Raw genomic sequence first — 72,089 nt, forward strand, 5'->3', positions numbered from 1 at the left:
ATTGCATTGTATTATTTCCTTCTTGGTGCTCAAAACACGCTTCTCTGAAGCAGGCCACGTACGTGCGAATGTACCATTATACATCTCTAATACTACCAAACAACATCGAGATCTAGCCCATTCATCTAGAAGGCTGCACTGGTAATGGCCATATGTCTAAAATCTCAACTAATTTTACGTTGTAACCGTCCATACGAATGTGAGTCAGAACCAACGGTCCCTCTAGACTCCTCACAGAGACTTCTTGAATCCACGAGGAAAGAAAGCAGAAAATAAAAATAAATTCTAAGAAATTCGAAATTGATTAATTGATGAATAAAAACGAGTTCACAACCCTTTAAATAGGGGTTCCAAGCAATGGGAAAGAAATTAGAATCAAACTACAACTCAAACTCCTAGAATCCACGACTTACTATAAATAGTAAACTTACTATTTATAGGCGGTCGTGATGTCTACTAGTCTGCATTTTTACCAAAAATAGTAAGTGTCTTATTTGGCTTCACCAAACCGTTATGCTAATTATTCTAAGCTCTTTTCACGTTGGCGCATATATATATATATATATAAAGACTTCGTACGCCACCTGCCTCTTTTTTATTGGATATGTACTACATTACCATACAGCAGATTGCATTGTATTATTTCCTTCTTGGTGCTCAAAACACGCTTCTCTGAAGCAGGCCACGTACGTGCGAATGTACCATTATACATCTCTAATACTACCAAACAACATCGAGATCTAGCCCATTCATCTAGAAGGCTGCACTGGTAATGGCCATATGTCTAAAATCTCAACTAATTTTACGTTGTAACCGTCCATACGAATGTGAGTCAGAACCAACGGTCCAGATTTCAACCATAAGCGCGGACGACACTGGGTTAGAGGGAGACCGATGGTGTAGTGCAGGTAGAAGGGGACGAGAGTAGGGTATTACCCTGCCCATACATAGAAACTGATGGTCACCTTGGTGTAACCACGCCATCCATCCATTTTTACATATCATTTTACGGTAAAGGCCCAAAAAGAGGCAGATCCAAGGCTCAAGTGCACTACGACAAAAGAAGCAGGGGTGATAATGACAATGGTGTAACCTTCGCAGTGCCTATCATGATGTTTAATTGTCATAACGTCACCTAGAGGGAAAAAACCAAATATCAACTTGATCCAAAACTTCCATGGCCTACAAAATGTTTTCAACAGTAAATGTTTAATCCCCAATGTATGGTCCACTTGACCCTTGGAACTAACTCATTTTGGGGCTTGTATATATATATATATATATATATTAACACACACACCCCCACACATTCATGCCATGGCGGAATTTCACCACCCATGGATACTCAAACCCTTGACCGGTGTTGAAAATTTGCGCATGGTATTAGGAAGGATTAGGTGGGATGAGATTCAAAAAATGTAATTATTATATATGATAGGATTGTCCCTTGTTACCATGAGATAAGAATTGTCCCTTGTTACCATGGGATAAGCCTAATTCCATATTATGTTTGTAATAGAGTGAGATTCACTCTTTGGTTTGCAGTAAATTAAATAAATATACTCACCATCATTTGAAATTATTGAGAATAATATATATGTATTATATCCAAACTGTTTATCTATTTTGTAACCTCATTTTATGGCATGGGCTTAAAAATGAGATAGATCCAAAACTTATGTGGCCCTAAAGAAGTTTTCAACGGTGGGTGTTCAATCCCTACTGTTTTTTGTGGTGGGGTCCACTTGAGCTTTGGATCTACCTGATTTTTGCCCATGCTCTAAAACGATTTTGAAAAATGGGTAGACAATGTGGATATAGTCCACACATCATGGTGGGACCTACACAACTTACCAACATTGAGTGGAATTGGCACGGGACCAAATGTAATTTCATCTAATATGATTCCAAGTTTTTTCATTCTTCCCAAACATTGAGTGGAATTGGCAAGGGACCAAATGCAATTCCATCCCACCTAATCCCATCTAATACCATGCGCCAAACGCCCCTAAGAGTCTACCGCCGGGGCAAGAGCAAGAGTAAGGAACTAACTCATTTTGGGGTTTGTACCTTAAAATCATATGAAAAATTGGATGGACCATGTTGATAAAACTCATACATCAAGGTGGCCCCTCGGATCATTAAAGTTTAAGTTGATCTCAATTTCCAATGGACCATACCATTGGAAAAAGTGGTGAATAACCATTAGAAATTTTTTATAGTCCAAAATAGTTTACTACAAACAATTCTAGATGCTAAATAAATATTAGAGATGGATGATAAAATAAACATTAATGGTGGGAGATTCAATCACCACTGTTTCCTAGGTGTAGTACACTTGAGATTTGGATCTCTTTACCTTTTGTAGACCTCGCATTAAAATGGGATGGATGATATGGATATACAACAAATCATCATGGTAAGTTCGACAATAGGTATATATCCTGAGTAAATCTTATCCATATGGTGGAGATGGGGTGGGTGATGGGGTCCCTATAATGGCTTGGCAGACCTTGTGGGTTTAAACACTGATGTCATGGGTTCAAGTACCTAGGTGGCGTGGGTGAGGGCATGTGCGTGAAGACCTCTCATAGGTTGGAGCTGACCTTGTGACGACCCGAACATTAGGAATATCCCTGGTGGCATGACTCCATGGGGTCAACAATGATGCATGTGTTTTATTCACGCCTAACAGTGATGTTTAAAGTGGACACACCACACCAAAGAATAGAGATTCAATGCCTGCCATTGGAAACTTCCAGGGGTTCACATAGGTTTTGGATCAAGCTCACATGCGTTTTCTCTTCATCTATGTTTGTGTGACCTTATGAGCTGATTGAATGATAAATAAACATCACAGTGGGCCTTCAGAAAGTTTTAGTGGTGGGCATTACTATCCCCACTCTCCACTCTTTTTGGTGTAGTGAACTACTTAAGCTTTGAATTTGCCTCATTTTTTAAGTCATTACCTAAAATGAGTTAGAAAATAAGATGGACAACGTTGATAAAATATTATTGTGAGCCCCCACAAGGTCATGCCATTAAGGTACCGCAAGTGGCCAGGTCACCAGGCAATGCAGGTCAAGAGTGGAGAGTGACTTAATTGCCCACCAAGCATTGCAGTCAATTAGGATGGGATTTGGTAAAGGAGCATGAGTCGCGACCTAGAACCAACGACATAGGTAGGATCTTGATTGTAGGGTCTATTTTGATTTATGTAATGAATATCTCCGTTGTCCATTTGTTTTGCCAGCTTATTTTAAGGCATCATAAAAATACGAAGAAGGTGCAAATTTAGATGGACCACACTACAAGGAACGGTGAGTATTAATCATTAAAAACTTCTTAGTAGCCACATAAGTTTTAGATTAAGTAGATGTTTATTTTTTACTTTCATATAGGCCTATGTATCTATACCAAGAAGTGGATGGCCACTATCAATAAACATTATGATAGACCCTACAAAAATTGTAATAGTGGGCATTCAATGACTATTGTTTCCATTATGTGGTCCACTTAAATTTTTTATATGCTTCTTTTCGGACCAGGTCCTCAAATTAGTTGAAAAAAGAAATATACAAATGTGTCCCTGTAAGAAGGATCTCGCCCACATCTCGTATTGGGATTGCAACCAAATTGCACTCTTAGTCAAGTCATGCGGCTACTTTTATATGTGGTGTATATCCACACAATCTATCTATTTTTTCGGTCAGTTTGGACTCTGGAATAAAAAGATACAAATATCAAGTGAACCACACCATTGAAAATAGTCATTGATTAAATGCCCAATATTAAAAATTCCATAATGCTTATTTACTACTTTGAATGGTCAATCACCACTGCTTGATGTGGTGTGGTTTACCCTAGATCTTGGAATGCCTTCATTTTTTTGCCGACATATAAAAATGAGAAATTTATGACTGTGGACCCCACCTTTTGTCCATTGGATATTCTTGAAGCAATACAAACTTAACATACGCACTTAGACCTACTCGTATGGACGACAAATTCCAGGATGAAAATACCCCTCCTTTTCACATAAACGGACTGGGTATTCCGCCTGCCACCTGCCAATGGCAGATTGTCGGTAGTCTATGGGCCCCACCATGATGTATACTTTTCATCCATGCCGTCCATATATTTTTCCGGATCATTTTATGGTATGGGACAAAAAATGATGTATATCCAAATCTTAAGTGTACCACATTATAGGAAACAGTGTTGAATGAGCGTCAACCATTAGAAATCCTCCCTGTCTAAGTTGGGGCCCACTGTGATGTTTGTGAGAAATCCTCCCCGTATAAGTTCATTCATAGGGTCACAAAGACCTGGATGAAGAGGAAAAACAAATTTCATAATGATCCAAAACTTCTATAATCCCTAAAAGGGTTTCAATGGTAGACGTTCAATTCCCCACTGCCTTTTACAGTGTGGTCCACTTGATAGCTAGATCTATCTTATTTTTCACCTCAAGCCTCAATACGAGTTCGTCAAATAGATGGACGGTTTGGATATAACACATACCTCATAATGGGACCCACAAAAATCGATGGGGATTACAACAGAAAAAAAAATCGAAAATGAAGCCGATCCAATTGGGCGAGCTCCACCTTGGATAGACTTCTATGGATATGGATTATAACCATAGCCATGACTGTAATGCTATGCACTTTTTCTCTTTTTTATTTTTATTTTATTTTTTACATGGAGAACATTTTCTCCCTTACATTTTTCTATAATACATAATTATGTAAATATGTATATATAAGTATATAAAAATATTTTTCTATCTTTTAATTCATTTCTTTATCTATTTATTTAACAAGCATATCTCTTAAACTAGAGTGATTTACTTTACTTACCATATATGATTTTGGGGTAGGAGAAGCTAATTTAGCCAACTAACTTAGTTATTTTCTAAGATTCCATCGAGTCGATGGTCAAAAATCTATTTTATTCAGTTCGTGGTCAATTTCAATCACTTCGCGGTTGGGTTGGTTCGGGTTGAAAGTCAGATGGGTTGGTTTGGGTTGGTGTTCAACCGTAACCCAATCCAAGGTTCCTATACCTAAACCTTGACCCAACCCAACCCAATCTTGAGTTGGGAATTCTCAACCTAAGCCCAACTCAAGAGGGCTCAACGGGTTGATTGGGTTGGTCGGGTGTATACGTGCTAATATTTTCGTTATTACATTAGTTTATTATATTTCAATATAGGACTTATTTTTTGTATCTATGATTTTATTAATTATATATATGATTATTCATCATAAAAAACTTTATTTTTTTCTTTTAAAAGCCAAGCTAAAATATAGGACTACTCCTTTAAAAAGTCATATAGCATAGCACGCAATCTATTTGGGAGAGAGAAATTCGGCATATCTTATTAGTGTGACTCCTTGGAAATGACGTGGACAAATGAGAGCCGACATCACTAATGTACCTTTTACACAGACAATCCACACTCAATTATAATTTATAAGTAACTAATATATTGATTGGGTTCGGGTTGGGTTGGGCAACCCGAGACCTCAACCCAAGCCTAACCCAAGTTTTATCGGGTTGGTGTTTGTATAGCCCTTCACGTAGGTAGCCCTTCACACATGTAGGTAACCCTTCACGTGTCATTAAGGGCCCTTTTTATTATGTAGAGCATTCGAATTGCGGTGCAAACTGCATTATGAGCGGGCAAACTAGAAAAACAGCGGAGCAAACTGAAATATGAGCGGGGCAAACTAGAAAAATAGCGGGGCAAACTGAAATATGAGCGGGGCAAACTAGAAAAACTGTGGGGCAAACTAGAAAAACAGCAGGGCAAACTAAAATATGAGCGGGACAAACTATAAAAACAGCGGGGCAAACTTAAGTATGAGTAGGGCAAACTTAAGTATGAGCGATGTAAACTAGAAAAACAGCGGGACAAATTGAAATATGATCGGGGCAAACTAGAAAAACAGCGGGGCAAACTGCATTATGAGCAGGGCAAACTATAAAAACAACGGGGCAAATTGAAATATGAGCGGGGCAAACTAGAAAAACAGCGGGGCAAAATGAAATATGAGCGGAGCAAACTGAAATATGAGCAGGGCAAACTAGAAAAACAGCAGGGCAAACTGAATTATGAGCGGGGCAAACTAGAAAAACAGTGGGGCAAACTGAATTATGAGCGAGGCAAACTGAAATATGAGCAGGGCAAACTAGAAAAACAGCGGGGCGAACTGAATTATGAGCGGGGCAAACTAGAAAAATAGCGGGACAAACTGAATTATGAGCGGGACAAACTAAAAAAACAGTGAGGCAAACTGAAATATGAGCAGGGCAAACTAGAAAAACAGCGGGACAAACTAGAAAAATAGTGGGGCAAACTAAAATATGAGTGGGGTAAACTAGAAAAACAGCGGGACAAATTGAAATATGAGCGGGGCAAACTAGAAAAACAGCGGGGCAAACTTAAATATGAGCGGGGCAAACTAGAAAAATAGTGGGACAAACTGAAATATGAGCGGGGCAAACTAGAAAAACAGCGGGGCAAATTGAATTATGAGCGGGGTAAACTAGAAAAACAGCAGAGCAAACTGAAATATGAGCGGGGCAAACTAGAAAAATAGTGGGGCAAACTTAAGTATGAGTCTCAAGGAATTTTTCCTTTTTTACAATTTAGGTAACGTTCTACTTCATTGTTATGGAATTATCTGATCAATGGTCATCGTGTGGTGATCCAGACCTATTGATCTGATCCAGTCTACCATGGATATGAATTTCCTTGAAAATCTCCCTGATTGGATGATAATAGTCATCCAAATATTTGTCCCAGTTTTTTAGACACGTGGTGAATTGCTGTGTTTTTTTCTCAGCCGTCTATTTGTGGGCTGCGTATTGATGACCTATTGCATTCTGATTGGGTAGGTTTTTGGAAAATCCAGATTGATAATGTAAGCCCCATAGTATCAACAACAAAGATTGGTCGACCATGGGCTCAAATGTATGGACCATGGTACAATGCATGGATGAGATAATTCCTCCCATCTTCTTGATACTAAAAAAAATAAAAAATATATAAAAAATAAAAAATAAGAAGAAGAAAAAACACTACGTGATCAATCAACAATTACAGCAAGATTCTGATCTTTAAAAAAAAAACTAAAAATAAAATCTATTTATGTTTTCAGGTCATAAGATTCAAATGTGGAGGATTCTCAATTGGGTTTGTGATCAACCACAACATACTTGATGGGAAATCAACGGTTGAGATGTTCCACAACCTGGCCTCCATCTGTGGGGGTGAAAGCCTCAAGACCCATGTTCTCAACAATGACAGGACATGTATCAAAGCAAGGACATGATCACCAGAAATGATCACCACCCTAAAAAACAAGGCCATGATCAAGTGCTCAACTTTTGAGGCCATGGTGGCCCACCTGTGGAAATCAAGGACAAGGGCTATCTTTGAAGACCCGTGTGGGGTTTCATCAATACTCTTTGCTGTGGATATTAGGAGCAAGCTAACTCCACCCTTGCCACGTGGGTTTGTTGGGAATGCTGTTGTAACAGCTTGTGCAAGTGCAAAGGTGGTGGATTTGAATAAGGAGTCTTTGGGGTTTTGTGTTGAGAAGGTGAAGGAAGCAATAGAGATGGTGACAGATGAGTATGTGAAATTAGTAATGGATTGGTTGGAGGTTTATAGAGGGGTCCCTTCCACTTTAGATGATAATTTTTATGTGTCAGCTTGGTGGAAGCTGCCCTTTTATGTGCTGAATTTTGGGTATGGGAGGCCCACCTATGGTAGCCTAGTTGTGAGTGAAATGGATGAGTTTGTGTTGTTGCTCTCTAATGGTATTATTGGCCTTCCACATCTTTGCATAGAATGCATAGGTTTTAATTTTCACAAGTGGGAGACATTTTTGGGTGATGCAGAACAATTCATTGGTCAGTTGACTTCCACTAAGGATGTATCAAGGCACAAAGCGACATATATTCACTATAAAAGAATAAAATTACAAGAGATAGAGATTACCCAATTCGAACAAGTCTTGAATCACCTAAGCTATAAGCTTAAAACCCTACGAACAAATTAGAAAGCTCTTGATACCCCCTATTCCCGATTACACCCATATATATGCATGGCATCTAGGTGAATCACAATCGAAATAGGAAATAAATCCCGCACTTATGCAATTTTGTGTAACTTTGTATGATCGTTCGATGAAACATTCGATGGCATCAAACATCTTCGATGTTATCGAACTAACCAAAATGTTCTAGTGACTAAACATGCATTTTTTGAATTTTCTCGAAGGGACTTTGATGTCATCGGCGGTTCGTCGATGGCATCGAACCTCTTTTGATAGCTTTGAACAGGACACCAAAAGTGTCCATCGTTAGATTTTCGTATTTTAGTCAGTGTTGCACTAAAAAAGAAGAGAAAATGGGTTTTATTGTTGCACACTGTCAGCATGGCGATTCATATGCAGGTGTAGCAATTATATATGACACAGGTAAATAGCAAAATTATGTTTGCAAAAATGACGATTCATATGCTTGACCCGCTCATTTTCATATTTGCTCCGCTGATTTTCTAGTTTGTCCCACTCATATTTCAGTTTGCCCCGCTCATTTTCTAGTTTGCCCCGCTCATTTTCATGATTGCTTCGCTCATTTTCATGTTTCCCCCGCTAATTTTTTAGTTTCTCCCGCTCATTTTCATGTTTCCCCCGCTCATTTTTTAGTTTCCCCCGCTCATTTTCATGTTTCTCCCGCTCATTTTCTACTTACAGGGTCCCACCGGGCACGCCAGAAAATAGTTTGCCATTGTTTTTTGGAATAGGTGCACGGGCGCGATAGAATTGAAATTGTACCTTCAATTTAAACTGAACAACAATGACTTCAAGCGCCAAAAAAGGTAGACACATAGTGTATGATCGAAATCTAAAGTTTGCCCCGCTGTTTTTCTAGTTTGCCCCGCTCATATTTCAGTTTGCCCCGCTGATTTCTTAATTTCCCCCGCTGATTTTCATGCTTGCCTCGCTGATTTTCATGCTTGCCCCGCTAATTTTCATGGGTGATTTCATCATGTATAAACCACATAGTTTCCTTATTTGGATGAAACTTTCATTTTGGAGTTTTTTGGGTCTGAATCTTTCTTTCTGCTCCCAATTGAAATAGGGTTTGAAAACACAAAAAATGACGTGTTCACAGCTTTTACTCGTAATCTTCATATGGTTAACTCTACTTGATAATCTCATAATCACTTTTATGACAAATTATAATTAACCGTATGATTGTGAGTTCATAATGGTTTCCTACCTATTCAAATAAACATGAAAATCAAAGTCAACAGTAAAACTTGGAGATAAATGATATGATCGTTGACAAGATAATATGAATAGTACTCTCGGGTCTTAAGTTTATTCAATTGTAACGCATGGTTTGGTGATCTAGGCCAGTTATCTAATGGGCCGCACCATGAATCTAATTTTTTCCAAAATTTTCCTCGTAAGTAAATCATTCTAGTTTAGGATTCTTACTCTTGCTTGGCTGGTAGACTCTTAGGAGTTTCAACACCCGGTCAAGCATTCGAGTATCCATACGTGGTGAAATTCCACTAGTGTGAGTGCATGTGTAAAAAAAAAGAAAAAAAAAAAATCTAGTTTAGAAAATATGCTTGTTAAATAAATAGACAAAGAAATGAATTAAAAGATAGAAAAATATTTTTATATACTTATATGTACATATTTACATAATTATGTATTAGAAAAAAATGTAAGGGGAAAAAGTTCTTCATGTAAAAATTTTTTTTAAAAAAAAACGAAAAAAAAGAGGTAAAGGTGCGTAGCGTTACAGTTATCGCTACGGTTATAATCCGTAGCAATAAGCCCGGCTCTGCCCCAATCAACTCCTTGGGTAGACATGTACGGCATACGAGAATCTTAATTTATCGTCATACGAAATATTGACGATAAATTGACGAGAAAACCGAGGAAGATGCCTTGCGAAGGCCATACATTGAAAACAAATCCCATCAACTCCTTGTGGAAAAGACCACCCAAAAGAGTCAATGCCTTTGCCTCTCGGTACATGCGCTGGATTAGGTGTACAGTACACTCGCGTCTTCAGTTTATGCAAGTGGGCCACTGAATCACTGATCTAGACCGTTGAATGATTACCATCATAATACATGATCATGCCCAAAAGTATATCAGATAATTTGATCTAATCCATTCAATTTTGAGACCTTTCCCATTTGCATAAGCGTGCATATTTAAGAGGTTTAGACTATTCTGTCATGGACATTTCCATGGAAACGTCTATATAAGATGAAGTCAAACCAGATCAATGGTCTGGATTACTGAACCATGGGCCTCACTTGTACAAAAATGAAAAGGCGAGCATAGTGTGTAAGTCCTCGGGTCGATGGTTTATAGTCCTGAGAGTGAAAGTGAGAGTAAAAGGAATAAAAACTGTAAAAGTCTTTTACGAGTGAGAGAGAGGGAGAGACGGAGAGATCTGAGTACTCTCTGTTTTTCTCTCTTATCAAACTCTCCACAGTCTTCAAAAAAAAAAAAAAATTAAAAAGGGAGAAAAAGGTGTGATTGGGTCTTTTCAGTGGGTCTTCAAACATCATTAGTGGAGTTAAATCTCCTTGTTTCTGGGCTTTTTTGAGTAAAAAAAGAGTTCGAGATTTTTTTTTTTTTAAAATTTATTTTATTTTATTTTATTTTATTTTATTTTAAATATTTATATTTTGGGTATTTTAGTCAGCAAAAAAAATTCCAATCCTTTCAATCTTTATTGGGTATTTTAGTTCAAAAGAAGAGGGCAGAAAGGAGAAAAGATCCACTCTTTCCAATCTTTTTCTTTTTGGCTTTTTTTTTTTTTTTGAAGAATCCAAGAAGCAAAAAGGAGAAAACATCCCATCTTTTCAAGCTTTTCTGGGGTTTTTCAGTAACACAAGAGTCAAAAGACCCAAAATTTCCAATCTTTTTGGTAATTTTCAAGAACCCAAGAAGCAAAAGAGAGTGGAAGGAGAAATATTGGATTTGGGAAAAGATCCAATCATTTTGATTTTTTGGGGGTTTTTTGACAATACCCAGATGGGGAATTGGGTTTTGGAGTGGGATTGGAAAGCTTGATTTTTTTTCCACTTCTTCTTCTTCCATTTCCCCCCCTCTTGTGGGGTGTGTGATGAGAATGGGGGAGAATGCAGCAGCTTTCCACACTGTTTCGAATGCAATCCAAGCACTGGGGAGGGGTTTCGACGTGAACTTCGACACGAGGTTGCTCTACTGCAAGGGAGTCGCAGGGTCAAGAATCGTTGAGGTTGATGAAGAGCACACAAAGGATCTGTTGGTGTGTGATGAGATGATCGTGCCGGATGTTTCGAGGGATATCAGGTGTGGTCAGGAGAGCAGTGGGCGTGAGCGTGCTGGAGTTTGCAGTTTCTATGAGGTATTACTCTTTCTCTCTCTTGTAATTGGTTATCTTTCATTTTATGTTTTTTTTTTTTTAAAGTTGATGATGATGATGATGATGTTGCTGGGTTTGATTTGTGGGATTTTTCTATTAACATAAAATTTTGGTTTTTTTTTTTTTTTTTTCTGTTCTGAGTGGAGATACCTCGTTTCAACACTTGAGGTCTTGGTATCGATCCCTAGTGGGGGTGGCTAACATAGAGTGTGTACTGACATGGGTGTGTACTAACAAGCTAACCCAATTTTTTTTTTTTAAAAATGGTTTTTCATGTGATTTGGGTATGAATTAAGAGGTAATATCAATTGATGCTCTGGCTTGTGTACATGTGGGGCCTACCCCTTCAATTATCAAGACAGTGTTCATCTGATGGATCTTGTTATCTATCGGCTGTTACCTTCCCGGGGGTTGTAACTGTCCGATTGGTGGTCAGGAAATCGATGATTTAGCCACTAGTCCACACTCAAAGTTAAAAAAAGAATCCACTGGTCAGATGGGTCATGTTTTCAGGTGGGGTGGATTTATGGGGCATGGTCCTTTTATTGTGGATCCGCACAGATGAAAGACATTTGCCACAGATGGTGTTGGTGATGGATTTCATTTGTCGGGATTCGGGAAAGAATATGGGAGATCTATATTGTGGTGCTGGTGATTGTATATGATTGCCATTACAGTAGAAGTTTTGAAACATTTACTGTTTTTTCCACAATGAAAATTTGGGTATGAATCGAACGTAGTCAGGGATCCAGCCAACCTTCTTTTGTTACTTGGGGGGGCACATCACTTAACATGGGCGGAATGCCAGGCAACAAAGACGTGCAGGAGTTCCTCTATGCATATTGTCAAAGATGCTCTGTGTCTTCTCTTAAACTAATCGATGAATGGAATATGCAGAATCCGAGGAATCAAGATTCTGTTCCCATACTATTCGTAGATCTGGACTTCCGTTTACTGTAGGTTGAATACTTAGTGTTGGAGTTCATTAATTGCACTTATGTCGAGTTATTTGATACTCCGGCTGCATATGATGCTTGAACTCAAATAAAGCTGACTAATTGTGGAAATCACTATCTTTACATGAACTCAAATTAAACTGACTAAAATTGTGGAAATCATTTGCGTTAGGTAAAAAATATGAAGATCAGATTGATTGAACAATCACAACCTCTGATTCAGGGACGTTTGTTCAAATAAGGCCATTGGATATCTTCCATTTGTAACTGTCCAGTAAATGCCCATCAATTCAATAGTCGGATAATCAAATAATTGTAATTTTTGGATCATGATACAACTAGACTAGGAACCATAATTTGGACAGTTTAATTTGAATTACTTGTATTCTATGTCTGTAACTTCTAAGTAATTACCAACTGCTTGCATATCATCCATCACGCTCTGCTAGAGTATCAAAGTCTTTCTCTACTTCAAACTCGTATGATTTCTCATGACTTCCCATTGTCATTTAAGTGAAAAAAAAATCAGTGTCGTCCTTCATTAGCAGGCTAGTTGCGATTGTAGCTGTGCTTTCTTGGTTACACCTTTTTGATTGAGTGAGGAGGTGGTGGTATGCAGTCATGCGTTTCAGCACAGGAGATCTCCAGTTGGATAGGCTACTTGATCTAATGGGCATTGGCCTGTGGAGCCTCTAAAATCGAGATAAGTATTTTGGATCTTTGTTGTGCAAAGCTTGGGGTGAAGAGTTAGTGGGTCATCTGTCTCAAAATGTTAGCTATTAGAAATGGCTATGGAGCTGGTGGGCTAGAGCTGTCAATGGGTACCTGGACCTGCAGGTACCCAATGAACCTGACCCATTTTTAACAGGTCCAGGACCCATTTATGGACCTGTTAAGAAATCAGGTCAGTTTTGGGTCACACCTTTTGGACCCGGTTAAAAACTGGGTTTGGTTGGGTTTAGGTCAGTTCCATTGCTCTCCAGCTGTCAATGGGTACCTGGACCTGCGGGTACCCAATGAACCCAACCCAGTTTTAACAGGTCCAGGTCCCATTTATGGACCCGTTAAGAAATCAGATTGGGTTTATCACATCTTTTGGACCCAGTCAAAATCCGGGTTTGGCTGGGTTTAGGTCAGGTCCATGCAATGGACCTGGTTAAAGTTGGGTGAGGTTGGGTCCAATTAGTTTTAATAGTAAATTTATTTCTGTTTAATGGATATTGATTATTCTAGCAAGAGAAATGAGGTTTCCTAAGCCACACACACACATGTAAGAGAACCTGTTTACGCACAATGCACAGGTCAAAGTAATGCAGTGACATTTTCACATCGAGCTCGAGTGGGGTTGCTTGTGGGATGCAGGGGCACACTCGGGGTGGGTGGCCCGTGTGAGGTGGTACTCATGTAATGTGGGGCCCACGAGGGGGGTTCGGCCGAGGTCCTAACCCATGGGATGTGGGGCCTAGGCTATGAGATAAAGGGATTGATTTGCTATGCTCTATCAATTCCAGCTTTTATAGCAAGTGGTTAATTGTCTTGTGTCAAAGTGTATTAGAGCGAGAGGTCTCGTGTTCGAGACTCCTCACTGGGGGTGATTAATGCAGGGGTATTTTCACACCGGGCTTGAGTGGGGTTGCCTGTGGGATGCAGGGGCACATTCGGGGTGGGCGGCCCGTGTGAGGCGGTACCCATGTGATGTGGGGCACATGAGGGGGGTTTGGCTGAGGTCCTAACCCATGGGATGTGGTGCCTGGGCTATGAGATAAAGGGATTGATTCACCATGCTCTATCAGTTTGAGCTTTTAGATTAAGTGGTTAATTGTCCTGCATCACAAAGTGACTCATGTGTGCAATATAATCCATCCATCGGGTCGTCCCCAACCATATAAATGCTCTTATGTGTCCCAAACCCTACTCGAAATCTAGATCCAAAGACCTGATGGATACCTGAACCTGATCAGATCTGGGTCCAAGTCTTCAAGAAATAGACCTGGACCCGACAAGACTTGAACTCGGTTAGCCTGGGTACAGGTACTATATGACCCAAACCTGACCCATTGACCCATGGAGAGGGAATGTGAGTTCAAAGGCCGGGAGGTAGTTGTAGAAGTTCTTACAACTAGTTTAGATACATATGGATGAGTATTGACTGCAAGTGTTGAGCTTGTTCATCCATCAGTTGCAAGCATGAACATTGTGTTCTTTCTACATGGTTTCTTTCCACTTCTTTGATAATTGAAAATTAATCCCTTTGATCAGTTACATGTTTATTCCAGTCTTGGGGGGGATTGAAGCAGCTACATAAATGAAGGGGAATTGGCACTTTTCAGGAGCTTTTGATAAACAGTGCTACAAGGTTGGTAATGCCAATTAAGTTTAGAAAAAGAGTCCTTTTTGTGCTGATGGTTATTTGAAGTTAGATTACTATTTTTTTTTTTTTTTTTAAAGCTAGATTTTCAGCATGTGGATTCCAAACATGTCAGTATTTAGTAACTCATTAAAATTGGAGGAACTTTATGAAGGCGGACTGATGATGTTGTAAGAAACAATTGACATTTGGTTCTAACTGGCACTGAGTTGACACAGCTGAGCTATTTGGTGTTGGTGGAGAATGAAACAGTCACTGGGTGTGTTGCACTGTAAAACAAGATAAGAGTCAATGATTCTGACAGTGCCAGAATGAGTTGGGGCACGTTATACCATTTCAGTCTCTAGGCAAGTCATACCATTTTGGTCTAAATATCATCTGATATAGAGTTGTCTAGGCCGAGTGAGTTGGTGTTGGTGAAGAATGAAACAGGTCACCAGCTGAGTTGCACTCTGAAACCAGATAGAGTTGGAATGATTCTGACTGCATCAGAACTTGTGGCAAGGCATTCCATTTTGGTCCAAATGGAGTTGGGCTCTGAAAGTAAATAGAGTGAAACAGGCCATCATGCGAATTCCACCTTGAAACCAGACAGATTGATTATGATGGCACCATATGAAGCTGGGGCAGTCATACTGGTTTCATTCTGTGGGCAAGTCTGGTGTGTAAAACACCCTGTTAAAAGAATACCATGTTAAAAGAAGGTTTTCACGAGTGGAGATCATGGGAAGCATGCTGTCATAGGTCAGCATTTTTCAACTAGTACTGCAGGGAAGTGGAGTTCTGCTTCTACCCCATAGTTTTGATCGAGTATTGACCTGTATTTTGCCCGGGATGCATGCATTGAAATACCTACTTAGAAATTTAGAATGCTCGGGTGAACCTCTAGTCTTATTTACAGGAAAGATAGGGTATACAGTTGTTGCCCTGTATGAATAGTAATATGTGATGCTAATTGTTAAAAACAGATTGTAACCGAAGTAATGTTTTCAGAGCTTTGCAAAGTCCACATGTCTGTGCGATAAAGCTCATGCACATACCATGCATGTGCTAGCATGGCACAAACGTGCGAGATCTAACCCATCCAGCTGGTTGGTCCAACCTTCACATGTTTTCCCAGAAGTAAAATCTGGCCCAATCGGCATGTGGGCTCCAATATTGGAAACAGCTGGATAGTTTAGAAAATTTCAGCCAAGTTTTTAAGAGCTGTGCATTTTTTTTTTCTTTTTGCAAACTGCGGCTCCCCTGACCGATGGATCAACCGTATTCTTGGGCTAGGCCATCGATATAGTGGTGCCATTCTGATGGATGGATTGGATCTCAGACCTAACATGTGGTGCTGGCACATGTGACCTATCATACCATGGTGGCACGTGTGGTGGTGTGTATGCGAACTTTATTGCACATGCATGTGTGCTTGGCAAAGCTCTTGTCTTTATAGGCATTTCTTTGTCACTAATTTTTGTTTTTTGTTTTCAGTTTAATTGCTTCTTCAGATTTTTTTTTCCCTTTTCATTTTTGATCAATAAAAAATCGATTGAAGAGGGAATAAAATTCCAAGGTGAGATCACCCACACTAAAGGAACCACAAATGAGGGTTTCGATTCTTAATAGACTAGGTTACACTAATCATATGATTCCCTTCTTAGCGGAAACATCTCGCTATTTAACTTGGATTTTTCACTAATTAACAAGTTACAATCTTTCATCTTTTGACTCAATGCTGGGATGGAACTTTTCATTAATTTAATTGGTTTACTAACCCATAGGAGATTAGTTATTGAAGTTCTGCTGGAACAAAAAGAGAGGTATCCACATCCCCACGCGAGTCTGGCAACTCCTCATCTCCACATACACGATTCTTCATTCTCCATCCATCTTTTGGGAATCGTTTTCTTACGCCTTATGCTGGGAGATTTGGAAAGAAGGGAAGAACTGCAGTTTTGAGGATGAGTTGTTACCAATATCCATGTTGCATGACATAATTAAAGTGAGGGCATTTCCTATGTAAGGACTAGTTGTCTGTGATGGTGAGTACTCAGTGCAGTAATAAGTCTATTGCTATATGGTTCTTGCCACCTCCAGGAGTTTGGAAAATGAACATGAATGATCCCTTGAATGGTAATCCTGGAGTTTCGGGTTTAGGGGCTTCTAAAGGATGATAGAAGAAATGTTATCTTGGCTTTCATGGGTCCCATGCTTCAAGGTTCAGCTCATCTAGAGGAAGTATTGGCACTAAGGGAGCTGTTCATATTTTAGGTAGAGAGTTGACTGGTAAGGTTATAGTCGAAGGCGACTCTTCTAATGTTTAAAATGGTTGAAAGAAAAGGCAACATAACCATGTGATTTGTCTCATCTTCAACAAAATTAGATCTCATGCTACTAGGGTAAACATTTTGTTTACTTATGTAGGGAGAGGGTAATGCTCTTAGTTGCAGGATCCTTCTAACTAGGTGCTGCTCCCACTTTGAATCCTCGCTTCAAAATCTCACTTCTGCTCCCGCTTTGAATCCTTGCTTCGGCTCCTACTTCCTTTATACTTGTTTACATTTTGAAAGAGACGCTTCATTGCTCTCATATCTGAAGTTGTTGCCACTTCGCTTCATGCTTTGTGTAAAGTAATTTTGAAGCTAATGGTGTGGCAAGGGAGGGTGTTGGCCGGTTGGCCCTTTGCACTGGGAATTCTATTCTGTTAGCTTTTCTCTTATGACCACTAAAATTCTCATTATCTTATGGAAAACAAAGAATTTTTGAAAGATTGGTTTGTCTTCCCATCATTGTTGAGAAACTTATGGTCCAAGATTGTTATCGTCTGACTGATTTTTTGTCACTTGCAAGTGTGGTGGAATGGAGGTGAAGGGAAGTCCCTTAGCTGGTTTATATAGCGTTTCTATGGGAATTCTCAGGAGATTTTCAGATTTTGTTGCTTTTTTTTTTTTTTTTTTCTCGTGATAATATTGGGAAAATCTCACTGAATATAAAATATTAAAAAAATATTTATTATAAATCAATAAATGATTTTAAAAACTTAAAAATTAGGGTCAAAATGAATTTATTTAAACTTCTAAACATTTTATTTTGTAAAAAACACGATAATTTGCTATAAAATTGTGAAAAATAAAAAACTGCTGAGATTTTTGAAAATCTCCTGCTATGCTTGTGATAATAAAATATTGGCGAGTCTTTCCAAGCAACTCAATGCACTTGGTGTTTGTGTCAATGGGGAGAATGCAACCCGCATTATCCCTAAACTGTTGTTCAGAGAAGAATGGGAAGGCTGCTTTTGAATAAGGGTAATCCGGAATATAATGAACTCTTGTGATTGCCTTGGTTAATGGCTGCAGATGGTGGAGTATTTCAACAGGAAGGCTCATCTATCTGGATCTGTTCCTCTTGGAAACTTTAATTCTGTATTTAGCTTTACAGGCTCCAAGCAGATTGATGCTGCAGCTACAAAAAGTCTTGCCATGGATGGATTTTTCATACCCCTCTTCAAGGTTCAGCTGATGAAGAGCCCTTTAGTATTGAAAGAAGATGTAAGACGAGCCGTCCCAATTTCATGGGAACCGTCATCCTTATCAAGGTAAAAAAATGCATATTTTATTGTAAAGAAGGTTTTGCTAAATCCCCACCGCACACCACTCCACATGAGCATCTACATGCTGCCATGCCTGTCATCTTGATAAGCATGTCGAACATCTGACTTGTGCATCAGTTGCACCCCACCACTGCACACTGTAGTGGTGCACCTCGGGTGGGTTGGGTTGGGAGTCAACTCGAGCCCGATCCAACCTCAAGAGAACCCAACCCACAACCTGACCCAACCCAAATTCCAAGCAAGGTGCCCAACCTGAACCCAACCCAAATACCTCCATACTTGACCCAACCCGACCCAACTTGATCCCAATACATGTGATTTTTCCCAACCCGACCTAACCCTACCCAAATCTTCTGTACATGAACCTAACCTGATTTCAGATCGGGTTGGCATTTTCCAACCTGAACCCAACCCGAGGACCTTGACAGCCCGACCAAACCCAAACTGGACTTGGACCTGAACCCAAATTATAGCCCTATTAGACTGTTGACAACTTTACCTAACTGATCGTTATGTTTCACAGTCTACCTAATGAGTTGACAGGCCTGATTCACAGCCAGGTAATCTTTCACGTTTGGCCTTACTGATCCATGGGTTAGATGTTGATAATATGTAGAATGCTAGCACGTGTGGCTCGACGTATCCGTACATGCAGGCTTAGCAAGAAGAATGCTTGATAGCTAGAGTTCCTGTATGCCTTTTTTTTTTTTTTTTTGGGAAAAGTTCTTGTACCCCCTTGAATTTGATCATACTGCTCTCGTTTGCCAGCTTTATTGAGAATTTCGGAACACATATCATTGCCTCTGTGACGATTGGTGGCAAGGACGTAATTTATGTCAAGCAACACCAGTTATCACCCTTGTCGACCACGGAAATAAAAAACTATGTTCAAGATATTGGAGACCAGCGGTTCTCGGATATGGAAAGCCATACAAGTTCAGGTCCAATGAAATTCAAGGATAAGGCTAGTGCCTCATTTATATAGTTTTTCTCCGAGCGCTTATTTATTAATAGTCCCATTTAATAAAATGGCTTGCTCCAGTGGTGCCAGCCAGATGTCGGATCCAGTGACGTGTTCACAGAATCCAACCCGTCCATTAGATGCTTCACCTCAAAAAAGCCCTGCCCCCCCCCCCCCAAAATCAGCCTGATCCAAGACTTGGGTGGGCCATTGCACATGGAACATGTTGAGGGAATGGCTACTGTTGATTGGAGGGGGGAAATACCATGTTGTATATATAGAGTCCAGGCCATTCAGACCCTTCCTCGAGGCCAGATGAAGGGTCAGGCCAGAAATCAGGCTGTTTTATTACTGAGGTGTGGCCCTATGAAATTTAAGGTTGGCTATTCCCTCATAGCTTGTTCCTTATGTTATGGCCCACTTCAGTTTTGGGTTGGGCTTAACATTGGGCCTTGGGGTTTTTTGAAGTTGGTGCATTTGATGCATGGGTTGGATGGTGTGAATACATCATGTGGTTCCCACATATGGCCGGTTCCACTGGAGTGTGTCATTTTAATAAATCGTTTTGTTTGCATGCCTGCTTACCTCATATACCTGTTTGTTTGGATTGCTAGGGTGTCGATCCTTGTCTATTCAACAGCCAAGGGATATACCCTCAACCCCCTAGCGCCCCCTATCTTACCGGGAAAGAAGTATGTATCAACATTCCATTGTTCTAATGTTATTAGGCTTGACTACATTATCATTTAATTAAAAAAGAAAAAAGAAAAAAGAAAAGACTCCACTACATTTCTGAAACACTGGAGACTCATATTCTACACTTGTCAATCCTCTCTATTCAAATTGTGTGATCCATTGTTGTTGGGGTGTCCTGGAAATCCTATTGATAGGATGATCCTAAGCATACACTCGGTGGCAATCAAATTAGATGGTTGAAAAGAAAAATATCAGCAGGCATATTCAACTGCAGATATCTAGTTAAGATCATCTGGTCAGTGTGATTTTTGGGCTAAAATCCATTCACAATGGGACTGACGATTTGGGTGTTCTAATTGACGTAAATGTATGGTGGATGAGTCACCATTATTTAAGAAATAGTAGAAAATGAGAAGTGTAGTCTAGCTCAGATGCTTTCTGGAAATTTTACAACATTTGCACCAAGTTTTTTTTTTCTTCTGATGCTGACATGTGATGTGATTTAAGTACTCTTTAAGTTTGGTATGAAGTAATTTTCATGAATAGATCTCTATCCACCGGGCCATGCAGAAAATGCCTTATGCTATTTATTGCACTTGGGAGATGAACTTGGAATCACAGCTTCTTTCTCATTTAATTTTCAAGGTTTTTTTTTTTTTTTTTTTTCTAGTTATGTTGTTCTCATCAGATGCATTAAGCATTCCTTCATTTCCCTCTATAGACAAACTAAGCAAAAGTTGCTGATGTGGTCCTATGGACCATGATGACAAACCTCATTCTCGGCATTTTCTCAGCTCGGAAATTTCTCAAGAGATTTTTAAAATTTGAGGTTTTTAGGTATTATCTGGAAAATCTTGCAGAAAATAAAAATATTTTAAAGTATTTATTGTAAATTAATATATAAATTTAAAATTTAAAATAAAAATATATTTATATAACGAATTCCTTAAGATGTTTAATATCATGAAAAAACCACGATATTTTAAAAAAATGCTGATATTTTGAAAATCTTGTGATAGTATTGTGATATATCGTTTAGTTTACCTTTTGTGACATTGTTGTGAAAATTTAAAAATCTTGGTGATATTTGTCCCACTGCTGTTACAGTTTAGTAGTGTGATGGCTATGTTACTTTGGGTATCTGTACGGATGTTGGGTGTGGGTGTGGATTTAGTATTCTTGTTTTATTTTATTTTACGTTTTTGAAGATTGGTGTGGATCTAGTATTGGACATGCTTGATCCCCAACTGTTATATTATGGAACATGGCTATACATGTAATATTTTAACATGCAGTTGTTCTAACAGTAAATACAAAAGGTATCGATCTTATATTACAATAACTTGAAATAATAAAAAATGTTGACTTAAAAAAGTCTTATTGTTAATGTGAAATATTTTTAAAAAATTACATTACATGTGGCTTGTACCTGGATATTACATATTATTTATAGAACTACATATTGCGCGCGCGCGCGTGTGTGCTATGGCCCAACTGATTTTTGGATTAGGCTAACTTTTGGGCCCTAGGGGTTTCAGGGGGTGACTTATTTAGTGGATGGTTAGGATTTTGTGCACACATCAAGTGAGATGAGTTTTCAAAGGGTTCTCATGAGAACCAATTCCTAGGAGAATCTCTGTGTGTGTGTGTGTGCGCGCCCGCGCGTGCTTGCATGTGTGATCTCAAGTTCAACTAGTTGGACCACATGGCACGGTCAACCCAACGGATAACACAACAATGTCTAGCCATTGATAAATAGCAGAATACAAGTGTGGTCCACTCGATGAGTAGATTGGGCTGATTTTTTCACAAGGTGATCTGCTTGAAAAGTAGGAGGTTATTTACTGGGTAGACCATAACTAATAGTCCAGCTGGTTGGACTTGAGACCTTATATATGTTTTTGTGTGTGCATGCGTGTACGTGGGTGGTTAGGTGTGTGTATTTGCAGGTGGGAGCGTGTGCACGTCTATATATATAATTGCCATTAATATGCAATATTTTGGTCTAGCCAAGCCATATCTAAGATCAGTACCTAAGGCATTTGAAGCATTGTTGTATCATAGATGGTGGCCAGCATATCTCTTGAAACTTCTTTGCAATTGAGAATTTTAATACCTCAAGGATTTGGGTTTGAATTCCAAGTGTTATTAAGTGGGCTTTTTCTTTTTTCCTTTGTTTGTTGCTTCGTGCCCTCACTATTTAGATATCTATCTTAAGCCCAAAGGGATGGAATTGCCCCTTCATTATCTATCTCAAGCCTGAAGGGATGTTGCCCCTTATCTTGGTGGCTTCTATCTCCTCTCATGTTATCCAAGAGTTCATGGAAGCATGTCACCATTCTTGGGCCTTCTCTCAAATCAGTATGTACATTTGTTCCATTTCTCTTCTTCATGGTCTACGTGCGGGCCCTAAATTAAAGGTTAGGGTTGTACTATTGAGGAGGGCATGGTCTGTCCATAGTGGAGCCTATCTAGAGGAAATAGAGATTAAGCCCTAGCAAGAGAAATAGAAGGAGAAGAAGAAATAAGAGAAGAAAAGAGAAGTTTTGGGGGAAAAACCTAGAGATGTTTTGGGCTCCCTTTCTATTATATATAAACACTTCTAGAAAAATACAAATAATTCCTTATTATTATTCGTACTACAAAAAGAACCTTTTAACCACATATCTTAATACTTCCCCTCAAGCTACGCACGTGCATGTGTGTGCGCGCGCGCGCATGTGCGTGTCTATATATATATATTACTATGAGATCGATCGAGCTCTATGGGACCCACTGTGATGTGTGATAGACATCCACCCCATCAATTAGATGCACCCTTCCATGGTGGGCCATGAACCTAAAAATTAGGCCAATCCATGACTTAGGTGGGCCACACCATAGACAATAGTTGAGAGTGGATATCCACCCATTAAAATCTTCATGATTGTTTGTAGGGCCAATTGAGATGTGGTTTAGAAATCTAGACCATCGATTGTGTCCCACTTGGATGAGGGGTCACTCCTAGTTGCAGCCATATCCAAAACTCAGGTAGACCCCAACAAGTGCTTTTAGACGTTTTAGGTATGATTTCACATCGTTTTAGATGGTGTGGTCCACTTGAGTTCTGGATATGACTGAATCTTGGGATATCCCATAAGCTAGAGGGGACTCGCCAAATGCACGGTGTGGATGTCCATCACATATCCATGGTGTGCCAAAACGGTTACGTATCGGCCGTAACGGCCAATATGTAACGGTAACGGTGGGAACCGTTACGTGTTTCGGGGTCGTATCGGCCGTTACCCGATTTTGTACCCGTATCGGCTGATACGAGCCCGTTACGGGGCGTAAAAGCCGTTACGGGCCCGTATCGGCCGAATAACGGTAACTTTTTTTTTTTTTTCATTTTAAGCTATGTTTTTGTTTTTTTTTTAAAAACCTCTTGCTTCCAAACTGTTTCTCACTCCTTCTACTACTAATTTCGACCAACCTTGGCCAGGTATTTGAAACACATTATATTACGGATTTTCTTGAATCAAAACTCGGTGGGCCATTTTTCAGAAATTTGTCAAAAATAGGTATTTATACTTTTTTTTTTAATATGTTTTGCTGTTTTAATCATGCCATATGATGTGTTAATCATAGTAGAACATGTTAATGTGCATTTTACAGATTTGGGGTGCCATTTAATAATTTTTTAATATTTTTTTCTATTTACGTATGAATTTTGGCCCATTTTTTTAAAATTCGAAAAATCAGAATATGTTAATGTGCATTTTACAGATTTGGGGTGCCATTTTATATTTTTTTCTATTTACGCATTTATTTTGGCCCTTTTTTTGAAAATTCGAAAAATCATTTTTTAATGATTCTTTTGCTGTTTTAATGATGCCATATGATGTGTTAATCATAGTAGAATATGTTAATGTGCATTTCACAGATTTGGGGTGCCATTTTATAAATTTTTTAATATTTTTTTCTATTTACGTTTTTATTTTGGCCCTTTTTTTGAAAATTCGAAAAATCATTTTTTAATGATTCTTTTGTTGTTTTAATGATGTCATATGATGTGTTAATCATAGTAGAACATGTTAATGTGCATTTTACATATTTGGGGTGCCATTTTATATTTTTTTAATATTTTTTTTTATTTACGCATTTATTTCAACCCTTTTTTTGAAAATTTGAAAAATCATTTTTTAATGATTCTTTTGCTGTTTTAATGATGCCATATGATGTGTTAATCATAGTGGAACATGTTAATGTGCATTTTACATATTTAGGGTGTCATTTTATATTTTTTTAAAAATAATTTTTTCTATTTACGCATGAATTTTGGCCCTCAAAAATAATTGCAAACACCTAAATGTAAGATATTTTCATATTACATTCATTCTAATATATCTATCATTGATAGTAGATAGTTAGAAAATTAAATATATGAATTTTGTAGTCAAATTCAGGTTATCTGGTTCATAAATTCATCAGACAGTCCGATACAACTTCTCACCAAAGAGTGGACCGTTACACCACCATAAACATGTTCCAATTTATAAATGAATGCATATTTGGAATGCTTAGAATATTCCGGATTTAATCCATATTTTTTCATATTTTTTTGGGAAATTTTTTTTTTGCGCCGTTACGGGCCGTTACGCCCCCGTATCCGTATCGGTTTCGGAGGGCACCGTTACGCCAACCGATACCGATACGGGACACCTTGCACATATCATAGTGGGGCTCGCACAGCTCAATCTCATGGGAAGCTCCCATGAGGTCGACCTCATAGTACCATTTCCCTATATATATATAATATCATGCCTAGCTTGTTAAGCATGTACTTTAATTTCGTCTTACTAACTCTCCTAATGAAAATGTCAGCCAACTGATTCTTAGTTGTTACAAATGGTAAACAAAGGTCTCGAGAGATAACTTGCTCACAAATAAAGTCATGTCAACTTCGATGTGCTTAGTATGATCATGTTAAACTGGATTTTGTGCTATGCTAATAGTTACCTTGTTATCATAAAACAACTTCATACGAGTATATGCCTTGATTACCAAATCGGGTAACAAAAATTTCAGCCACAATAACTATGCTACGACATGTGCCACAGTAACTTTGCTACAACATGTGCCATAGGCTTATACTCCACTTCGGTGCTAGACTTAGCCACCAAAACTTGTTTCTTGCTTCTCTAAGTGACCTAATTTCCTCCACAAACTTGTAGTCAACCTTTTGTCATCTACACCACTAGCTCAATTTGCGTTAGTATAGTCTATATGCATAGATGTCTATGATCTGCAAACAAAATGCCCTTTTTAGGAGATGGCTTTTGATATCTTAATATTCTTTCAATTGCCTCCAAGTGAGGTACTTGTGGAGCCTGTATAAAATGATTCACAACACCTACGACATATGCTACATCAGGTTGGGTGAGAGAAAGATAGAGTAGTTGACTAACCAATGATGCAGGACAATTAACCACTTCCTCTAAAAGCTTGAACTGATAGAGCATGGTGAACCGCCTCACATGGGCCGCCCACCCCGAGTGTGCCCCTGCATTCCACAGGCCACCCCACTCGAGCTCGGTGTGAAATGCCCCTACATTAATTACCCTCGATGAGGAGTCTCGAACACAAGACCTCCCGCTTTGATACCACTTTAATGCAGGACAATTAACCACTTGCTCTAAAAGCTCGAACTGATAGAGCAAGACGAATCAATCCCTTTATCTTATAGCCCAGGCCCCACATCTTATGGGTTATGACATCGGCTGAACCCCCTTTGTGGGCCCCACTTCACATGGGTTCCGCTTCACACAAGCCGCCTGCCTCATACGAGTCGCCCACCTTGAGTGTGCCCATGCATCCCTGATGGGGACATCTCGCGCACACTCACGCCCCCCTTAAGCATGTACGCAAGGAGGAGGGCCTCACCTTCGATCTGGATCGATGACGACATCCATGGAGGGCCTTCTAGTTAGAAGACTGTATTTTGGTTCCTTGGGGTGGACCTGATCACCATGTGGATCCCATCATTGGATCTCATGATCGTGGTCCACTACCCTAGGTGACCTAGGACTTTGAGTTTTGCTTATTATCGTTATTAGGAACATCATGAACGGTCTAGATTGCATTAATTAGTTGATATTTTTTATTACTTCGTCTTTAAGTAATAGTATGCACACATGGCGTGGCTTTTGAGGTATAGGTTTTTCTTATAAATAGGCAACCCCTTGTAGGATTTTTTTCATTGAAGATGATTAATAAAATTATGCGTTTTCCTGTTTCTCTAATTCTCTGAGTGTTGGGTGCGAAACCCTCCCTCCTTCGATGGGCTAACTACCGTGGTGCGAATCCACACCCATCTCAAATCGCTCTCATCTCCTACCCTTCATATTCCTCATCTCCTACAGCTATTCCCTCATCAAATCCACCCACGTTTGCAGCTAATCTTTCCCCTATAGCAGATTTCCAGAATCTGGCCATGCAGGAGGGCTGAAACTTCGGCGGAGCACCGTGTTCAAACTGATCATCCGTTTGGCCTGAAATTTGGAGGGAAGGTGGCCCATTCCTGGCCGACCAGACCCTAGCTGGCCGATTCCAGATTCATGGGCCCCACACACGTGTAGGCCGCCATCCACACGTGCGTCGGGCCGGTTTGCTGTTCACACGTGCAGGCTGATCACAGGTTCCCTCTTGTCTCTATTTCACTCATCTTTCGCCTTGTTTCCATAACCCTAACCCTAGATCATCTCAAATCCCCAAGTTCTATTCCACTTTTGAAACCCTAGGTTTTCTCGAATTGAAACGTGAGAATCCTTTGGATTGAGAAATAATCCTTTGCATGTGTGGATAAATCTACTATCCTTTGAGCATTGTTTGGTCTATAATTTTTAATTGATTTAGCCCTAACATGTGTAGGCTTGAATCCTCATAGATTCCCCTTGTTGAATGCTTGACTTTATGTGGGATGTGGAATTATTGTGATTGTTTCTAAATTATTATGATCTAAAGCTTGAAATCTTGCACATCATATCTAATTTTTATGTCCTGCATCAAATTTGGTATCAAAGCTTAGGTTTTTCATAGAGGATTGCATTGCATGTTTAGGGTTTAGTTTACTCGCGTTTATTTTGCATTAAATTTCATCATATAGGATTGTTTAGGACCCATCATTCACAACATAGACTGTTGAATTTTCTATTGTCAGAAATTCTCCAATTTTCATTGCTGAATTTTCTGTTAATAAACTGTTTCGACAATTATGTTGTTGGAATTTTAGGAGCGTTGCGTAGTTTCCCTCATATAGTCCTATGGGAGCATTTAGTCCCATTTAGATGCATATAGTTGCATTAAAGGACCTTTGAGTTGAGTGGGTAGTTGTATGCCCACACGTACTGGTTGCAGTTTTGGGTTGCACCCTGCGCTAAACATGGAGCAATTACAAGAGTCAATGGACAACATAACTCGACAGTTTGAATTTTTGGGTTGGTGGAACAACGCATTGACCAATGTTGGGATCAGCTTAATGTGTGCGTTACCCAACTAGAGACCTCCGCCTGGGCAAACCCCATCATTGGGGAAGATGCTCAATCTCGGGCAGGTGGTCAGGAGGATAGACAAGGGAATAGGGGTGACTAAAGAAACAGACATGGGGGCGCACTCATGCACCTACCCCGCGAGGGGCATCATGATCATTATGACCTAGATGCGCAACTCCTCAAGGGAGTTAGAGTATAGGCCGCTACGTTTAATGGCCACTTGGGCCCTAAAGCTTTTCTAGATTGGTTGGCAGATATGGACTACTATTTTGAGTGGTACGACATGTCGGATGCTCGTCGAGTCCGATTTGCAAAGATGAAGCTTGTGGGCCAAGCAAAGAGGTTTTGGGCTACTGCGAAGCGAAAGAAAGAGAGGTTGAGGGAACCCTCAATAATCCATTGGAGAGAAATGAAAGAAACTCTTAAGGAAAAATACCTCCCCTTCTCTTATCACTTAAGGTTAGTTGAGGAATCGAAGTCCAAGTCTAAGCCTCTCCATATTTTAAATACCAAAGACTTTGAGCGAGAGACTGAGTCGGACTCGATGGTGTATGCCCTTGTGGTTAGGGAAAGTGCACCAGAGGCTAGTGCAGAGTTACCCACTGAGGCCATTCCGGTAGTGGATGAGTTTCGTGATGTCTTTCCTGATGATCTACCGGATGAGCTTATTCTTGTGAGGGATATACAGTAAGCCATTGATTTAGTCCTTGGGACAACTCTACCAAACCTGTTTGAGGTGGTCAATAGGAGTCTGAGAAGTTTGCTCAGGTGTTTAGTAGGGGAGCACACTAGGACGTGGGACTCTGCACTACCTATTGTCGAGTTTGCATTTAATAGTTCTGTCAATAGATCCACAGGTTTAAGTCCTTTTGAAGTCGTTACTGGTTATAAACCTAAGAAGCCTATTGATCTTGTCCCTATTCCTTGTCCCTGTCCCATAGGCCATCAGAGTTTGCAGAGTCCTTTGCACATTATATTCATTAATTGCATCAAGAAATCAGGCGAAAGATCAATACTAGTAATGAACATTACAAAATTTCTGCTGACCAACATAAACGATTCAAGGAATTCAATATAGGGGACTCTGTGATGGTCTACATCAGGCCAGAGCGGTACCCTCAGGGAGCCGTTCGTAAATTACACGCGCGTAGCGCTGGACCATTCAAAATTATAAAACAAAACGGTCTTAATGCGTATGTGGTAGATCTTCCACCTTCCATAGGAATTAGCTTCACATTCAATGTAGAGGATATAGTTGCATTTCAGGGGACCACTGATACATTGTTCAGCTTGTCACCTAACCATCCTGATTCCTCAGACTTTCCCTTGATCCATGGCCTCCTCTCGACCCATCTTCCCAGCCTCTACCTCCCATACCTACCCTTCCCACACCCAGAGAGGAGATAGAGGATATTCTGGACCATCAGATAATATCGACGTCAGACGACGGATTTCAAAAGTTCCTAGTCAAGTGGAAGTCACGCCCAGCTTCAGAAAGTATGTAGCTCATTGAGGAGGAGCTTCAGAGATTTGATCCTGACATCTTGGAGCGGTTCAGGAGTTCCGTTTCGCCAGTGGCGAAATCTTCGCAGCTGGGGAGAGTTGATGGGGACATCTCGCGCACATGCACGCCCCCCCTTACGCACGTACACAAGGTGGGTCCCACCTTCGATCTGGGTCGATGATGACATCCATGGGGGGCCTCCTAGTTAGAGGACTGTGTTTTGGTTTCTTGGGGTGGACCCGATCATCATGTGGATTCTATCATTGGATCTCATGATCGTGACCCACTACCCTAGGTGACCTAAGACTTTGAGTTTTGCTTGTTACCGTTATTAGGAACATCATGAACGGTTTAGATTGCATTGATTAGTTGTTATTTTTAATTACTTCGTCTTTAAGTAATAGTATGCACACATGGCGCGGCTTTTGGGGTATAGGTTTTTCTTATAAATAGGTAACCCCTTGTAGGAGTTTTTTCCCATTGAACATTAATAAAATTTTGCGTTTTCCTGCTTCTCTAATTCTCTGAGTTGTGGAAACCTAATTGGGTGCGAAACTCTCCCTTCTTCGAAGGGCTAATTACCGTGGTGCGAAGCCACACCCATCCCAAATTACTCCCATCTCCTACCCTCCATATTCCTCATCTCCTACAGCCATCCCCTCATCAAATCCACCCACGTTTGCAGCTAATCTTTCCCCTACAACAGATTTTCAGAATCTGGCCCTGCAGGAGGGCTAAAACTTCGGCGTAGCATTGTGTTCAAACTGATAATCCGTTTGGCTTGAAATTTGGAGGGAAGGTGGCCCATTCCTGGCCGACCAGGCTCTAGCTGGCCGATTCCAGATTCGTGGGCCCTACACACGTGCGTCAGGCCGATTTGCTGCTCACACGTGCGGGCTGATCACAGGTTCCCTCCCGTCTCTATTTCACTCCTCCTTTGCCTTGTTTCCATAACCCTAACCCTAGATCATCTTAAATCCCCAAGTTCTATTCCACTTTTGAAACCTTAGGTTTTCCCGAATTGAAACTTGAGAATCCCTTGGATTGGGAAATAATCTTTTGCATGTGTGGATGAATCTACTATCCTTTGAGCATTGTTTGGTCTATAATTTTTAATTGATTCAGCCCTAACATGTGTAAGCTTGGACCCTCGTAGATTCCCCTTATTGAATGATTGACTTTATGTGGGATGTGGAATTATTGTGATTATTTCTAAATTATTATGATCTAAAGCCTGAAATCTTGCACATCATATCTAATTTTTTATGTCCTGCATCAATCCCACAGGCCACCCCACTCGAGCGCGGTGTGAAAATACCCATGCATTAATTCTTTGATGCATGACAGTAAACCAATTGCTCTAAAAGCTTGAATTGATAGAGGATGGTGAATCAATCCCTTTATCTCATAGCCCAGGTCCCACGTATCATGGGTTAGGACCTCGGGCGAACCCCCCTCGTGGGCCCCACTTCACATGAGCCACCCACCTCACATGGTTGGGGTCCGCCTCACACGAGTTGCCCACCTCACGTGGGCTGCCTACCCTGAGTGTGCCTGTGCATCCCACAAGCCCCTCCACTCAATCCTGGTGTGAAAATGCCCCTGCATTAACCAACCTTTAATACATTTCTTTATTTGGTAATAATAACTTGCCCTTACTTTGACTCATCTTATGACTATGATGAATAGGAATGTTGCTAGTTGGGAACCTAGCTTAGCAATCTCCTTTACTAAGTTTAGGGTGTACTTTCTCTTAGTTTTAAAGATACCTTTCGTTGATCAAGCAACCTCTATATCCAAAAATATTTTAGATGTTCAAGATCCTTAATTTCAAATTCTTTTGCTAAAAAAATCCTTAAAATTTTGAATCTCCTAGGAAACATTCTTGATGGGGACATCACGCGCACACATGCACTCACGCCACCCCCCTAGGCACGTACGCCAGAAGGAGGGCCCCACCGTCGATCTGGATCGATGACGACGTCCAGGGAGGGTCTCCTAGCTAGAAGACGAAGTTTTGATTCAAAAGAGTGGGCTCGTTAGTCAAGAAAAGCCAATCATGGGATCTCATGATTGTGGCCCACTAGTCAGATTGACTTCATATTTTAGGTTTTGCTTATTAATGTTTTTTAGAACATTATGGACGCTTGAGATTTCTTTTATTAGTTTTTATTTTGGTTTACTTCATCGTCGAGTAATAAGTTGCACACATGGCGCGAGTTTTGGGGTATAGGTTTTTCCTTATAAATAGGTACCCCTTGTAGCTTTTTTTTTTTAATTGATTGAAGACTAATAAAAATTTTGCATTTTCCTACTCTCCGAGTTGTGAAGCCTAATTGGGTGCGAAGCCTTCCCTTTATCGAAGAGTTAACTACTGTGGTGCGAAGCCACATCTATCCCGATTCACCCCCATCCATCGCCATCTCTACTACCCATCTTCTACCATCTATTCTTCTTATCTCACCCCATCATCTACACTTCGAATCAATCATCTATTGCACCAATTCTCCTCCCCACAACAGAATTTCAGAATTTGGCCCTACAGGAGGGCTGAAACTTCGGCAGAGCACCACGCACAAACCGTACATCGGATCGAGCTGAGATTTGGAGGTTTTGGAGTCCATCCCTGGCCGACCAGGGCCAAGGTGGCCTTTTTCTTAATAGTGGTCCCCACATACGTGCAACCGATATCACACGCATGTGCGTCTGGGCCATTGTTGTTGTCCACGCGTGCGGTACTTCTCTGGTTCGTCTCTCTCCTCTCTTTCACTTCGCTTTCACCCAAAATCCCTAAACCTAATCCTAAATTACTCGAATCTCCAATTTTATGGCCCTTTTCTTACCCTAGGGTTCCTTGATTTGAAATTTGTGAATCCCTTGGATTAGGGACTGATTGCTATGCATGTGTGGATGATTATTTCTTATCTTTGAGTATCGTTTGATTCATAATTTTTATTGATCCAGCTTAGGGCTGGACCCGCATAGATTCCCCTTAATTGAATGTTTGGACTTTCATGTGGGATATGGAATTTGTGTAATTGTTTTTGAACTAACGTGATCTTAAGCCTAAAATCTCGCATATTATATTTAATTTTCATGTCCTGCATCAAATTTGGTATCAGAGCCTAGGGTTCTTGTAGGGGAATTCATTACATGTTTAGGGTTTGGTTGTTTATGTCCATTACGCATAAATTCTCATCATATATGGCTGTTTAGAGGTCCATAAACCCTAACATAAGCTGCTGAAATTTTCTGTTATCCCTTTATTTGAATTATTTTAGAAATTAACTTAGTTTTCTATTTCTAGGTTTAGAAACTTTCCTTTTCTGTTTTTTAGAAACTTTCTTAATCTGTTTTTAGAAAGTAATTTCCTTTCCTATTTTTTTGTAGAAACTAACTTACTTTCTATTTTTAGAAACTTTCCTTTTTTTTTTTCTTTAGAAACTAGGTTTTTTTTTTTTTTTTTTTTTTTTAAGAAAGTTTTTAATTTGTTTTTTTTTAGAAGCTTTCCTAATTTGTTTCTTTAGAAACTTTCCTTTTTCGTTTTTAGAAACTAGGTTACTTTTGTTTAGAAACTTTCCTAATTTGTTTTTTTTTAGAAACTTTCCTAATTAGTTTTTTATAGAAACTTTCTTAACTTGTTTTAAAAACTTTCCTTTTTCGTTTTTAGAAACTAGGTTGTTTCTTTTAAAAATTAAAAAAGAAGAAGAAATATTTCTTATATTTTAACAACTATATTGCTAAATTTTGATTGACACCCTACACTAAACATGGAACAATTGCAAGAGTCACTAAACAAGCTGTTCCAAAAGTTGGAGTTTATGATTAAGCGCTTGGAAATGGGACCAATACTTAGAACAACTTGATGTGCGCATTACCCGACTAAAGACTATCGCTAGGACAAACCCCACCATTGGGGTAGATGTCCCATCTCAGGCAGGTGGCCTGGTAGATAGACCAATGAATGGAGTTGGTGAAGGAATCAATTATGGGTGTGCACTCATGCACCCACCCTATGAGAGACATTAAGACCACTATTTTGAGGGGTATAACATGTGTGGCCTTGTGGCTGGAGAGAGTGCACCAGAGATTAGTGTAGATTTACCCACTGAGGTCATTCCAGTAATGGATGAGTTACGTGATGTCTTTTTTGATGATCTACCGGATGAGTATCCCCCTAGGAGGGATATAGAGCACACAGGAACATGTGACATCGTAATACCTACAGCTGAGTTTGTGTTTAATAGTTTTGTCGATAGGTCCACAGGTCTCAGTCCTTATGAAGTTATTACTGGTTATAAACCTGAGAAACCTGTTGATCTTGTCCCTATGTCACTGTCCCATAGGCCGTCAGAGCCTGCAGAGTCTTTTGCACATCACATTCATTCATAGCATCAAGAAATCAGGCAAAAGATCACTACTAGTAATGAACATTACAAATTTTCTGCAAACCAACATAAACGTTTCAAAAAATTTAATATTGGGGACTCTATGATGGTCCGCATCTGGCTTGAGCGGTACCCTCCGGGAGCCGTTCGTAAGTTGCACGCGCGTAGCGCTGGACCATTCAAAATTATAAAACGAAACGGTCTCAATGCATATGAGGTGGATCTTCCACCTTCTATGGGAATTAGTTCCACATTCAACGTGGATGATCTAGTTACTTTTCAGGGGATCACTGATACTTGGTCTGGCCCTTCGCCTACCCGTTCTCATTCTCCATATTTGTTGAACCATAGCCCCTTCCCGACCCATTCTCCCAGCCTCTACCTCCCATACCCACTCTTCCTGACCTTTCTTCCCAGCCTCTACCTCCCATACCTGCCCTTCCCGACCTATTTTCCCAGCCTCTACGTCTCATACCCACCCGTCCTGACCCATTTTTCCAGCCTCTACCTCTCATACCTACCCGTCTTGACCCATTTTCCTAGCCTCTACGTCCCATACCTACCCTTCCCAATTCATTTTCCTAGCCTCTACGTCCCATACATACCCTTCCCAACCCATTTTCCCAGCCTCTACCTCTCATACCTACCTGTCCCGACCCATTTTCTCAGCCTCTACCTCCCATACCTAACCTTCACACACCCAAAAAGGAAATAGAGGATATCCTGGACCATCAGATAGTTTCAACGTCGGACGGCGGGTTTCAGAAGTACCTGGTTAAATAGAAGTCACGTCCAGCTTCAGACAGCACGTGACTCATTGAGGAGGAGCTTCAGAGACTTGATCCTGACATCCTGGAGTGGTTCAGGAGTGTTATTTCGCCGGTGGTGAAATCTTCACAGCCGGGGAGAATTGATGGGGACATCACGCGCACACACGCACTCACGCCGTCCCCCATGCGCGTACGCCAGGAGGGCCCCACCGTCAATCTGGATCGATGATGACGTCCAGGGAGGGCCTCCTAGCTAGAAGACGGTTTTGATTCAAAAGAGTGGCCCGTTAGTCAAGAAAAGCCCATCATGAGATCTCATGATCGTGACCCACTAGTCAGATTGACTTCATATTTTAGGTTTTGCTTATTAATGTTATTTAGAATATTATGGACGCTTTAGATTTCTTTTTTTAGTTTTTATTTTGGTTTACTTTATCGCCAAATAATAAGTTGTACACATGGCGTGACTTTTGGGGTATAGGTTTTTCCTTATAAATAGGCACCCCTTGTAGCTTTTTTTTAATTGATTGAAGATTAATAAAAATTCTGCGTTTCCTACTCTCTGAGTTGTGAAGCCTAATTGGGTGCGAAGCCCTCCCTTCATCGAAGGGTTAACTATCGTGGTGCGAAGCCACATCTATTCCGATTCATCCCCATCCATCGCCATCTCTACTACCCATCTTCTACCATCCCTTCTTCTCATCTCACCCCATCATCTACACTTCGAATCAATCATCTATTGCAGCAATTCTCCTCCCCACAACAGAATTTCAGAATCTGGCCCTACAGGAGGGCTAAAGCTTCGAAAGAGCACCACGCACAAACCGTACATCGGATCGAGCTGAGATTTGGGGGTTTTGGAGTCCATCCCTGGCCGAGCAGGGCCAAGATGGCCTTTTTCTGAATAGTGGGCTCCGCATACGTGCGGCCGAGATCACACGCATGTGCGTCTGGGCCATTGTTGTTATCCACGCGTGTGGTACTTCTCTGGTTCATCTCTCTCCTCTCTTTCACTCCGCTTTCACCCAAAATCCCTAAACCTAACCCTAAATTACTCAAATCTCCAATTTTATGCCCCTTTTCTTACCCTAGGGTTCCTTGATTTGAAATTGGTGAATCCCTTGGATTAGAGATTGATTACTATGCATGTGTGGATGATTATTTCTTATCTTTGAGTATCATTTGGTTCATAATTTTTATTGACCCAGCCCTATCATGTGTAGGCCTGGACCCGCATAGATTCCCCTTAATTGAATGTTTGGACTTTCATGTGGGATATGAAATCTGTGTAATTGTTTCTGAACTAACGTGATCTTAAGCCTGAAATCTCGCATATCATATTTAATTTTCATGTCCTACATCATTTCTCGTCACCAATAATCACATAAACAACCAATTGTCGGAGTGACTCGAGGAATAACCAATTGTCTTTACTGCTTGACTAAACCTCTTGAACCATGTATGGGAAGATGTTTAAGTCCATAAACAAACATCTTCAAACTATAGACCTGTCTTCATTGTTGGGGAATTTAAAACCAGGTGGAGGAGCCATATACAGTTCCTCCTTCAAATCCCCGTGAAGAAACACATTCTTGGCATTTAGTTGATACAATGGCCAAGAAAAATTGGTTGCAAGCGATAATAGAACCCGTATGGAGTTTATCTTGGTTATAGGTGCAAACGCTTCTATGTAGTCAAGTTCATATGTTTGAGTGTACCCCTTAACAACAAATATGGCTTTATACCTCTCAATAGACCATCTGCCTTGTGTTTTATTGCGAAGACTCATTTGCAACCCACTAGCTCCTTTGGGAAAATCTACTAATTCTTACGTACCTTTCATTAATGCCTTCATTTCTTCCATCATAGCGTCACACCACTTTTGATTAGTGATCGTCTCTTGGAACCTGAAAGGCGAAGGAATAAAAGAAATTGAAGACAATGAAGAATAATAGGAAGGAGATAAGGCTGCATATGAAACAAAATTTGGTATAGGATGTGAAAAACTTAGATGCTTCCCTTTGCTTATAAGGCAATAGGAGGGCTATCCTAATCTTAAAAAAAGGACTATCCTGAGAGAAAGAAGGAACAAATAAAGGATAAAAATTACTTGGTTCCAGTATTGTCAAAATCCTACGATTTATGATATACGATTTTAGTTGAATCTTAAGCAAAACGATTTGAATCCCAACCTTGAATCCCTTTTTATAAGAATCCTATGATTCTATGATTTGAATCCTACGATTTACAATTTAAATCCCGATTTACAATTCAAATTATTCTTATTCTCTTCTATTTTGAGCTTTACTTAGCTTTCATTTTATGTTTTTAAATTGGTGGGGTCTTTAAGAATTGTTTAGAAAAGGTAAGTTATTTTATTTGTTCTTTATTAGAGGTTAAATGATATATATTCACTTCAATGTTAAAACATAAATCTCTCTCTCTCTCTCTCTCTCTCTCTCTCTCTCTCTCTCTCTCTCTTTTCTTTTTTTTTTTTTTTGTGATTTTTGACTTTTTAATTGGTCTAAACACCAAATTGATGTATGATTTACCTGTAATGCTATGGATGGTTATGATCATGCTGACTTATACGTATTATGGAATGATGTTTAGAAATCAAAATAGTGTCAAAGGCCGCTTTTCCATCGTGATTCTACATTCAAGGAAGGTAACAAGAACATAAATTATTAAAGGTTCCTTGTATGTTTTTTTTTTTTTTTTAGGGAAATTTCTTGGAAGACCATAAAAAAAAAAGGAATAAGAATCCTTTAACACTATTGTAACATGGTGTCACTTGGTGTACATTGATGGCAAAAGGAAGATTGATGAGTTTTAATTTTAATTTTTTTGATTTATTTATATTTTTCATATTTGTTCTTGATTTTTAAAAAAGAAAATTGTAAAAAATCTTATGATTTACAATACGATTTGCGATTCGATACGATTCAATCCCTACTACGATTTGCGATACGAAAATGATTTTGACAACATTGCTTGGTTCTAAGGAATTAGAATTAGTGAGTGGGTTTGTTACAGTGATAACCCATTTCTGGCATGTTGTGTATACTTGTAGTTCCTTTGCCCGTGCTGTGAGCAATGTTGTCAAATCGCATATGCCATTGTATGCGATCAGCATATGCTGTTCGCATATGCGATCGCACAATCGCATATGCCATGGCATATTTTTTATAAAATAATAAAAAAATTTAAAAATGAAAAAAAAATTTTAAAAATGAAAAAAAAATCTAAAAAAATAGGAAAAACTTGCCTAATTCGTACACATGATTGGATTGAGTTATTTTACTTATTTCATTATAGTTTGAGTGTTTCATTAAGTTATATATTTAATTACTTATATTATATTATATAAATTTTAACAAAACAATCAAGCTACATTAAAAGAGAACTAATTATTATAAACTTTGAGCAAAGAAATTTTACTGATAAATGGATAATTTGAAACAACTTACAAGTTATAACTTACAACTTAATTTACAAAAAGTAAGCACAACTTATAAAATACAAAAAATAAACATACTTGAAGTAATTGTAGAGAGATTAGAGTAAGAGAGAGAGAGTAATAGATTTAGAGCTTTGGAGTAGAGAATACTGAAAATGGAGGGGATATGAGTGTCTATTTATAGGCAAAAGTTCTCCAAATTGAAAAAATAAAAAATAAAAAATTTGCTTCCACTCTAATTATTAGGAAATATGCGATCGCATATTTATCGCATATAAAAGTATGCCATGGCATACTTGCTAGGATCGCATATGCCATCATGACATATGTGGTTCGATCCACAGTATGCGCATATGTGATTGCATATGTGCATATGCAATTGCATTTGACAACAATGGCTGTGAGTGTTGGACCACATCAATAGTAGTATTAGCAGGCTGCCCTATGACTTACTGGGATAGCATCTGAAGCAATGTAAGGAACGAGATAGGAAGGGGATAAACTGGAGAAGGATGTCTCTTTTTCAACTCACTATAGTAACAAAACATTATCTGGACACATGATCAAAACATTTGTATTCCTTTTGTACGTTGGAATAGCCTAAAAGTACACTCTGAATAGCTTTGGATCTAATTTGGTCAGATTTGGACCCGGAACATGAACACACACAACCAAAGACAAAAGGTGGAACAATGAAAGGAGGCCGAACTGGATAAATGATCTGATGTGGGGACTTCAACTTCAAAACTCTGGATGTCATACGATTAATAAGATAGGCGGTTGTGAGCACTGCATTGGCTCAAAATTGCTTTGGAACGTGCATCCCTATTAAGAGGCTCTGAGTATCCCTATTAAGAGGCTCCAAGTAACTACAAGTAGATGATGGTTTTTTCATTCTGCCACTCCATTTTGTTTTGGAGTATATGGACAAGAGCTTTAATGTATCATCTCATGCTCATCTAAATAACCCCTCAATTTACCTCAAAGTATTCTCAGGCATTGCCAAATCGAAATATTTTTATTCTCTTATTAAATTGAGTGAGTACCATCTTATAATTTCTTTTTAATAATATGTGGTACTTTATCACAAGTCTTTATGAGAAGCAACTAGGTGCAGCGGGAGAAATCATTCACACAAGAAATGAAATAGAGATAGCCATCCATGGAAACAATGGGATCAGGTCCTCATGTATTAGAATGAATAATATGAAACAGGAATAAACTTTTATTCAAACTTGAAGGAAAAGTTGATTTACAATGTTTGGACAACTCACAAACTTCAGACTGTAGATTATGACTCAAAACTGAATTAAACAAATTTAGGAACAACAACTTTAATGGCTAAAACGACAAATGTCCTAAATGACTATGTGACAACCTAACTTGGGCATTGTTATGATCTTTGCTAAGATTACTACTTGACTGCAGGGCTGAAGGAGAACCAATAATATCTAGAAGTTTAAGACCGCATACTTTACGATCACTCCAATTGATTTTCTTGTCACCAAGTCTTGAAAAAAAAGTCCTCATAAATACAGTGAGTAGGAAAGAAAGTTACACAACAGTTAAGATTTTTGGTGAGACTACTAATCAACTTTAAATTTGTGGATAAATTTGGAACAAGACAAGCAGAGGATAGTGACAATTGATCATTAAGTTTGATATCACCCTTCCCAAAGATAGAGGATAGGGATCCATCAACAATTTTCACTTTATCTTTTGTAGAAGATAGACTATATGAGAAAAAATGGATGACAGGCCTGTCATATGATTAGACACCCTTGAATCAATGATCTAGGCTGGGCTAGATGAAGAATGACTATCAAGGTTAACAAACACGTGTATCTGTCTGAGCATAAGAAGTAGAAGTAGATGGACCTTCCAATTGGGAAAGTACACGGTGAAGTCATTCCAATTTTGTAATAGATAAACTGTTCGAGGCTGATGGGGACTGCCCAATAGGAGGGGCGTATAGGAGATAAATGTAGCACCTGAGGATGGAAGAGCAGAGGTAGCTTCATCTACAAGGCCATTGGAGGATGTCCGGTACGGTTGAATTTTGCTGGTTTTCCATGGAGATCCTAACAAGTCTCCCATGTAATGTCAGTTTTTTCCACGATGGTCACATCTCAACTTATCCTTCTTATCAGGCGCTTTAATATTTCAATCGGATTCTTTTCCACTTTAAGAGGGACCACAAGAGGCTGTAAAAGTAGGATGATGGCTTTCTTCATGCTTTCCTCACTTTGAACCAAGGAATAAACTTGGTACAATGTGGGAGGCTCATCTCTCCCCAAAGTCTGCCCGCTGGTCAACTCATATTCAGAGTTCAAACCAGCTAAGAAATCGAATATTCTGTTACGTTTGAGCTGTTTTTGATTTCTCTCTCTATCAACATTAATATCTCATTGTAATAACTGCTAATGGTCCAACTCTTCCCACAGACCCTAAAGAGTGGAATAAGAAGTAGCGAAGCTCTTCTCCCGTTGCTTGGAGTAGCAATTTCCTGATGTAACTGATAGACATGAGCAATATTCTGTGCTTGGGAATAAGTCCGAGTAACTTTATCCTAGACTTCTTGGGCTGTCTGCAGGAACAAGAATCCCCTACTAATATGAGGTTGCATGTTGTTAAGTAGCCAAGACATCACCATCAAGTTTTCTTGCTCCTGTTTATTATACGAAGAATCATCAGTAGCTGGTTCCTTCACCTAACCACCCAAACACCTGACTTCTTCCCGCCTGCCGATATACATTTTGGTGGATTGAGACTTTCAAGAAAGTCAGTGTCATCCAACTTCACAGTTTTGATCTGCACACTAGGGTTGTCACCATAGCCACCTACAGTTGACAGAGAACTTAAGGCCCCAGAAACATTAGATGTAGCCTCTCAGCCACTGATAGTTAACATTTTTTCACAGAAATAGCTCCTTATATTCTTCAAAGTATAGCAAAAGTTACTGTCTGAAAATTATGAATTTTTTCCCCTTATAACTTACTAGGAGAAAATCAGAAAAAAGGAGAAATCTTGAATGAGATTTGGTAGGGCGCGGCAGCATAGCTTCACAAAGAGCTCACGACTTACTCAAGATTCCACCAAATCGAGTGAGACCAGAACCAATGACTAGAGAAGTTCTTTAGGGTTAAACCTTCATATCGTAGTTCGTCAAAAGATCCCTGCCTTGAAATATGAATGGGATAACTCAAACTTGTATTTTTTTTTTTTTTTTAATTTTTTTTTTTCAGAATTTCAAGAAGAAAAGATTGCACTACTTTCTCATCAAATCTGCTGCAGCTTTGCCCAAAAATCAAAGGAAATAGGGTGAATCATATCCAATACTTATCAAGCCCAAAACAGGAGGCCATATGACTGCTGACACCAACTTTATGGTCCCCAATCACCAATGACCCCTGGTAGAATGAAAACGGCAGATGTTTTTCCTCTCTGGTACCAAGAAATAGAGATTAAGCCCTAGCAAGAGAAATGGAAGGAGAAGTAGAAGAGAAGAGGAGAAGAAAAGAGGAAGTGTTGGGGGAAAATCTAGGGATGTTTTGACCCCCTCCACCGAATATATATATATATATATATATATATATATATATATATATATATAAACACTTTTAGAAAAATACAAAATGACCCCTTGTTAGTACCTGTATCACAAAAAGACCCTTATAACCACATATCTCAACAGCCCCCTATTATACAAACTAAAAAACCAGTACCTTGTGCATACGAGCAAATCCTCAGTTCTACAAACATATAATTCTTTGTCAGCTGATAGGCATTGATTTAAGACAACACCCCGACATAAAGTTCTGTCCATTTGTGCTGCATCACTCTGGCCTCACCATCTACTCATATCAGTAATCCATAATTCCACCGATATTCTTTTGTCTTTATTCCTTTTTATTAAATGTGTCTTTTGTGAATATTTTTCCTGTTGAAATAGAGCTTGTTATGCTTCACTTCGGCATTGTTTGGACATAAGGCTTTCCAAAAGATAATTAAGATTTGGCAAGTTCCATTCCCGCCACATCTGCTCTTTCCTGTGGTTTTGTGGAGATCACAAAATCGAGAAGGAAAGTCTCTTTTGTAGATGATTTCAAACTTCTCTATGTTGTGTTCTCTTTGCAAAGAGTGATAAATATCTGATGTGGCCATATTGGTCCTGCGATATCTTGATTATATAGTTACTACTGGTTTTCTAAAGTCTCGAATCCAAACAAAGCCGTGGGTCATACTACCTTTAAAAAGAAACCTTTAGTTTATGAAGTAGTCATGCAATATGTTGATTATATATTAATTCGGGTCCTGCAATATCTTGCTTATATATTAACTCCTAGTTCTGTAATGTTTTGAGTCCCAATGTACCACAACCATATTGATCGGCAGACACGATATGTGTTTTTATACATATAATTGATGGTTGAAAAACCATTATTTGGTAAGAATGCTGTTTGTTGAGCAGTGTCAGTTTGACCTGCTAAAGTCGACCAAATAGGCTCTAATCGAACACAATCAAGCATGATTTGGTGCATTAAGTCCCGCTACATATAAATACAACAAAAGAGCATGGACCTAGAGTGGTCCTCTCCCCTTTGATTCATTGAATCCTACTTAAACTTTGTGTTTTAATTCTCAAAATAGGCCTAGATCTACAGTCATCTGCTTTAAAATTAGTTTTTAAGCTTCTTTCATGGTTGAAATGAAGAAAGAAGTGGAAAAATGAGAGAAAAATTTTAAATAAAAATTTAAAAATAAGAGAAAAATGGCATTTATCAGCCTGTAGGCCCAATCCACCCCTGTATTGCGTAACGCGGGTGATTGTTTCTCCCACGTATCAGTGTTTAGAGTTGATACCTAAACTTGAGTCCAAATGAAGCCTTATGCTGCATGATTTTGCACCCTTTTGAGATCCTACTATGCGATAGAATCAAATGTGGTATAAAGAAATATATTCATATCTAATCTCAGAAAGAGAAGAAACATGGGATGGAGGAACCAGATACACTTAATTATTTCAGTGCATCCATCTGCATGGAATGGTCAATCTGCTTGGGTGCAATGATGTGGATACAGTCAGGACAGTGATTGCTACAGCTGCCATACAAGTTGTAATTAATTCTCGGTTTAGTAGGATTTGTCTATTTGGACTCTTTAGTTTCCCTATTTGCTTTTGCCTCCCATTCTATTACAAGGCAAGTTGAGTGTTCATGAATGTTTTATCAATGAGCCAATTGGGTAGAGGAGTTGTTGGCTTCTTCTAATATAACTTTTTGTCTTGGCTATAAAATGTATTTTTGGAAGAAGCCTCTTATTTTATCTGGTCCCTCTGTGGATGGTCCATGCACCATTCAAATCCTCCAGAGTTGAAGAATCCTAACCCTTCATTAGGTGCCCAGAAATTAGATGATTCAGAAAGAAAATACAGGCAACTGTTCACATTCAATGGAAAAAAAGGCCAAACTAGGATCTTTGGGAACCTTATCAAATCCTCAGATGTTGTCACTCACAACCACATTGCCATATCTACTACTTAATTCTCCATACAAAATGATGACATGTCTCTTGTATTTTGTTGTTAGCAGTCAAACCTAGCATGGAAATGCAGGGTGTCTTTGACCACAATTAATGCATGTACTAACCGTGTGACCTGTGTATGTGAGTGCTGAGTGAGATTTCGATGCATTCTGCAGTCTAAAACATTTATTGATGCAGGATGTTACGGTCATTTTCAGGCGGAGGGGAGGGGACGATCTTATCCAAAGCCACATGATGTGGGCGAGAACTGTCCGCTCTGCCCCAGATGTCATTGAGATGGCATTCGTCCCCATCACCTCTCTTCTTGACGGCATCCCTGGGAAGGACCATCTCATCCGTGCGATCGACCTCTATCTTGAATGTATGAAATCCCACAACCAATGTGGTATCTTGTCAATCTATCTTATATGCCCTCCATGAACTTTGCCAAGCAAAACACCAAGAAGATTGGGGACCTCTTTTGTGGCACCTGCATGAGATCCAAGACCATTCATCCTGTATGGTCAATAATCAGGTTGGACCAGCCATCAGGTGATCAGAGCATGTGCTGGAATATTGACTGTGGTTCCTTTCTCATCAACATCTTCCCACCTGATGAGTAGATCAGTATAGATCTGATGAGCTATCATGGTGTGCCCACCTGATTAACAGTATGGATCTGACACATGGGCCACATTGCCAACTCTGCTGTGAAGAATACCCCCCAACTGTCTTTGCTTGAATCTCCGTAGGATTTCTCAAACTCCAGGAAGTTTCCTTCTTAAGTCTCAACATGTCTGAATTTCCGTTTGGCCATCTTTACAGACAAGCCGCCAATCGAGGAGCTGCGACATTTCTTTGAGTTTCAAATACCTCGGACGTGGGCACCTGCCCAAGACAATATACCAGGCCATCAAAGAAAGGAGCCGGTCTGCCCCTGGTTGCAGTTCAGTGTAATGGGCCAAAAGCTTTATGTCAGCCAAGAACAGGTAAGTTAATTGCTTAGCCATGAGACTATGATGCCTGTTCGCAACCATAGGTCTAAAACTCGGTCACTCGACTCACAACTTGGCCAAGTATACTCAACTTGGCAAAATTTTGGGCTGAGTCATCGTGAAACTCGGTTTTAAGCCTGATTCGATCTCGAGTTGTCACGACTTGAAGTGAGTTGCTTGCAAAGCTCTTTTAGTGAAAAAAGCAAGCATCATTTGTTTGGTCATCTGTACATTTTATATATATATATATATAAATCATGTAGCTGACCCCAATTAGTTACTATAAGGCTTAGATGATGATGATGATGATAGCTATTTTAAATATTTATAAACAATATTAATTTAATTATTAAATACCAAGTCGAGTCAAGTAAAGGCTCATTCGAGTCTTTTGAGTCATCCTGAACTGGCTAGACATAGAGTCAAGTCGGGTTTTTGACTTTTTAAACTATGTTCGCCACAACTCACCAAATAGCAACTCATCCATGTGCGGCTGTGCTCATTGCTGGCATGCTGTCAATTAAGACCATCCAAATCTTGGGCTGGGCTCCATTGTTGGTTGAGTGTAGCCTGAAAGTTGCACCGATCCAGTACTCCTAGCCATCTAATGGATGGCTGGAAGATAATGGTCAGTGATCCATTTTCACAAGCAGAATCAGATAGATATGACTTGAGATCGTCTGGTTGGTATGATTGTGCACGCTGTGATCCATCTGTAGTAGGCCCTGCAATTTGGATGGTCCCTAACGTCCATGCATGCACTGTGGTGGTGGTGGATGAGTTGCTGCATGCAAGTGCTGTTTACTAGCATAGGATAGCTTCTGGACTAAGTATTATGAGGTGACCAGAAATATACAGAAGCTTTGCCTGACCCGACTGTAACCAGTTCTGTGATTTTTCTTCCAACTTGGTTGTTTCTCGTAAGCTCGAAAAACTAAAATGATGCAGCAATCTGCGATCCCAGCCATCAGATTGTTGTGACGTCACCTGTTGAATGTGGAGGAATGCTTATCCTCAATATCCGTCCGTAGGCCATTGATCAGATGGATAAGATTGTCTGAAATCCAGAGAAAAAAATGTTAATTTTTTCCTAATTCCTCTTGCCATCCTGATTTCCAAGCAAAAATGCAGGTATCTGTCGGGCGTAAGCCCGTGACAGGGTTGAGGTTATGCTTAGAAGGAACGAAGCAGAACCGGCTCTGTATACATCTCCAGCACTTGGCCTCACTCCCGAAGATCCTCTTGCCGTACTGGGACACCCACGTGGCAATTGGTGCGCCTAAGTGGCAGGGCCCAGAGGAGCAGGATAGCCGTTGGTTCGAACCCGTGAAATGGAAGAACTTCTCCCACATCAGCACGGCCCCAATCGAGTACAATGAGACCTTCATTGGGGACCTCTCTGGTGTGTACATAGTCACCGGAGCCCAGCTTGGAGTATGGGACTTTGTGACGAGGAACGTCCTATACATGAGACTTCTGTACTCGAAGGTACCTGGGTGCACCATAAGGAGATCCTTGTGGGACCATAGCCCCACGGGCCCTTGTGATAAGTCCAAGAGACCGGCCATCGGGAACTCTACGAACCCTGGTGACATGAGTTCAAGCTCGAAGGATGTGGTGGGGAAGCTGGCAAAGCTCATTGATACATCGGAGATGAGCAAGGGGCCACAGGATTCGCCAGGGCATTGGTTGGTCACGGGTGGGAAGCTGGGAGTGGAGAAAGGGAAGATTGTTTTGAGAGTGAAATACTCATTGCTGAATTACTGAGCGTCCAGGGATGGTGATCGATTGACGATGGGCCAGAGTAGTTACAGCCTGCTTCTGGCTTAGTGGGGGTGTGTGGTGGTGATCGTTCTTGTAAATTATGAGATCTTGGTGAGGTGAATGAGATTGGAATGGTCTAAAGAGGATTTGTAGGATGATGATTTTGGTGAGGCGTACGGTGATTCACTCCATTGAGCCAATGGGCCCAGCTGTAGACGCTGATGACTCCAAAAAGCTCAGATTTGAAGTTCCTAACCCTTTGATCATATCACTTATTTTCTGTTTAATGTGGGCCGTTGCCGCTGTTCTTGTCTTAACCTATATATAGGTAAGTGATCAAAGGTCATGATCTTCGAATGTGGGAGATCTTTCAGGGCACTCCCCATCCACTGTGGGACCATCAGATCACTGATGTAGATAACCACATTGTGGGTCCCACATGCACAGAACAATGCACTGCACCTTATAAAGCCTCTGACCGAGATGGGTCAAATGATTTTCCATTTGTGGGGAACCTTAGTCGTATGATCTCGGAAATGCAACATTTGAAGTCACTGGGCCCTTCAAGAGGATGAAGCCAATTAGTGCATTTGAATGGCTGCGATGTCTTTCAGTGGCTGTGGGACTGTCCATAAACAGCGGCGAATGATTTCGAGGATTAGCATTTATGATCAATTCGATGGTGAAGGAATGTTGTGGGCTTTTCATCGGGGACATTCTTGTACAATCTCCATTGCGATTTTTCCGACTCATGAAAGGTACGCGTGGAGTTTTATTTTATGTTAATTTTTTTTTTTTGAAATTTGGAGAGCCCCTTGCAACTATTTTTATAAGGATGGTTAGAGGGATTTGGGAGAGTCATATGATTTCTTTCTTGTATATGTTTTATGGTTGAGGAATGATCACATACAACCTGTTCAATGTTTAACATATCCATGCATCTGAGCTGTGCATAGGGTGCTCCGTGCCACAAAGATCACCTGGTGCAAAAGTCAGGTCAGTCCAATCGTCAAGCGGGCCACACGTGTATGATGTATCGGACTGCGAAAAGTTGATTTAAACAGTGAAGTGTGAACTGACAGTGGGTGTACTAACAAGATAACAAAAAAAAAAAAAAACCACCCACTTTTTTTTTTTTTTGGGTATGATGTAGCTTGTGTGGCGAGTGGACTAGCCCAATTCTCCAGGTGATCTTTGTGACGGGACCCACCTTTTGCATGGGTTGGGGTATGAGTGGATGGTAACTTGTAGTCCACTGGGTTGTATATGATCATTCCCCAAATGGCTGGGATGGGGACACAATGGTTATGAGGATGGTGGTGGTGGTTTTATATCTGGTTCTTATGGTTTATGCTGTGTTACTTCCTCGTGTTTATGTGTGAATAGCGTGTACTGGGAAATATTGTGCAGATCATGACATGGGCCCCTCAATAGATGCGATGATGTCTAAAAATCAGTCCAGTCCAACAATCCTAATGGCTGAATTTGAGTGTTGATTGCACGGTTGGTTATCTTTTGGTTAACAGTTCAGCTATTTGGTGTTTTTTTTTTAAAAGGTGGGCTTGATTTTCGGAGATGGTAACATCCATGGTGGGGCCCACATGATGGGCAGCTTACATTTTTGCACACGCTTTTGTTTACACGTGCCATGGAAGGTGTGAGTAAGATCATAGAATTCATCAAATAATAGAACACCTCTAACTTTGGCTACAAGCTATTTGTAAATTGGCACGAAACTTGTTTCATCTGGCAGATGTTGTTGACAATCTGGACCATTCAACTAGATGTGCCCACAAATAGATTGGCCATGATTCAATTTTTTATTTTTTATTTTTTTAATTTTTAATTTTTATGTACATCCCCTGCAATCTTTTTGGTGGATGTTCTCCCATTGGATGTAGAACAAGTGGTTCTCATTTACAGTCCATTTGCAGGCCATTCAGTAATTTGAGGACTGATTCTGATTGGTTCCAAAAATGCACCATGGCCCATCCATGTTGGGCCCACTGTGACGAACATCGCCTTAGATTTAGAAACTCTCATGATGTTTTTTTTGAAATACTAATCAAATGATATTTATCAAGCTAATATAGGAGATTTTCAACATCTTGGCAGTTTCTAATTTTTTTGGTGGTTTTATCACTTTAAATAACCATTACATCCGTGAATAGTCAAAAAAATAAAATGATTTATTAAGTACTTTAATTTCTATATTTTCAGCAAGATTTAATTTCCTGAGAAAAGCCTTGAAAATCTGAAATTCTCCCAAGAAATTTCCGAGCGTGATACTTGTCATTACAGTGGGGCCCACTAGATGATCATCGCTTGACTTTTGAACCACATGTTAAGGGGATGCAGATTGGGTGGTGAGTAGACCTTGGTGGTGAAAATGATTTGATTGGTGGGGCCGAATGCTGTCAGAGATGGGTAAAGTTCATACTTAGCTGAAAAACCTTAAAATAGGCCTGGGCCCATCTCTATCAGTGTAGGGCTTCACAAATCAAATCTAGCAATGTCATTTCAACGCAGAGGTGGGTGGCACATCATCCGCTTCCATGTTAAGGCATGTGAAGTAGTTCTGTTTTAGGCTGCAGATGGGTCGTATGCTGCACAAATTGATAGCGATTTGAAAGAAGGTGTGATATCTTTTGTTTTGTTTTTTTGGCCATAAGCAATCTTTTAAAACTGGACCGTAACTCTCGACCGTCTTCGTGGGTGTCTTTGTTGGTGGTTCGGTCCAATTACCAGACTGGCTGGACCTGTTCTGGTCAGTTTTAGGCTGTAATTCTGCTTCATTTGAGATCCACACAAAATAGAGAATTAGCATAACCTAGTGGTTACAGTGTTTTTTTTTTTCCAAAGTAGAAGCAATGGCCTGCATTGGTGGTCAATTTCAGGTCAGGTTGGTCCCAACTTGCGTTCTGGATTGTGTTTAAAACATTGCATATGTATGCAAGTGGATAATAATATTCAATAAATATTTTGAGATATTTTTAATTTTATCATACCAGCAGTAATGCATTGAGTCACATATATTAGAATTAAAGTCAGTGGTTGATGGGATATGATGTCTAATATTTGATGAATCAAGACATTTGACATAAGGTTATTATACTAAGTAGTAGAGTTGGGCACGGGATGACTCGACTAACTCGACTCCATCTGAACCGAATGGGTGAGTCGGTTCGAACTGAGTAGGCTTCGCCCAATCCAAACTCAAACCAAGTCGAGTTCGAGTTACTCAGTAACTCGACCTGAAACTCGATCTGGTTAGACACGATTCGATCTGAAACTATATATATATAAAACCCTAATTTTTAAGTATTTCTAAACCTACCCGCCCCACCCGACCTCGATCCGAACCAAAACTCTCTCTATCTCCCTCTCATCCTCTTCCTCTCTCCCTCCCACATTCTCCTCTTCCAAATTCGGCGGACACTTACCACCATCACCACCCCCCCCTTCTCTCTCTCTCTCTCTCTCCCTCATCTCTCGATCTGACTTAGTGCCAACTCAACTCATCTCGGTTCTTTTGACCCGTTCGGATTTGGTCCGGATCAATCTATGGCATACCGGACTCAGATTGGGTTAGGCATGCCAAACTCAGTACCAAGTCGGGTCGAGTTCGTGTTAGGCATATTTCAAAACCGGATCGAATCAGGTCAGCCCTAACTCTGTCCGACTTGACTGGATGCCCGACTCTGGTAAGTAGTGGGTACGAATGTATGTGTATGTAAGCGGTTGGCAAGATGTGGAGAGAGTGGTGGTGGGGTGATTGTTGAGAGGGGATTGCATGTGCCCGGTTCTGTGTGGGGTCCACAGAGATGTGCCTGACAAATCCAGTCTGTCCATTTGTTTGGAAAGACCATAATAGGACAGGATTCTAAAAATCAGGCATATCCAAAACTCAGGTGTGCCATACAACAAAACAGTGGGAACAACAATGTCCATTGTTGAAACCCCCCTGGAGCTGACCACAATGTTTATATGCCATCCAAACGGTTCATAGAATTATTACCACTCAGATAAACTGTAGGAACAAATACCATCATGATACGAAACTTCTGTCACTGCTAGGCGTTCAATCCCCACTTTTTTTTTTTTTTTTTGTTTGTTTGTGGTATAGCCCACATGAATTTTGGATATGCCTGACTTTAATCCTGTCCTATTGTGGTCTTTCAAAACAGATGGATGGAGTGGATTTGCCACGGATATCTCTGTGGGCCCACAGCCCCGGCCATGCAATCCACTTTCCATTGTAGAAGGAGAGTTATTTAGTGCTCTATTTAGAGCATGACTCCTGTGTGTGTGTAGGGGAAATTTCGGGATAGCATGGTTCCAAAAAAAGAAAGGGAAGAAGGGGGAGATCCAGAAGTGGGTTAGGGACGCCCGGGAGGAGCCGGAGTTGGGGTACCTTTTTTCTGAGTGTTACTGTAAGTGAGTTTTCAGGAGAGTGTAGCGAGTGCTTCCTTTCCGAAGCACGAGTGAAACGTCTTGTACTGAGTCAACTTGGATATTTTGTGTACGTGATTTTGAAACGTCGCTAAAAGTGACTTTAAGTGGAGATGCATTCACAGACTTCAAAAACATTGTCTCAGTTGGAAAATTCACTAGAAAGTTTATCGGTGTCCATTTTTCCTATTAATTTTAGGGGTTGATTCCAAAATTACAGTAAATCCAAAGCTCAAGTGGACCATGCCACAGGAAACACTGTGGAATAATGATTTCCACCATTGAAACCTTCCTAGGGCCCACATTAATGTTTATTTTCCATCCAACCTGTTAATAATATCAAAAAGACATGGATGAAGATAAAACACAAACATCAGCTTGATCCAAAACTTCTATGGCCTCCAAGAAATCTTCAATGGTAGAGGTTTAATCACACTATTTACTATGGTGTGGTCCACTTGAGCTTTGTATATGCTTTCTTTTTGTTCTCAAGACCTAAACTTATTTGTTAACACAGATGAAGATGAACGGAGTGAATAAACTAGATAAATAACGGTGGACCCACAGAGTTTATTCAGTACGCAATCCTCTTCGAATCCGCGATTGAAGCGGATAGAATGAGTGGGAATTGAACTTCTATCACCGATAAATTCTAGGCGTGTTAGGGTTGCACTATTCTCCGTCACGGACAACCATAGTGTTCATGAGAAATCTATACCATCCATCAATTTTTGGAGATCATTTTAGAGCATGGGGACAAAAATGAGCCGGATCCAAGACTCAAGTGGGCCGCACTAAAGGAAAAGGTTGGTAGGAAAATTTCTACCGTTGAAAACTCCCTAGGTCAAAAGTGATGTTTCAATTGCATTCATACTGTTCATAACAATATTCCTACTGAGATGAACTGAAAATAAAAATATTATCCTAATTAAAAACTTTTGTGGCCCCACGAATATTTCAACTGTGGACGTTCAATCCTCACGTTTTTGGCCCACTTGAGTCTTGGATCCAGCTCATTTTTGGCCTCTTGTCCTAAAATGATATGGAAAAAATGGATGGACGGGGTGGATTTCTAAAAAAAAAATACAAAATAAATAAAGACCACGGTATGCCCCATATAAGTTTCTAGCGCAAGGTTTTTGGCATAAAATAAGCATGAGAGAGATAGAGGTGGAGGGATATTTTAATAATATATTACACTGGTTCTATTTATCCAATTTCCTTATAAAATTTCTCGATTTTTTGAAAAATTTTCACCATCCAACGAATAACGTGATGCCGGCACTCGACCTTACGGAAGGTATAATACGGTTGAGCGCATAAAACCTTTTCCATATATATATATAAGGCCCACGAAACATGATGTTTCAATCAAAAACGAATCCTAGTGGTCCGTTGCATAAGAATCCTATACCGATAGCCTATTTACATTTATGCATGGATACTAGATGGTGCTCTATTGGACCCACCATGATGTATGTATTTTATCTAAGGTGTACTACACCGCACGAAAATAATGGTGCTTGAACATCTGTCATTAAAAACTCTCTAGGGCTCAGTGTAATGTTTATTTGTCATCCAAACTGTTTACTATGTCATGCATATCTAGACAAAATATCAACCTAATCCAAAACTTTTGTGGCACCAAGAAATTTTAATGGTGGGCATGCAATCACAACTGTTACTGTAGTGTAGTCGGCCTGAGATTTGAATTTGACTCATTTTTCGGATCATGCCCAAAAATAATCTAAAAAAATGGATGGACGGTATGGATGAATCACATGCATTATGGTAGGGCCCATAGAGCACTGTCCAGTAGCATGTCCGTGAAACCAAGCCGCATCGGACGTAGCAGGTCAAGTGTTACAGGGGTAACAGCCTAGCGGGTGTTACCCTTACTGTGGGGCCCACTTTGATGAGTTATTTTATATCCACGCCGTTCATACGTTTTTGCATCCCATTTTAGGAGTAGGCTCTTATCGTACTGAGTAAACTCTGTTGGGCCCACCATGAATATATCTGGTCTATCCACGCCGTCCATCCATAATAAGGTTTTGGTAATGTTTCTTTGCAATCCAAGCTCTTGATAATGTCAAGAAGATCTAGATGAAGGGACAATACGAATATAGCTTGATCCAAAACTTCTGTATCCCACAAAGAAGTTTTTAGTGGTCATTCATCACTATTTTTAATGGTATGGTTCACCTGAAATTTAGATCTTTCTAAATTTTTGGATCCTGTCTTATAATGAGATGTAAAAACAGATGGATGGCGTGGATATACAAAAATTACATCAAGGTGAGCTCTCACACGGTTAGGGTGACACCCACTAATCTGTTACTCACGGTACAGCTAATTCGCACCCGCATCGGAAGTGTACCGCGTGTCTCCCCCGCCTAGAAGCCAATCCGTACAGGCAGAGCTCTGTGGGCCCTACTGTGATGTATGGGTTTTATCCATGCCGTCCATCCATTTTGAAAAATAATTTTAAGGTATGAGCTAAAAAAATGAGGTAGATTGAAGGCTCAAGTGGACCACACCACAAAAAGTAGTGTGGATTGAAAGCTTACCATCCAAAACTTCCTGGGGGGCTATGTGACCATATGAAGAGGTTAGATGTCAAATAAACATCACGGTAGGTCTTATGAAGTTACTATTGTTTCCTAAGGTGGCCTACAAGCATTAATAGGTACCATATAATGTTGAGCCGAAATAAAAGTGCCATTTATACAAGTGTAGGACCCATGATATAATGATAAAAATGTTATCATCATAGGATAATGCTTAAAAACTTTGCATTCAATACTTCATTCTTAGAAACGTGTTACTTTGGAGAACATCCAGGAGATGTAAAATAGTGTTTGATTTTTTTGAGAAGGCCAATAATTTTTATTTATTTCATATATTTATTTAATTCAATGGTACTAAGTTTTTAATATTATGAAAGTGTCATGATTATTCTATCAAGAAGAGTATAACACTTGGCCTATTAATTAATGGGTTATGTCTGAGAGATGTATATAGATGAAGCATATGTGTGCTAAATTTGGTGGCAACACAATAGCATGTTTTATCTAGTATTCTTCAAAAGATAGAAATTGAGATAATATGGGCAAATGTGACAACTTGACAACTTTCGGACATTTGTGGTTTGTTTTTACAAAATATTTTTTTGTGGAAAAAAATACTTATTTTTTGATATTAAGACTTTTTTCAAACAAATTACCAAATAAAATTTTCAGTACAAGAACATAAAATCAGCAGTTTAAACTTTCAGCAGCTAAATTAATTTTCAGACTTTAATTTTCAGTTTACCAAACAACACCTAAAACCATCAATAGGAAGAGTGTAGGAGTGGGTTAGGAATAAATATTTTAATGTTTTGATTATTAAAAGGATATGGAGGCTTTACAAAGTGAAAGTATTGTACAAATTGAAAGTAAAAAAAAAATGAAATAGCATTAACCCCATCTAAGGGGAGCGGATTAGGTACTGATCCTACCTGTACTTAGCTAAGAACGGACGGGGCCTCTAACGGGCCACTGTGATGTATGGGTTTTATCTACACCGCCCATCCATCTCGTAATATCATTTTAGGCTACAAGCCTAAAAAATGAGGCAAATCTAAGGACCAAGTAGAACATACAATGGGGATTAAATGCCTACCATTGCAAACTTTTGGGGGCCACATAAGTTTTGGATCAAGCTGATGTTTGTGTTCTCTTCATTCATGTCTATGTAACCTTATGAACAGGTTGGATAACAATTAATCATCATGGTGGGCCTAGGCAGGTTTCAACGGTGAAGTGAATATTTTAAAATTTAAAATAATTTATTAACTACTTTAAATTTTATATTTTCAGTAAGATTTTGTTGATAATATCCTGTGAAAAGCCTTAAAAATCTGAAAATCTCTCTAAAATTTGCCAAGCATGATATACAGTTGGGCCCACTGGATGAACATTACTTGACCGTTGAGCTACATGTTAAGGGAATGCGGATTAGGTGGTGAGTAGCTTACCACCCACCTGCTTAGTGAAATGATTTGATTGATGAGGTGGGATGTTGTTAGAGATGGGCCAAGTAAGGCCTGGCCCATCTTTATCAGAGCATACGGCCCCAACAATCAAATCTCGCAATGTCATTTCACAACGGAGGTGGGTGGCACATGTGAAGCAGTTCTGTTTTAGATTGCAGATGGGACGTACTCTGCATAAATTGATAAATTGATAGTGAGTCATGGGTGGTTGGGTTCAATTACCAGACTGGCTAGACCTGTTTTGGCCAGTTTTGGATTGGAATTCTGCTTCATCACATAATAGAGAATTATCATAACATAGTGCTTACAGTGTTTTTTGTTTTTTTGTTTTTTTCGAAGTACAAGCAATGGCCCGCATTGGTGGCCTATTTCGGGTCAGGTTGGTCCTAACGTGCGGTCTGGATCATGTTTAAAACATTGTATATGTATGCAAGTGGGTAATAAAATTCAATAAATATTTTGAGATATTTTTAATTTTATCATACCAGCCGTAATGCATTGGGTCACATAAATTAGAATTAAAGTCAGTGGTTGATGGGGTATGATGTCTAATATTTGATGAATCAAAACATTTGGCATAAGGTTATTATAGTAAGTAGTAGAGTTGGGCATGGACTACTTGACTTGTCCGACTTGTTTGGACCCAACTTGAACTGAATCAAATGAGTGAGTCGGTCTGAAATGAGTAGGCTTCGTCCAATCCAAAGTCTGAGTTACCCAATAACTTAGACCTGACTCGACCTGAAATTCGATCCAGTTAGACTCAACTCGATTCGAAACTCGACTTGACTCGGATTCGAGTACATGTATATATATATATATATATATATATATATATATATATATATATATATATATATATATATATATTTATATATATATAAAAAACCCTAATTTGTAAATATTTCTAAACCTATCCGCAGCACCCAAACCCAAACTCTCTCCCTCCCGCATCCTCCTCTTCCAAATCTGGCAGACACTCACCACCTCCTCCTCCTCCTCCTCCTCCTCTCTCTCTCTCTCTCTCTCTCTCTCTCTCTCTCTCTCTCTCTCTCTCTCCACTGCCCTCCCTCCCTCCCTCCCTCATCTCTTGATCCGACTCGGTGCCAACTCGACTTGACTCGGTTCTTTTGATTGGTTTGGACTCGGTCCGGATCAATCCAGGGCATACCGGATAGAGGTGGGCATCGAGTCGAGTCGGATCGGATTGGGTCCAGCTCAACTCGGTTCGAAATTTTCAATGAACTGACCCGAACTCGATCCGATCCAGGATCGAGTCCGGGTCATCTGACTTGATCCGATTCGTCATATTGCTGGCCTGATCCGAACCGAGTCCGACTCGGTCAGGAAAACCGAGTCGGATCGGGTTGCGTACAGTTTAGATAGAGTCTTTTGCTTAAATTTTTTTTTTGAAATTTTTTAAAAAATATGATTTTTGTCATTAAAAAATTCGTAGGGCCCACCATAACGTTTATCTTCCATCCAATCTGTTGATAAGGTCACAACTACATGGATAAAGAGGAAAAACAAATTTCATATTGATCCGAAACTTCCGTGACCCCTAAAAGAGTTTCAATGGTAGATGTTCAACCCCCCACTGCTTTTTGCAGTGTGGTCCATTTGATCTTTAGATTTGTCTTATTTTTTGGCTCGGTTTGGATATAACACATACCTCATGATGGGACCCATGTAACTGCTGGCGTCAATAACAGCTGGTGCATGGTACACCTGCCAATCCACTTCCTATGTCAGGAGTCTCGAGACACTTAATGGTTCTATCACATCAATACACCTGAGAGGAGACGGATTGGCTACTCCCCTAGATTTGGGTGTGTGTGTGTGTGTGTGTGTGTGTGTGTATAAAACCTTAATTTTTAAGTACCAAGGCAAGCGACGGATCCTAGGAGACCAAGATCGGCAGATTTGCACCCCAGGGATCCAAGAAAATCAAGAAATTGAAGCTCAAGTGGCCTGAAAAGTGTCCAGAATGCAAGATCATAGGGATCCCACCATCTGATCAGTTCAAAACTCCATACGTGGCCTAAGGACCATAAATTAACCGTACACGTCAAATTTCATCTGTTCAGTACTTATAGAAGTGTCCCAACGGACAGATCAGCCCTAAAATCTTGAGTTTGGTCCCACCTGATGTATGGATATGCTCCATTTTTTGTCCCAACTGCTTAAATTAAATGAAAAAGAGGATGGACAGATCAGATTTCTCACATGCATGAGGCTGGGACCCACCGTGCATACGTGGGAGTGCACAGGGGCTGTGCACTCGCAGTGCACCGAGCAAAGGAAACAGTCAAACGTGCGTTTGACGGCAATTTCCGCCCGAACGCAGCAGAGCCCGTGTCTGTTTACAACAGACGGACGAACTGTCCGTCCGCCATCTCAGTATGGGCCACCAACAAGATGATCGGGACCGTCCATCTATTTCAGAGGGTCAAACCGACCGTACATATAAGGTCTTTCTTGATTTATGCTCGCATACACAGGAGAATACTGCCCAAAACGTGGGACGGACGGCTGAATGAAAGCATCCATGGACCACACCGATTTGGATCCAAAAACAGTGATTCCCGCCGGGTTTTTCGAGCAGAATACAGTGGACGGAGTGGATTTCCCAAAACAAACGCGATGTGGGCCCCACCATTAGACAACGTAAGTGCATAACGCACTCTATTTCGCAGCCGGACGCTGTCTGGTTTTCGCAGCGGGTTGTGCGCTCTTGGGGGCTATCGGACGGCTGATTTGAACCGTTCATCATGTAGATCTGCCAAAAAACTCCCAGAGGATGTTCTCCTTTTAGAAAGAAAGCAAGAAAAGTGGGAGTAGAAGGCGCTATTTTCTTGACTGCGTAGCAAGATTTACGCAAAGGAGGTTTTTTTTCTGCGCAAGGAGTGCGGCTGACTATATTTTGCGCACAGAGTCCTTCTCCGACTGGACCTCTCCACGCTGCCAGTGGACCGACCTGGGGGGTCTTATAAAAGAAAGATATGAGAGAGAAAACGGGAGAAGAGGAGGAAGGTGGAGGCAGGGAACGTGAGCAAGGCCTTGCTGCTGTAATCCGAGCGTGAGAGAGTGCAGGGGAGGCTTTGCTGAGTGCACGTGAGCTGAGCTTGGTTTCTTTTTCTTTTCCTTTATATTTCTTTTATTTTTTAGGTTTAGCCCATTCATGTGTGGCTAAACCTCTTAAATAGGGCTAAGAGGTGAAGCTTGTAGCGAGATGGGAGATTCTATTTTGTGCCTTTAATTCATAAACCGAATTTGATTTAGTTGATTATTAAAGGAATATTTTTCTTAGTCTTTAATGGTCTTGTGATTGAAATTACAATGGGTTTCAATGGCTTTGAGTATTTCTTTTCCCTTTTTATGTTTATGAAGTCGGAAGCCTGTTGTTCATCATTGTTCCATGGGCATGGTAGGATGACAGTACTCTTCCTAAACTTCATACATTGTTAGTTGGTTGGTAATTAGTTTAATTCTGTTGTTTACTTTGTCTCCTGGGCATGGTTTGGTGATGGAATCCATTCTAATTCATATACTTGTCATCTCTTGAAAACTATATCAAAGAAAGTCTAGTTGATTTCCATGATTTTTGAAGCAGGCATAAGATCTCCCTATCTCTACAAGTGGATCCTCTGAATCCCTAGTTTTCTTTCTCTGAATTCCTTAAGTTTTAGATAATTATTCCACAATTATTCCTTAAATTCTATTTGATTTAGATTGCATCTTAGGCTAGTTATATTTCTACCTAGTTTTAGAAAACGTATAAGTTTCAGTCCCTGTGGATTCGACCTCGGTCTTACCGAGTTTATTACACCTGCCAATCCACTTCCTATGTCACGTCAATACAGGTCGGGTCTGGACTCAGGAGTCTCGAGACACTTGATGGTTCTATCACATCAATACACCTGAGAGGAGACGGATTGGCTACTCCCCTAGATTTGGGTGTGTGTGTGTGTGTGTGTGTGTGTGTGTATAAAACCTTAATTTTTAAGTATTTCTAAACCTACCAGCCGCACCCAAACCCAAACTCTCTCCTCCCTCATCCTCTTCTTCCAAATCCAGCAGACACCTACCACCATCACCACCCTCCTCACCCTCCCCCCCCTCTCTCTCTTTCTCTCTCTCTCTCTCATCTCTTGATCTGACTCGGTGCCAACTCGACCTAACTCAGTTCTTTTGACCGGTTTGGACTCGGTTCGGATTAGTCTAGGGCATACCGGACTCGGTACCGAGTTGGGTCGAGTTCGAGTCAAGCATATTTGAAAACCGGATCTAGTGGGTCAGCCCTAACTTGGTCCGACTCGACTCGATACCCAGCTTTAGTAAGCACTGGGTATAAATGTATGTGTATGGAAGGAGGAAGCTGTTTGCAAGATGTGGAGAGAGTGGTGGTGGGGTGATTGTTGAGAGGGGATTGCATGTGCTCGGTGCTGTGTGGGGTCCACAGAGATGTACCTGACAAATCCAGTCTGTCCATCTATTTGGAAAGACCATAATAGGACATGATTCTAAAAATCAGGTAGATCCAAAACTCAGGTGTGCCATACGACAAAACAGTGGGAACAACAATGTCCACTGTTGAAACCTTCCTGGAGCTGACCATGATGTTTATATGCCATCCAAACCGTTCATAGAATTATTACCACTCAGATAAACTGTAGGAACAAATATCATCATGATACGAAACTTCTATCACTGCAGGGCGTTCAATCCCCACCTTTTTTTTTTGTTTGTTTGTGTGGTGTAGTCCACATGAGTTTTGGATATGCCTGACTTTTAGAATCCTGTCCCATTGTGGTCTTTCAAAACAGATGGATGGAGTGGATTTGTCACGGACATCTCTGTGGGCCCTACACAGCCCCGGCCATGCGATCCACTCTCCATTGTCATTGTAGAAGGAGAGTTATTTAGTGCTCTACTAGAGGCTAGAGCATGACCCTTAAAAGAGAATGTGTTGGGACATTAGCTGTTGGATTTGAGTCCTTTTTAATGATTCAGGGTACGTTTGGTCAAATTAAATTTCGTAATAAGTTATTGAAAAATGTTATTTTCAGTGATTTTAGGATGTTCTTTTTTTTTTTGTGTCCGGTCATAACTTTGCCTAAAATTTATTGCTAAATACGGAAAGCCATTTCCCTTTAAAAATTTTTGTTGAATTTTAATCAAAATATAGATGTCAACTTTTAAAAATGATAAGATTACCCTTCCAGGTATTCAAAATATTGTAGAATTATCTCATCAAGTTCTTCCCCGGTCTCTTACAATAGAAAAAAATTTCTATATTAGGAGTCAAATCCTTCTCAAATTGCTCTCCCTGGATTTTAGGGCAGCTTTCTATGTTTATGTATATATTATTTTTAAAGCCTTTCTAAGACCCACTGTGATGTTTATTTGCCATCCATACCGTTCATAAGGTCACACAGACCTGGATGAAGGGAAGACATAAGTATCAAATTGATCTACAACTTTTATGTCCCCCAAAATGTTCCAAAAAACTAGACTTCCAATTCCATTGCTCTATCTGGTGTGGTCCACTTGAACTTTGGATTTGCCTCATTTTTGGGTTCATTTCTTAAAATAATCTCACCAAATTAATGGACGGTTTAGATATAACACACATATATCATGATAAGGCCCACAAAACATGATATTTCAACAAAACGAATTCTGGTGGTGCGTTGCTGAAGCGGATTGCGTCCCACCCAGCCCGTCTCTAGCCACGAACGGGCAACTCTGTGGGCGGGTCTACTTATCATTTTAATGCATGAACACAAAAATGAGGTAGATTCAATGCTCAAGTAGACCACACCACATATGACTCTTGTATTTAAACAGATAAATCACGGTGGGCCCACCCACACAACTGCCCGTTCGTGGCTAGAGCCGCGTCCGTGCGTTGTTGCCTATTTAGGCATGGCTACTAGATGGTGCTGTATTGGATCCACCATGATGTGTGTATTTTATCCATGCCGTCCATCCATTTTGGATAAGTATTTTTGTGCATTATCCTCAAAATGAGGTAGATTTAAGTCTAAGGTAGACAACACCACAGGAAAACAATGGTGATTAAACGTATGTCATTAAAAACTCTCCGGGGCTCATTGTAATTAATCTTTATTTGTCATCCATAGTGTTGATTAGGTCATGCATGCCTAGACACATGGAAAATACGAAATATCAACCTAATCCAAAACTTTTGTGGGCCCAAGAAATTTTAATGGTGGGCATTCAATCACCACTGTTTCCCATGGTGTGGTCGGCCTGAGATTTGGATTTGCCTCATTTTTCAGTCCATGCCTCAAAAATAATCTGAAAAAATAGATGGAAGGTGTGTATAAAATACAAACATTATGTTAACAGCTTAGTGGGTGTTACCCTTACTGTGGGGCCCACTTGGATGACTTCGTTTATATCCACGCCGTTCATACGTTTCTCCAGCCCATTTTAGGACAGGGTTTCGAAAATTATGAAGATCCAAATCTCAGGTAGACCATATCACAGGAAACAATAATGATTGTCTCACTATTAAAAATTCCAAAGGACCCATATTTTGGTTATGTTTCTTTGCAATCCAACCTCTTGATAGTTTCAATAAGATCTAGATTAAGGGAAAATACAAATATACCTTGATCCAAAATTTCTGTGGCTCACAAAAAAAAAATAGTGGTCATTCATTACTATTTTTAATGGTATGGTTCACCTGAAATTTGGATCTTTCTAAATTTTGGGATCCCGTCCTAAAATGAGATGTAAAAACAGATGGATGGCGTGGATATACAGAAATTACATCAAGGTGAGCTCCCACACGGTTACGGTGACACTCACTTATCTGTTAGCCTCGTAACAGCTAATTCGCACCCGCATCGGAAGTGTACTGCGGGTCTCCCAAGCCAATCCGTACAGGCAGAGCTCTGCGAGCCCCACTGTGTGTATGGGTTTTATCCATGCTGTCCATCCATTTTGACAAATAATTTAATTTTAGGGTACGAGCCAAAAAAAAAGAAAAAGAGAGAGGTAAATTGAAGGCTCAAGTGGACCACACAACAAAAAATAGTGTGGATTGAAAGAAATTTCTTAGGAGACTATGTGACCATATGAACAGGTTAGATGACGCATAAACATCATGGTAGGTCTCAAGAAGTTTTCAACCGTAGGAATTCAATCTCCACTACTTGCTTGATGTGGTGTGTGGTCCATTTGAGCTTTCAATTTGCATCTTTAGGCTCATGCCATTAAATAACCAGATCCAAAACTTTTGGTAGCCTACAAAGAGCTTTTAATAGTCAATTACTATTGTTTCCTATGCTGGCCTACAGGTAGGTACCATATAATGTTGAGCCGAAATAGAAGTGCCATTTATACAAGTGTAGGACCCATGATGTAATGATAAAAATGTTATTATGATTGGAAAATGCTTAAAAACTTTGCAATCAATACTTCATTCTTAGAAACATGTTACTTTGGAGAACATCCAAGAGATGTAAAAAAGTGTTTGGTATTTTTAAGAAGGCCAATAATTTTTGTTTATTTCATATATTTATTTAATTCAATAGTACCCATTGCTTAATATTACCGAAGGCTTATGATTATTCTATCAAGAAGAGTATAGCACATGGTCCATTAGTTAATGGGACATGATTGAGAGATGCATATAGATAAAGCATAAGTGTGCTAAATTTAGCATGTTTTATCTCATATTCTTCAAAAGATAGAAATTGAGATAATATGGGCAAATGTGATAACTTGACAATTTTTGGACGTTTATTGTTTGTTTTTACAAAACATGTTTTTATGAAAGAAAAATACTTATTTTCTAATATTAAGACTTTTTTCAAATAAATTATCAAACAATTTTTTCAGTACAAGAACATAAAATCAGCCGTTTAAACTTTTAATGGCTAAATTAATTTTCAGACTTTATTTTTCAGTTTACCAAACAACACCTAAAACCATCAATACAAGAGTGTAGGTGTGAGTTGGGAATAAATATTTTAATGTTTTGATTATTAAAAGGTTACATAGGCTTTACAAATTGAAAGTAAAAAAATGAATTATCATCTAACCCCATCTAAGGGGAGCGGATTAGGTACTAACCCCGTCTATCCTTAGCTAAGAACCGACGGGGCCCCTAACGGGCCACTTTGATGTATGGGTTTTATCGACACCGCCCATCCATCTCGCAATATCATTTTAGGCTACAAGCCCAAAAAATAAGGCAGATCTAAGAAGGCTCAAGCAGACCATACAATGGGGATAAAATGGCTACTATTGAAAACTTTTGGGGGCTACATAAGTTTTGGATCAAGCTCATTTTTGTGTTCTCTTCGTCCATGACTACGTGACCTTATGAACAGGTTGGATGGAAATTAACCATCAAGGTGGGCTTAGGCAGGTTTCAATGGTGAAGTGAATATTAAAAAATTTAAAATAATTTATTGATCACTTTAATTTTTATATTTTCAGTATGATTTTCTTGATAATATCCTGTGAAAAGCCTTAAAAATCTGAAAATCTCTCGAGAAATTGCTGAGCATGATATACAGTTGGGCCAACTAGATGAACATTACTTGACCGTTGAGCTACATGTTAAGGGGATGTGGATTAGGTGGTGAGTACCACCCACCTCCGTAGTGAAATGATTTGATTGATGGGGTGGAATGTTGTTAGAGATGGGCCAAGTAAGGCCTGGCCCATCTTTCTTAGCGTAGGGCCCGCACATGTGAAGTTGTTCTGTTTTAGATTGCAGATGGGACATACTCTGCATAAATTGATAGTGAGTTATGGGTGGTTGGGTTCAATTGCCAGACTGGCTAGACCTGTTTTGGCCAGTTTTGGATTGGAATTCTGCTTCATCACATAATAGAGAATTATCATAGCCCAGTGCTTAGGTTTTTTTTTTTTTTTTTTTTGGAACACAAGCAATGGCCTGCTTGGATGGCCAATTTTGGTCCTAACGTGTGGTCTGGATCATGTTTAAAACATTGCATATGTATGGAAGAGGATTAATATTCAACAATTTTTTGAGATATTTTTAATTTTATCGTACCAGTACTAATGCATTGGGTCACATAAATTAGAATCAAGTCAGTGGTTGATTGGATATGATGTTGATGTTGATGAAATGAAGACATTTGATGTAAAGTTATCATAGCAACATGTGGGTGTGAATGTGTGTGTATGGAAGGAAGAAGCTGTTTGCAAGATATGGAGAGGGGTGGTGGGGTGAATGTAGGAGAGTTATTTAGTACTCTACTTATATGGACACTGAGCTAAATTGAGTAGAGCTTGGCACAACTCGGCTTGGTTCTGCCAGCAGCCTACCTTAGCTCGAGTTTGGCTCGACTCGGTCTACAAGCTTGATTGGCTAGCTCCACTTCTTTCATTTTTCCTTTCCAAACCATCACTCCAACCCTAAATAGAGAGAGAGAGAGAGAGAGAGAGAGAGAGAGAGAGAGAGAGAGAGAGAGTTACAGCCTTGTGTGCTTGGACAAGGACGGACTATTGAACAGGGATGGACGGCTGGATAGGGAAGCTTGAATGCTCGATTGAGTGCTTGGACATGGATGACTAAGTGGACAGGGATGACTGAAGGACGTGTGTAACATCCTGAATTTTCACTGTTTTAGATTTCAAAAAATCCTTAAAATTTTTTCTATTAATTAACTTATAATATCACTTAATGGCCATTAACACTCAATGTTAGTTTATACAAGGGTGTACCAGTAAAGAACCGCACTAGTCCGATTAATCAGCCGTAGAAAGCCAATGAATCTGCCCAATCACTTGAACATCAGGTGTAGTGTAACGTCCCACCCAACCAGAACAGTGTCCTAGGGCGTCCACGTAGGATTTGCCACAGGACCGTTCATTTAAGCCACTCATAGTGAGGTATCACAAATAAATTAGACCAAGATTAACCCAATTGAATAGACCAGACGGGCCTTGATAGAACCTGGTGTGGGCCTCCAAGCCAGATGGCCGTTTACACTTAGCGACAGCCCGTGCGGGCTATACCACGACACGGGAAGGTCAAAAAATTATAAAAATATTGGGGAGTATAGATCTCACTGGGCTTGGGAACCATCACGGACCATGGACCCAGTGGACACCCAGAAGTAGAATCTGGCACTTGCCAGATGCGCCCCACCAATGCCAGAATTGGAATGTGGCACGTGTAAATAAAATTGAAATGTAAGACATTTCAGCCGTCGAATTTTTTTATAATTTATGATGAGGGTCTAATGTATTTTTCTACACCCGCCCATAAAATTCTGGGACCCGATCGTGAAATAGTGACCGTTGATCACAAATCGGATCGTTGCGGTAAAACTCCGCATCCGTTTGCCCTCAAATTTTGCATCACCCTTCATCACGCCATGGAGCACCTATTCTATAAATTTCGTGACTAGGGACCTATCAGAGCAACCCCGTTACTCTTTTAGCCTAAAACTAATGGCTTAGAATAATCATGACCAAATCTTCACTTTCACTAGTTATAAATAGACCACACTATGAACATAGTTAATCCAAACCTTAATCATTGTCCTCAAGAAATCTCAATACCTAATTCATTCCAGAAATGCCCTGATTTTCTGAACAAGCTCTAGACCGCTCGTTGGTGGGCCACTAGTTCCAAAACTATAGAATAATGTCCGTCTTACTGGGCTTGACGTCCATCGCAGGAGTCGGACCTGGGTACTACTTACAACCGTTCAACTTGAGCCAAAGGCTGAGTGCATGAGAAACGCAAATACCCCAAAGAAAGGAGTTGGAACTTAAGTGAATTGGATCATCCATTCTTATGCAAAGTTGAGGATTTCGGACCGTCGGTTTATGACCAAACTTCACACATGGAGTGAAGATATTTTCCTTCTCATATCTGTATAGTCGCGGCCCCGATCGACCATCGACAACCGTTGAACAGACTTCTCACTATATCTGTCGATCGGCGCATCCAAATGGCGGGCCGATCATATCCATACGTAGATCATCATTAGGGCTAACTATCCTACAGTGTATATTGACTTGTACACCCCATAGTGGGCCCTAGAGGCTAGAAAAATCCTCCAATAGGGTTAGTATAGTAAAAACCCAACACTTGGGGCTATTTCCACCAAATCTGGCATTATAAAAGGGCCTCATTTGGGCACTCCCTCTCCCCATACGATTTTGCCCTAGAAGAGAGAGAAGAGAGAAAGGGGAGAAGAGGAGGAGGAGAAAGAGAGAGGAAGAAGAGAGTGAAGGAGGGTGTTGTTGATGGTGGGGCCCAAGGAAGCTCAACCTTGCAACTGTCTACCCCTTCTCCAAGAAAATCCCTACACCACAACCACAAGAATCGTTCCATTGATCATCAAGGTAAGATCCCTTATCCCTTTTCTTGAAACCCGTGTGTTGAGAAGGGATTTCATGAATTTCTAACATGCAAATGGTTGTTTTAGGGAATCCGGCCGTCCGACCCCAAAAGCCCTCATTCTTAACGATCCATAGGTGCAGACTATTATCCTTAGGTGGCCTAGCACTAATTTTAGTATGAGTTTAATGATTTTGTTTGCTTGATATGTTGTATGGAAGAATCTAGAGGAACCTAGGAATGGTATGTTATTGGGATTATATGGAATGACATGTTTAGTTCTCCTTGATGTTAAATCTTGCCTCTCATGATCTAGTGTATGGATGATTACGTGCTCATGGTCGTTTGATTTCTTTTTCTCACATGTGTTACTTCATGGTGTGCATGATTCACTACTCTTGTGTATTTGATCCCTTGAGGGGTAGGAAGTGCTTAACTTCCTCCCTAACCTACACTACTCACATGCACCTTGTTCATGTTGTTGTAGCATGCTTGTTAGGAATAATTGAACCGTATATTGTGATGTATGCAAACATGATACTATTATGCTAGTTGGTAATCTTGGTAGTTGGTATGCTATGAATTAACATTGGACCCTTGGTTGGTCGGGAACATGAGGAGAGCGAAGGTGGTTCCGTTGGTAGAACTGCCTTGAGGCTAAACCCAGGGATTTGGGCGAGTGTGTATGGGCGGCAATAGTTCGACTACATGGGTCCCTTGTCCGATGTCGTTCATCGCATGCTCACCTGACTCGTGCGGTTATCGACTATCCAAACCTGTTTGTTAACCATGTTTGATCACTTATGTATGGAATCGGAACACCCTACCACCGTTGTAGCCTATTGATACCGGATGGAATAGAGTCTCATGAGCCGGGAATGGTGGAATGAGACAACGTGTGGCCTTGGCCTACGCCGGGTGACGCGCCCCCGTAGTAACCGCGAGCGATCCCTTTCTCTCGCTCCCCATGTCTTGAAGTCGGGGAGGGGGCCCGACGGGATCAAGGATTTGGGGGTCTTCGCCTCACACGTTGGGGGTCTTGGCCTCGCAACTAGTTCGGGGCATTTGATACATGAGGTGTATCAATTTTCAATTTTTTTGGATGAATGGACTTAACTAAGAACCCGGTTAACATCATCATTGCACGACATTAGATAGGTTGGCGACTCGGCAGTGGTCTCTGAGAGAGTGTTGACATATGCGATCGTTAGACGGAGTCGCCGAGGGAGAGTTGTGGTGAGGGCATACATCATATCATCCACCATGCATGTGTATTAATAAGATTAGTTAGGTATTTGTGAATGATTGCTTTTTATTAAATTCTTATTATAACTGATCCTGTGTTAACTTAAGACTAATAGCACCCATTGAATTGATCACTCACTCCCACTGGGACGGTGTTTTAAAACACCAACCACCCGCTCATAGAGGAGATATAGATTACGTGGAGCCTGGTGATGTGAGTCTCGAGGAGGAGGCGAGTTCCCTTACTTCCGGTTGATGAGTGAGACCCCGTCGAATCAGTAGATGGGTCATTGGATCGCTGCTCAGCTTTATTCTTTTGGACATGTCATTCTTTGTGATTTTGTTGGGCGTCACCTTTTGCGCCCGTTTATATTCTTTTGGACATGTATATATAGGTATAGTTGATTTTCTTTCAGGAGACTTGTGTGGTTGTGCTTCATGTTCCAGAAAATTCTGAATGCGCATTTAAATGGATTAATCGCATATTAATGGTGGTTATAAGTGACCCGGGAACTCGGAGTCAAGCGTATGCACGACCCCGATTTTCGGGGCATTACAGTTGGTATCCGAGCAATAGTTTGGAATCAATTGGGCCATGGGTCATGAACTCACTAACCGTCCGTGACTTGAGAGGAACCAATAGAAAACACAAAATACTAGGAACCACCCTATTCCCAACGTCGCTCTGACGGAAGGTAAGACTCCCAGAGTGTTAAGGTTGGGTAGCGAGAGTAAGTAGTAACGCTAGAAAATAGGTCCAAGAGCCTTACGAATGACTTAGGCTGAAGAGAGAGAGGATAACAATATTAGAATTTGACCTGGGAGCCTTACGACACGTTTCAGCCCATTCCTAGGCAAGAAGTCAGGAACTTAACGGCAAGACCCGATCCGACTAACTAGGAAATTTAGGTAGTCTAGTCCACCTATTCCCTAAAGGCCCATTTGCCCAACTGCGTTAGGTGGGATTAAGGTGAATGGATTTGTAAAAGTATCAATAAATGCATGTGTAAGGTATTGTCCCTGCATTGTCTGTATCCCATGTTTTCTAATACCATATTTGGGATGCATGCAATTAAAGGTAAATCCTGAAATTTCTTTTTAAATTACACTTGGAAATTCATCATCATATGATTTGGAAATTCCATATTACACCTTCTAACACAAGGCTCATTTTACAAAGCCTATGAAATTAATTTTAAATCCCATCCCACACTCATTCCAGATATGTCATTCCCAAATCTTGGGTTGGGGTTAGCATTGCAATCCCATTTAGTACAGCTTAATGCCACTAGCGAAGCCGGCCTAAATCGAAATTCCTCTTTCCAATATATCTCCTTAAGATATTCACCTGTCATCACTCTATTCTTAAACTTTCCCAGTACTTTATTAGGAATGAGTCGAAAATTGAAAGATTTGACAGTCGAAGCTAACATTTAAGTCCGAATGAGCTAGTTCTGGGTCAAATTTGTTAGTTCCAACCCATTCTAGGATAAAGACTTAAGGGTAAATGAAAATTTACTGAAAATAGTAGAAATGTAGATAAAATAGATTTTTAAATACTAACTAAGAGAAATATCATGAAATAACTATATCCATTACGTATATCAGCTTCTCCTACCCCAAATTCATATATGGCATGTCGAATAACTCATTCTGGTTTGCAAGATACACTCATTTCAAATATTGGGTGGTGAAACCACCACCAAATAGGACAGCGACCGGCGATGGCATCGCCGAAACGGGGAAGCATCGCCGATCAGCAGGCCGGGCGGCCCGTTTTTTGCAGTTTTTTAACCCGACTTCAAAAAGTCATATCTCCCTCAATATAACTCCGATTTAGGTGATTTAAAAGCCAGATTAAAGCTAAATAAGTCTAGTTTTATATAAAAATAAGTGAAAATATAATAAAATTTTTAATTTAGATAATTCTAGGTTGATGTGACAACTGTCCAAAAATTATTAATTTCGGACAGCTGCTACTCCTGGAATTTTAATAATTTATTTACAACTCTAAATAAGATGAAATTTTGTGAGATGTCTTTAAACTTAATGATAAATCATTATAAAAATTTTAAAAATATTTCAATTACTAAAAGTATAAGAATCGTTGTAAAAATTAGGGATATGTAGAGCCCATTTCCCTCTACTCCCACTCCATCATCCTCACTCTCCCATCCTCAAACCCATCTCTTCAAAATCCATCTTCTCCTCCTGCAAACTCCCCATATCCTCTTCCTCATATCCAAAACACCTTCCCAAACTCTCTCTTAACCATTTTCTTTTTCTCAATCCCGTTCTTAAGTCTATCCACAAAATTCCATTCACAAAGCCAACATTAAACCTACTCTCTCCATCTAACTCCCATCTCTTTTTTCTCATATCCAACCTAAACCCATTTCCAACATACATTCCCTAAAACCCAACATCACACTTCATTCCCAAGTCCCACTTCATTCGCTCAGTCACTCTCAAAACCCATTACAAAAAAATAAAAATAAAATAAATCCCTTCTTCTTCTTCATTTCTTCAACTTTTCTCAAATCTCACTACCCACTCTCTCAAATTTGCATCTTCTCAAATCCTATTTTCCAAAACCTATCTCTAAGACCATTCTTAAAACCCCTTTCTCAAACCCGCTTCTAAAACCCACTCCTAAGAAACATTCACAAAAACTCATTTCTAAAGGTCATTCTCCAAACCCTTTCCTAAAACTCAATCTCAAGCCCCTTTTCAAAATCCCTTCCTCATATCCAATCCACCTCTAGCTAAGAAAGATGACCTTCCTTGCAACCATTGCCTCCTTCTTTTCCTCCTGGTGATCCTTTCCCTCATGGGAAAGAAAAGACCGGCTCGCGAGGAGGCGGGCTGAGCCAAGAATCGTCCTGTATAATTAAATTAGATTATTTTTAGTATATATATATATATTTTTATTCCAAGTAGTTTCTAGCATGGTTGGATTACAACTCCTTAGAAGGATTGAATTTTATTACTTAAGATCTTTTAAGTTCGTATTCGATGCAAACTTCGCTAAAACATTATGAGTTCCTAAAACTTTTTCTTCTTTCCCTTTTTGCATCGTTCATAGCGTCATCAGCCTTCCAAATTTCTGAGATATCTTAAAACTTTTGATTCTTCCTTTACCAAAAATCAACAAAAGCAAAGTGTGATTTGCTCATAGCCCACGCCCATAAGATCAAGATGACAATATACAGAAACATGTTTAGGCCCTTAAGGGGTGTTTAGCACATGGTATTTGATAGGATTAGGTGGAATGAAATTGCATTTGGTCTGTGTAATTACATCCAACATTTGAAGAGGATGGAAAGGGTAAGATTAGGTGGGATGGAATTGCATTTAGTTCCATGAAATTGCATTTGATCCCATGCATGAATTCCATGGATTTTGAAATCTACTACACATGTAGGCCCTACATTGAGGCATGCGTTAAACCATGCCATCCATCCATATGCACCATTTACATGTGACATTTTGATTATATACGTGTACAAATGAACGACATCCGTTGTGAATTTGGTTTGCTGATTACAAATTTCATGGTCCACCAAACATGATTTAGCTTAATCCGGTGTTTTCCGTGGCAAAATTTTTTTTTTATCCCAAACATGGGATTAGATGGCTGCAATACCATGGTATTTCCAGACATGCAATCATTGTGAAATAATGATGTTAATCCCATCTAATACAATTCAACACCATTCAATTCCACTAACCAAACAGCTTCCAAATCCCAACCCATTTCTGAATTTTTTTAGGGTATGAGACAAACAAATAGACAACTGAAGTGAACCACACAGTGGGGATTGAACTCCCACCACTAAATATTTTTGAGGTATATGTGGAAAATGGCATGTCAAAGAATGCACTCTACATGTTCCATAATATGGGGAGGTGTGGATGAGGCCTATTTTGAGATCTTGTAACAGTCTCTTCAATAATTTGGTTAGGAGCCGTGAAGCCCGTGTAACGATTCATGTGTATGATCAGATAATTTGAGTTGGGATCATGCCTGATCTTTTCACTTTTACAACGATGGTGAATATTTACTTTAAGAATGAGATGATGCATAGGCCAACTGAGTTTGTTGCAGGTGTAGAAGATAAGGGGTTTGAGCCAAAATGTGGTTACTTGTAATTCATTGATTGATGGATGTTATAAACAATTACTGTTTATATATATATAATTATTGATATACTTTGAAGTGTTTAGAATATATATATATATATATATATATATATATATATATATATATATATATATATATATATTTGCACACATATGACCGGATTTTCCATGTGATTTACTGAGCATGCAACTCGAGTTTGGTATTATTCCTTCAAGAAGCCTTCCAGAAACTTTAGTATTGAAAATTTCCTCCGAGCCACACCATGTATACTGATAGGACCATATTTCCACTATGGAGTTCTATTCATTTCGATTACCATTAATAGCAGGATAGCTTTGTCACAATGCCAAAGTGACCACACCCCATTGGTTCGAGCCAAACAGTCTAATGGGTTATGTTGCTTACTCTAGTTCACTGAGCATTAAGCAACTCCTCTTGTCCTTTATCTATATAAGGCAACCACACATTCTTTTCACAAGATACAATAGGACCTCATTTACGAGATCAGTAAGCATAGTTCTGCTGCATTTATATTTATATTTATATTTATTTCTTTTTGTGAGTCTCTTGTTTTCTGCCCTTCTCCACTTTAGTCCATTCAGTTAATTCTCAAACCCTACTCCTGATAACCATAGGATCGAAACCGCAACATACAAATACAATCTTAGGCCATTGAAAAACCTTTCTGGGATAATCGTTTGACCATAAGCATATATAAAGATTTATTAATAACTAATTTGGACATGAATTAAAACGAGAACTCCCTTTAACAAAGACCCGAATGACAACCTCAAAAAAAAAGAGGAGATTTTATCATTTCAATGATATGAGGTATTCCCTAAACATTTAGGTCGATTGGGTTACGGAAT

General features: G+C 39.8%; 1 protein-coding gene across 2 annotated transcripts; it reads left to right on the forward strand.

Annotated features, from left to right (window-relative positions):
* The first annotated feature begins 10,705 nt into the window (after positions 1–10,705).
* On the forward strand, positions 10,706–46,836 carry LOC131253583 (MACPF domain-containing protein CAD1-like). Of its 2 annotated transcripts, none has more exons than XM_058254636.1 (7): positions 10,706–11,445; positions 18,132–18,370; positions 19,154–19,349; positions 19,961–20,038; positions 43,415–43,598; positions 44,042–44,205; positions 45,343–46,836. In XM_058254636.1, exons 1-7 carry the CDS (start codon positions 11,182–11,184, stop codon positions 45,976–45,978), a joined length of 1,761 nt encoding a protein of 586 aa, XP_058110619.1. In that variant the 5' UTR covers positions 10,706–11,181; the 3' UTR covers positions 45,979–46,836. The 2 variants fall into 2 exon arrangements, with proteins under 2 accessions (XP_058110619.1, XP_058110620.1); XM_058254637.1 differs by lacking the exon at positions 10,706–11,445 and adding an exon at positions 14,705–14,775.
* Positions 46,837–72,089: the final 25,253 nt, after the last annotated feature.

Source organism: Magnolia sinica, chromosome 8 (genome assembly GCF_029962835.1).
Source record: "Magnolia sinica isolate HGM2019 chromosome 8, MsV1, whole genome shotgun sequence".
Taxonomy (NCBI): domain Eukaryota; kingdom Viridiplantae; phylum Streptophyta; class Magnoliopsida; order Magnoliales; family Magnoliaceae; genus Magnolia; species Magnolia sinica.

Bases quoted from the DNA above. Each gene is read 5' to 3' on its own strand.
- LOC131253583 (XM_058254636.1), top strand. From the start codon at position 11,182: ATGAGAATGGGGGAGAATGCAGCAGCTTTCCACACTGTTTCGAATGCA. The intron at 19,350-19,960 runs GCTAGTGCCTCA...TTGGATTGCTAG, and splicing joins CAATGAAATTCAAGGATAAG to GGTGTCGATCCTTGTCTATT. The intron at 43,599-44,041 runs GTATGAAATCCC...CCATCTTTACAG, and splicing joins GATCGACCTCTATCTTGAAT to ACAAGCCGCCAATCGAGGAG.